Source organism: Oncorhynchus mykiss, chromosome 4 (genome assembly GCF_057628025.1).
Source record: "Oncorhynchus mykiss isolate SJ-2025 chromosome 4, ASM5762802v1, whole genome shotgun sequence".
Lineage (NCBI taxonomy): Eukaryota > Metazoa > Chordata > Actinopteri > Salmoniformes > Salmonidae > Oncorhynchus > Oncorhynchus mykiss.
This window is the reverse complement of record NC_143025.1, coordinates 84,086,758-84,158,846: the sequence shown is the minus strand read 5'-3', so window position 1 is coordinate 84,158,846 and position 72,089 is coordinate 84,086,758. Positions and strand designations below refer to the sequence as shown.

The following is a 72,089-nucleotide window of genomic DNA, read 5'->3' as shown; positions in this document are numbered from 1 at the left end:
TCAATTTAGGGTCTCAAAGCAAAGGGTCTGAATACGTACAGTTGAAGCCGGAAGTTTACAGACACTTAGATTGGAGTCATTAGAGCTCGTTTTTCAACCACTCCACAAATTTCTTGTTAACAAACTATAGTTTTGGCAAGTCGGTTAGGACATCTACTTTGTGCATGACATGTAATCTTTCCAACAATTGTTTACAGACAGATTATTTCACTGTATCACAATTCCAGTGGGTCAGAAGTTAACGTTGACTGACTGTGCCTTTAAACAGCTTGGAAAATTCCAGAAAATTATGTCATGGCTTTAGAAGCTTCTGATAGGCTAATTGACATCAGTTGAGTCAATTTGAGGTGTACCTGTGGATGTATTTCAAGGCCTACCTTCAAATCAGTGCCTTTTTGCTTGAAATTAATAGTTTTTGTTTTATCAGCCAAAACCTCAGAAAAAAATAGTAGACCTCCACAAGTGGGGTTCATCCTTGGGAGCAATTTCCAAACACTTGAAGGTACCACGTTCATCTGTACAAACAATAGTACGCAAGTATAAACACCATGGGACCACGCAGCTGTCATACCGCTCAGGAAGGAGACGCGTTCTTTCTCCTAGAGATGAACGTACTTTGGTGCAAAAAGTTGAAATCAATCCCAGAACAACAGCAAAGGACCTTGTGAAGATGCTGGAGGAAACAGGTACAAGTATCTATATCCACAGTAAAAACGAGTCCTATATCGACAGAACCTGAAAGGCCGCTCAGCAAGGAAGAAGCCACTGCTCCAAAACCACCATAAAAAGCCAGACTACAGTTTAGAGGTCGACCGATTAATCGGAATGGCCCATTTCATAACAATCGGAAATTGGTATTTTTGGACACCGATTTGGCCCCAAATGTTATTTACACCTTTATTTAATCTTTATTTAACTAGGCAAGTCAATTAAGAACACATTCTTATTTTCAATGACGGCCTACTGGGGAACAGTGCCTCATTCAGGGGCAGAATGACAGATTTTTACCTTGTCAGCTCGGGGGATTCAATCTTGCAACCTTACATTTAACTAGTCCAACGCTCTAACCACCTCTCAACCTCTCAACTGCTCTCATTGCACTCCACGAAGAGCCTGCCTGTTACGCGAATGCAGTAAGAAGCCAAGTTGCTAGCTAAACTTCTTATAAAAAAATCTAATCAATCACTAGTGGCTAGCGCGCACTGCCCGCCACAGGAGTCGCTGGTGCGCGATGAGACAAGGCAATCCCTCCCTAACCCGGACGACGCTAGGCCAATTGTGCGTCGCCCCACGGACCTCCCGGTCGCGGCCGGTTACGACACAGCTGGCGCTGCAGTAACCACTGCCCCACCCGGGAGGCCAGCAGACAATATTAACCAGGTGAAATTGTGCCACTTCTCTTGCGTTCATTGCACGCAGAATCAGTGTATATGCAACAGTTTGGGCAGCCTAATTTGCCAGAATTTTACGTAATTATGACATAACATTGAAGGTTGTGCAATGTAACAGGAATATTTAGACTTATGGATGCCACCCGTTAGATAAAATACAAATTACACTGAAAGAATAAATGTCTTGTTTTTGAGATGATAGTTTCCGGATTCGACCATATTAATGACCTAAGGCTCGTATTTCTGTGTGTTATCATGTTATAACTAAGTCTATGATTTGATAGAGCAGTCATACTGAGCGATGGTAGGCACCAAGCATTCAAACAGCACTTGTGCGTTTTCCAGCAGCTGTTTATGACTTCAAGTTTATTACTTCAAGCCTATCAACTCCCGAGATTAGGCTGGTGCAACCGATATGAAATGGCTAGCTAGTTAGCGGGGTGCGCGCTGATAGCGTTTTAAACGTCACTCGCGCCGAGACTTGGAGTGGTTGTTCCCCTTGCTCTGCAAGGGCCGCGGCTTTTGTGGAGCGATGGGTAACGCTGCTTCGAGGGTGGCTGTTGTCATTGTGTTCCTGGTGTTCCTGGTCCATGTAACAGTATAACTTTAGACCGTCCCCTCGCCCATACCCGGGCGCGAACCAGGGACCCTCTGCACACATCAACAGTCACCCTCGAAGCATCGTTACCCATCGCTCCACAAAAGCCATGGCTCTGCAAGGGGAACTACTACTTCAAGGTCTCAGAGCAAGTGACGTCACCAATTGAAACGCTATTTAGCGCGAACACCACTAACTAGCTAGCCATTTCACATCCGTTACACCCAGGAGGGAGCGAGGAGAGGGACGGAAGCTATACTGTTACTGGCAATACTAAAGTGCCTATAAGAACATCCAATAGTCAAAGGTTAATGAAATACAAATGTTAGAGAGAGAAATAGTCCTATAATAACTTCAACCTAAAACTTCTTATCTTGGAATATTGAAGACTCATGTTAAAAGGAACCACCAGCTTTCATATATTCTCATGTTCTGAGCAAGGAACTTAAATGTTAGCTTTTATTCATGGCACATATTGCACTTTTACTTTCTTCAACACTTTGTTTTTGCATTATTTATTTGAGGCTAATTGATTTTATTGATGTATTATATTAAGTTACAATAAGTGTTCATTCAGTATTGTTGTAATTGTCATTATTTCAAATAAATAAATAAAATAAATAAAAAAATATATATATATAAAAAAAAATATTTAGTTATTAAATCGGCATTGGCTTTTTTTGGTCCTCCAATAATCGGTATAGGCGTTAAAATCATAGTCGGTCGACCTCTACTACAGTTTGCAACTGCACATGGGGACAAAGATCGTACTTTTTGGAGAATTGTCCTCTGGTCTGATGAAACAAAAATAAAACTGTTTGGCCATAATGACCATCGTTATGTTTGAAGGAAAAGGGGGAGGCTTGCTAGCCGAAGAATACAATCCCAACTGTGAAGCACGGGGGTGGCAGCATCATGTTGTGGGGGTGCTTTGCTGCAGGAGAGACTGGGGCACTTCACAAAATAGATGGCATCATGAGGAAGTAAAATTGTGGATATATTGAAGCAACATCTCAAGACATCAGTCAGGAAGTTAAAGCTTGGTCGCAAATGGGTCTTCCAAATGGACAATGAACCCAAGCATACTTCCAAAGTTGTGGCAAAATGGCTTAAGGACAACAAAGTCAAGGTATTGGAGTGGCCATCACAAAGCCCTGACCTCAATCCTACAGAAAATGTGTGGGCAGAACTGAAAAAGCATGTGTGAGCAAAGAGGCCTTCAAACCTGACAGTTACACCAGCTCTGTCAGGAGGAATGGAAGGCTACTCAAAACATTTAACCCAAGTTAAACAATGTAAAAGGCACTGCTACCAAATACTAATTGGGAATGTGATGAAAGAAATTAAAAGGTGAACTAAATTACTCTACTATTATTCTGACATTTTACATTCTTAAAATAAAGTGATGATCCTAACTAATCACAGGGAATTTTTTACTACGATTAAATGTCAGGAATTGTGAAAAACTGAGTTTAAATGTATTTGGCAAAGGTGTATGTAAACTTCCGACTTCAACTGTACATAAATAAGGTATTTGTTTATTTTTAATACATTTGCAAAAATGTCAAAATAAATCTGTTTTCACTTTGTCATTATGGAGTATTGTGTGCAGATTGCTGATGATTTTGTTTTAATGGGTCTGAATACTTTCTGAAGGCTCTGTAATCCTATTCATTATCATCTAAAAGAGGCTAAACTGATCCTAGATCAGCACTCCTGCTCTTTCTGAACACAGGCCCAGAAATATGCTTTCCAAGACAAACATCAACAGTCATCTGGACATGGTTCCCCTTAGGGGAACTCAATCTTCCCATTTACTTCTCAGCCCATAAGTGATCTAAACGCAAATGCTGCACTAAACGAGACCTGCACACACACACACACCTGTCCGGCAAAGATTCCGCACACACCGATGATGCACAGGATATTAAAGACGGCTGAGCCAACGATTGTCCCAACCCCCACGTCACCGTGGGTGATGAAGACACCTGCACAGAGGGAGGGAGCCATCCACAATCAGCCCTGACAACAGCCATCTGGGAGAGTGTGTGTGTGTGTGTGTGTGTATTTTTTATATTTGGATATATTGGTGTGTGTGTGTGTGTGTGTGCGCGTTAAATCTGGTGAACAGACACACGTAGTGTCTGTCAGAAGACTGTGGGATGTGATGATTAAGTCACTTTTTTCCGGTACGCAGATTTTTTTTTAGACACTGATCATTTGGACAATTCACAGTTTCCCCAGGAGTTGACATCTTTCACATTTCAGAATGGGGAGGGGACATTTGGTTCATGCTTTGTCTGAAAGTTTACGTTTAGGGGAGGAGGGGGGGGGGGGGGTGGAGACTTCTCTAGTGTGGTTAGTATTTTATCCCATACATCTCTCCACAAAACATTATCCAGCATCTGACGCAAATACACAAGATTTTACTTCTGGGTATCAGAGATGATGTGTTGGTGTGTGTGTGTCATATCTTACCAATGACAGAGGCAAACAGCTCTGGAGCAGAACTCCCAGCTGCCATAAAAGTGGCTCCGGCAACATCCTCACTTAGGTCTAGTTTCTGACGGACAGAAAGAGACGAGAGAGGAGACCAGAGAGGAGACCAGAGAGGAGACCAGAGAGGAGACCAGAGAGGAGACCAGACAGCTTACTCAAGGTGAGCTTCCAAAAAGCTTTGCATTTAAAATGTGGCACTTCATGTATCTTCACACGCAAATCAATCATAGAATAGAGAAGTACTTCATTAGGAACATTTGATTCAGTTCTCAAAGAATATTGATTAGTGAAAGTTTTACTCGAGAAATAAAGTGCCAACCTAGCTACTATGTTAGCAGAAAACTTACCTGTGTTAAGAACATAAGGCCTAATATCTCTGACCACTTTCACCAGATTGTGTTCCTAACAAGGGTGGGGGGAAACTGTCCCTCACCTCACAGATCTTCTCCAGCGATGTCACAAAGTAGTCGTCACAGATTATAGCCAGGGCCAGGAACATATAGAGGGCCTGTGGAGAGACGGGAGAGAAGTCATGGTGTGTGTGCGAGCATACGCATCAAACATTAACTCAACAGAAATTGGCTTAACTGATAGGGAACTTGGCAGATCAAGGAAGGAAGGAAGGAAGGAAGGAAGGACCTAGAGAGCACTATCAACCAATCCCAAAATGGAGCCCTAACACATAGCTGCTAGGTATGACGTAGATCTGAGAGGATTAGAAACAACTAGGATTACATACCTAAGGTAATAAATGTGGGGAACATTCTACCTAACAAATAGCTGCTAGGTATGACGTAGATCTGAGAGGATTAGAAACATCTAGGATTACATACCTAAGGTAATAAATGTGGGGAACATTCTACCTAACAAATAGCTGCTAAGTATGACGTAGATCTGAGAGGATTAGAAACATCTAGGATTACATACCTAAGGTAATAAATGTGGGGAACATTCTACCTAACACATAGCTGCTAAGTATGACGTAGATCTGAGAGGATTAGAAACATCTAGGATTACATACCTAAGGTAATAAATGTGGGGAACATTCTACCTAACATATCTGAAGATGGAACTACTACTACCACCTAGTAGAATGATATCAATCTCAGATCAGATGGCTACAATCACGTTGAAAATTGTTTGTATATTGCTTAGACATTAACTGCAGTGCATACTGCACAATATCCACCTAGCCTGGTCCCAGATCTATTCGTGCTGTATAGCCAACTATTGTGATCATTTTCATGCCAAATAACCACAGCAGTTGGCAAGACAGCACAAAGATGTGAGCAGGCAATTGTTCCTTAGCATTGTGGGAGTGCGAGAAAAAAAAAAACCATTCTATTTCAGTACAGCTGACGTGATAGATATATAAATTATAGATCAAGACAGACACTGGGTCCAGAGGGTGCTGTGCTCCAGCCCAGCCACAGGGGGCACTGTAGGACCAGCGAATAATTAGCGGTTGATTTTGGACTGGACCAGTGATGAAAGCATCATAATTAGTACTAGATGCATTCAAAGAGCTGCCTTACCGCCACTATGTGCAGCAGGACGGCCCCACTCTTGCGCTCGTTGTTGGTGAAAAGGTCCTCAGGGAACTCCTTGATCGCTGAGGAGAGAAAACATCACCGCATGTCAGTAATGTGACTGATGTGCCAGATGTCCAAACTCCAAGGACGAGGTCACCTTGTGACGTGGTGGCAGCACTGACCAAGAGGTTTGTAAAGACTTTGAAAATGTTCCAGTCAACTCCGAAACACATTACTTAATTTCTGTGGTGACGTGATTGACAGAAGTTTGTAAAGATACAATGCGTGTACAAATACATGTCAACTCCGAAACACGACTTAATTTCTGTTTGCATTATGTCACCAATGGACCCATCCTCATCACCTAAAATAATGACAATGAGGTCGTTCTCATAGGGCATGAACTGGTTTGTGTGTTCAGTAGGGAGAAACAGTTTACAACCACATATACACTACCTGAACTTGTCCAATATGAAACCCTTGTTTTTCATTGCAAACATTTTAAAGAGCTTTCTTTACAGTGTGCCCTACTGAACACGGACCTGATAGAGTGCAAGGAAGCTAGGTGTCGACACAGACACAAGGCTCATTCACCACCTCTAAACCTGGCCAGAAGCCCTTTAAACCTGGCCAGAACACAGGTTGACCCCTGACTCTACTGATCCCTGTACTGCCCAAAAACGTGGTCACTCTGCTGAGAATCTGGCCACAGCAGTGAGCAACAGACTGGCCCTCCATGGGACCCAGCTAGTGTCTGGAGTAAGAATGATGTTGTATCCACCAGAAGTCAGATATACTCCCACCTGCATGTACCTTCTCTTCCCATTACTTCCATCGTGTAGAATAATGTCACAGGCAATCAGGATACCAGACCATGAAGTTATATGATTCTAGATTGTCCAAAAGCCCCCATAGGCTACGTGTAGATCAGCTCTCCTGCATTTGCACATGCCTTGATACAATAGTCATGCAAACAATCATGCATTACGGTTCAAAAACCAGCAGAAGTACTAAGCACAGTTTCATACTAAGTACCCACCAATAACCTACATTTGATCTTCTGCGGCATATAGACTCATGAAATGGCCATGATCACCCGAGATCCTATACCAGTGCACCTGTCACACACCTAGTGCAATACACCGTCTATATACATTAGATGGCGCTCATGACTGATTCACTAACCCAAGTTCTAAATCCTCCTTGGCCCAACTCTTCCAAGGGATATCATATGCTATTACAGTGGCCTATGACATCCCTTCCCCAGTAGACATGCAGGTAGGGACGAGGAAAGAGAGCGTTTAAATGTCAGATCGGGGATTCCCGTTGGTCGCTGTCCATGGTGCTTAATCTCCGCTAGCAGCATGAATTGTTTATATTAGCGCAGTGTCGGTACTTTGCCACGTGACAAAGTCCCCACAGAGAAATATCTGAGTCCTCCCAAGGTCGGATGCTGCATGTAACATAGTCAACAAAGGCAATATGTGAAATTCAGTGCGGAAAAAATAAACCATTGACTAGATTTTGCCTATTGTATTTATGAAGGCAGTCATTGTGGCGAAAGCTTCGTGTAGACTACTGTTCTGGAGATCACAGGTGCAATAAATTAAAACGACAGCTGCGCACGAGGAGGTTTTGTACTCGAGTGGCATTATGTAACACAACAATAACATTAATAGCCCAATTCGGGAAATACCATAGGCATCATTAACTTGACTCATTTGGCAATGACGACTACAAAGCTTAGAGGAATCAAATAGAGCTGCCATCCAAGTAAATAACATACGTTTCCCCTAGAGTGGCTTTAACCCGCTCTCTGTACAGTCCACGTTTGCCCGTTATGTCTTCCAATACCGACTGAGGTGTTCTGTGAGTCAATCAATAATTGAATGGCTCTACCAGCCATCACCATCTCTCCCTCTTTGCAGTTAATGGCACAATCCCTTGGTGCCACGATGCAATCAGATCTGGCTGTGCGCGTGGTATAAATAGGTACGATAGCAAAAGAGTACTTAGAGGACGCGACCGGGAGCTAGCGCACAGTTGAGCGGACGGAGGGGGTCGCCTCTCGCTCACCGCGTTGTAAACATTGAACCGGACACCGTTTGCGCAGGGTTTGCCCGTGTCCTTCCCTGCGGAGGTCAGTCCGGACACGAACATGCTTCAACAGCCCTTTGCCACACGGGGATAGGCGGGGAGCGCTAGGCTACTGCTACAGCAGACAGAAAGGGGAGCAGCCCTTAGGCGTGAGCGTGCTGCTTGATTAAATGACGCGTCTCAAACCTGGCCCAAGAATAGCATCATATAGACTAGCTAGATTAACACCCTCACATAACCTTGGCCTATCTATATGCTCGCTTTCTGCCAAATGTCTCGCTATTAATTGGAACAAAGTCATCATGCATCGATATATAGTTGCTCCGACAGTGTTGATGTTTAAACATTGGCAATCTGCGGTTTCTACATCCATTTTTAAAATTAATATATATGCTTTGATTGTTGAATAATAAAACTTGTTTTACTTTTGTTTACAAACGTAATTGTAAACAAACACTATAGCATTAAAGCATGGTTAAAACTTTGATGTTGATATCATGGATGGTCAGTCCTTGCCTCCATAGCTCTGTCTGTGAGTTTGAGAGGGGTTACATTAATCCAGTCCCATCCCTCAGCTGTTCACCAAATCAGTGGCGGGGTTGCCGATTTATTTTTCGAAATGCAGAGTCACCCTTCAAAAAAAAGGCGGCACACAAGTGGGATCCAGAGGTGACGGCAATTGCACTGACAACCCGCTGCTGTGTGCCGCAGGTTGTTGCAGCTGGTCAGTGTGAAACAGTGTGTGGGAACCCTTTTGGGGGATATGTCTTTGGAGTAGGCTATGTATCATTCCGTTTCAACCCGAGTCAACTTTGAAATAATGTTCTTGGTGGATATTTTTTTATATATCAAATCAACATTCCTGAACATGGTAAGCACAAATTGATACGCAGGCTCTCACCACCCTTCCTACCCATGCATAAGAGGTATATCTGTGTACCAGCTAAATGTGTAAAATGGACACGGCACCACTTTCATATGAATGAAGTGGCACACCATACATTAATGCACTGCCATAATGTAACTTCAAAATCACATGCAGTGATACACCTTGGCCCGACACAATGGTTGTGATCCAACGGAGAGTTTCCATAAAGTCGGCATTTATTATTGTTTAGAAAAACTCTCCTTTCTGTTATGAATCACATCTCTTGTGCCAAATGTGTTGCACATCAGTTGTACAACTTCAGTGTACAGGACCCTAATCCACAAAGTCATACTAAAAGCATGCCAATGTGAATCAATTTCAACTAGAATACCTTTAGCTATGACAAAACAACGTACAAAGTAGTAGGCTAAGATAAAGTCTGAGTGACATATTGCACACATGCAAGGTTAAAATAGTTTGGTGCCCTTAAATAATATGTTAACTTCTATCATATTAGATTCTGTGTCAACGATAGTAGCAGTGAATGCTGTCACCGCAGCTTTACGTCACTTGAGCTGAGCCATCTGACTCAGCCAAAATACAATGTTAAAAATTATTTTATTTCCACCGATGACCTTTTTAAATGCCCAAGTAGTATTTTAGTCGGTCTACAAAATGTACATTCTATCGATATTGTTTTCCACAACGGCAGTTAGTGTAAACCGGCACTAATGTGTGACATTAACAAGCTACATTTTGTACCACGTAAATACATAGTGTGCTCAATGGACCTTGTGAAAAGGACAACAGCAGAATAACCTCCTTTGTCACATTGTTGTTGAATTTGTTTGGGATTGTTTCATTGGGAAGTCTAAGTGGGAAGGCAGAGAGAAACGTCTATTAATACATCACTGGATTTTCTGTTTGGACACCTGACGAGTGGCGGCTGCTTATGCAAGAAAATGCTGGCAACACTTTTGTTTATCCGTCTCCTCCACACCCACACACACACCACCGCCCCAGGAGTAATCTAAGTCCAGAGCTCTGTTGGAGGGTTTACCAGCACAAGCCTTTGCCCTGCTAGTGCGAACCACTGGTTGGTCAATGAGATTCTTATCCAATCATCTCCTGCCACATACCAGATCCTATAGGCCACAACTGTCTGGACATTAGGCCTGTGATCATAAGTAGCTCTAGTGCTCTCCTCGCCACGTCTCTCTCTCACACACTAAATACATTTGTTAAGCTTGGACTTGACATGCACATCTCCATATGTATTGGTACATCAACATGACTGAATAGGCTGTGTGTGTGTGTGTGTAGTACATGGATATGGTCTGCCATCTCTGCCAAATGTAACGCATGCATTTTATGTTCTTATCCGGGTGCACCTAGGGCTGTGGCAGTCACAAAATTGCATCAGCTGGTGATTGTCATGCAAATGAATGTCGGTCTCACGGTAATTGAACGTTAATGAACAAACTAATTTAGCATCTTCTGGCTTCCACACAGCCACTGATTCAGACCTTTGGAACATCTACATTTAAAAAAAAAAGTCTAATAAATCCATGTAATAGTCTACACCGTCATAATAAATCCATTATTTTAGACAGGTCTAAAGCAACATGATATGAAGAAAATGTAGTCTATTTCAGAAGAACAGAATAACATGCTCTGAGTTGTCCTTATGTTAGGTCCTGATCTGGCTATGTCATATGGCTGTGGGATACACTAGTCTATTTCAGAAGAACAGAATAACATGCTCTGAGTTGTCCTTATGTTAGGTCCTGATCTGGCTATGCCAAATGGCTGTGGGATACACTAGTTCATTTAGCAGACAAGATTTGCTTAAAATTCCATGGCATTATTTTATAGTATTAAGAATACAATTGAACAAAACTGAATTGAATAGAAAGGATATTTTCTCTAAAGGATTTGCGGGAGCGCGCATATGCGGCTATTCTGTGTTGAGGACTTAACATAGAGATAGGTACTCCTAGATGCTTAAATGAGTTAATGTAACTTTAGTTGTTCTACAAACGTTGGGCTATATGTTTTGATTTTTAATACATTGTAAGTCAGCATGACGCGACTCTAATGATGATTTTTTAAATGTATTTAATTCACAATTTGACAAGCAATGGCTTGAATTTCCCGGCGGCATCCCCTTTGTGTGGCCATAATGTACCCTAAAAAAATCCATGACTTTTGTGACCAGTGGCCATTGTGTCCGTGACCCGGAGTGCTGCGTTGTGCACTTCTCCCCGAGAACTGCGCGCTGGGAAGCACCTCACATGGCTCTCCATCACGTGATTGGGTCTTTCTCACAGGCTACAAGCGAATCCTGATACATCGGGGATACAACTGCGTGCATTATTATCCAATTCCGAGGTGCATAATTGAAGGTCCCCCATAGTACAAAAGTTGACCTATTTTTTTTGTGAGAAATAAATATTCCAAACATAGTCTGGGACAGTTGTGGGATACGATATATCCCAAATTAATTAATAGGCTATTTAATCACATAAGCACAGCAATGATCACATGGCAGTACGCTATAAGCAAATATTCCATTACCGGGAAAACACCATTATCAAAAGTGACCTTAAATGCAAATATGCATGTAATGCTTTTACTACAAAAGGTGCATTTTCATGGCGAAAATGATCTTCCCCAAAATTGAAACGTGCTGCTTATGTTGGGCTCTACAATCTTTGTAAAGTACGTAGATGAATGTGCTTAATTTTAAGAAGTTATTTGGCCACTTTCGTTGTGATACAAACCTTATCAAAACATATAGGCGACTAAGATTTTAAAAAGTCAGTGAAAATATATAATTCACAAGTGATTGGCTAATATTGTCACCCATCAGACTTTTGATTTAACCCTCCTGTTGTGTTCGTTTCATGTTGATTAATTCTGTGTACCTGGTCCAAAATTAACGCCCCGTTTTAGCTGATTATAAAATCCATAATACATATATTATCACCTAATGTGGTGTTAGATCTTTTTATCAATTTAAGTTATTGTGAACATTACAAGTTTGAACTTATATTTGCTATTCATAGGCCTCAACTCGTTTTTGAGTTTAAAAAAGCATTACTGTATGGATTATTTTGACTATAACAAATACTCAGATGAAACATATTGTGCTACTTATCACAGACTACTTTGTGTCAAAGTTTAACAAGGACTCTCTCCTCACCAGTGTCATGATCAAAGATATGATCACGAGCCTCACATACAGTATATCATTTGGTCATTGTGCTGCCACAGAATGGATTGTGAACAAGGCCTCAAAATAGCATTATATACCAGAGAAGCGAGAGAAGTTCTATATATTATTGAAACAATGTTGCGATTGTTTGTGAGAATGCCAACAGGTGTGGTTCCCGTGGTGGAAAGATTCTATTGGGGAAAGGGGGTTGTCATGGAAGCCAAAAAGGGGAGTGAGGTGTGTGTGCTCAAACACACATGTATGTGGGGGCCTGGGAGAGGAAGAGTGTCCATCTGATGAATGGGCATATGCCTGAACTCAATTTTCTACACTAATTGTAGTCTCACCCATTCGTTTCTAATGACCGGTCAATGACTGGTAAGATCACAGGTGAACAAAAGGTATATAAAACACGCAAAATGTAATGAAAATCATCTAAATGTATTTTGTGTGTTCAGATGCCCTGTGTGGACAAAGTCATGGAACCTTATATGACAATCAGATTAAATGAGCTACATTTTTCAGAGAGAAAACCAAAATCAGTCAATTTTGACCAGAACACAGCAGGAGGGTTAATCTTGTCTTTACATAGAAATTCAGCATAAAAAGAAAAAGGTCCTCAGTCAACTGCATTTATTTTCAGCAAATTTAACATGTAAATATTTGTATGAACATAAGATTCAACAACAGACTAACTGAACAAGTTCTACAGACATGTGACTAACAGAAATTAAATAATGTGTCCCTGAACAAAGGGGGGAGGGGGTCAAAATCAAAAGTACCTCAGTATCTGGCCACATATCAGCTGCATTAAGTACTGCAGTGCATCTCCTCCTCAAGGACTGCACCAAATTTGCCAGTTCTTGCTGTGAAATGATACCCACACTTCCACCAAGGCACCTGCAAGTTCCTGGACATTTCAGGGGGGAATGGCCCTAGCCCTCACCCTCCAATCCAACAGGTCCCCGGCGTGCTCAATTGGATTGAGATCTGGGCTCGTCGCTGGTCATGGCAGAACAATTACATTCCTGTCTTGCAGGAAATCACACACAGAACGAGCAGTACGGCTGCTGGCATTGTCATGCTGGAGGGTCGTGTCAGGATGAGCCTGCAGGAAGGGTACCACATGAGGGAGGAGGATGTCTTCCCTGTAACGCACAACGTTGAGATTGCCTGCAATGACAACAAGCTCAGTCCGATGATGCTGTGACACACCGCCTCAAACCATGACGGAACCTCCACCTCAAATCAACCCCCCTCCAGAGTACAGGCCTCGGGGTTATGCTCGTTCCTTCAATGATAAACGCAAATCCGACCATCACCCCTGGTGAGACAAAACTGCAACTCGTCAGTGAAGAGCACTTTTTACCTGTCCCGCAAGTGTGATGTTCGGATCTACCGATCCTGTGCAGGTGTTGTTACACGTGGTCTGCCACTGCGAGGACAATCAGCTGTCAATCCTGTCTCCCTGTAGCGCTGTCTTAGGCGTCTCACAGTACGGACATTGTAATTTATTGCCCTGGCCACATCTGCAGTCCTCATGCCTCCTTGCAGCATGCCTAAGGCACGTTCACACAGATGAGCAGGGACCCTGGGCATCTTTCTTTTGGTGTTTTTCAGTCAGTAGATATGAAAACATAGGCCTCTTTAGTGTCCTAACTGTGACCTTAAGACACTAACAGCTTACAGAGGGTAGGTAATTAACGACCGTTCTACAGGTGCATGTTCATTATTTGTTCATGGTTCATTGAACAAGCATGGGAAACAGTGTTTAAACCCTTTACAGTGAAGATCTGTGAAGTTATTTAGATTTTTTACGAATTATCCTTGAAAAGACAGGGTCCTGAAAAAGGGGTGTTTCTTTTTTTGCTGAGTTTATTAAATAAGATGTGAAATTAGTTTGGTTTTATAATGGACCATTTTCATGCATTTATTTTCATGCCAGCCAGATAGCACATTGCTTCTCTTTACAACAGGAGTATAGCCTAGATATTAGAAAAGTTGATAAATAAATAGTAAGCCTATAGAAAGCTGATGGGATCCTCATTTTTTTAATAGAGGCCATCACTCTGTTCTCCTACAATTGCATAGCCTACAGAAATGTTGGGCAACATGAGCTCATGCATGGGCTTTCATTAAGTGTTTGATTAGATGTTCAAGTACATTTGCATTGATGTCAGAGTGATTAGAGGGACAATAGAGTGCTGAGTACCAGGCAGTTAGCAAGTTTGGTAGGCTACTAATGACCATCAGCAACATCAGAGCTTGAAGAAGCCTAATTACCGTAACTAAACGGTCACGTGGAATTTGACTGACTTCATGACCACCGGTGTGGCGTTAATACGGTCACAGCAAAAGCCCTAGGTGCACCTTTCAAAAAGTCCATTCACTTATCAGCCATAATCAAACAGAACACATTAACTATGCTGTAATTTAATGCATTTAGTCTGTAATCTGACTGACAGATGTCTGCTGAGGCCTTACATAACAGGGCTCAGTATAGGGGTTCGTCTATCTGTTGTCCTGGACCCATAATCAGGACAGACCAACCACTCATCACACTAGCCAGTTCTGATACCATTCTGCCAAGGACTAAACCAGATCAATAAGGTTCCCCCACAAGAAATGCCATTACTAAAAATCATACCATAGCATGACAGAATATTACATTCTGATTGGTCAAGAGGGTGTTGACTATTTTCTGAAATACGTACTGCAAAACATAATATTCAACTGGAAAATGTAAATGATGAAAGTTGCAAGTAACGAATCGTAATTCATTATTTGTAGATAATTACTAATTTGCATGACCAGATTGTCATTCGTTATGCCTGCCAATGATGTCTTAGGTACACAAGAATTATGTGACATCATCAATGGAGGCCCACATCATACCGTCTGCTCTGGGGAGCTGGTCAGGGTCAGGCTGAACATCTGAGCATGTTGCCGTGGCACCTAGAAACCATGTCAACACTGCAAATCCCACTGTTGGCATGTGGCGGTTGACGTACCAGTCCAAGCTGTGCCTCCCCGTCACATGGCTGGGTAAACCCACTCCACAACAGCACACACCCTTGATGTGCACATACAGAGACACACAGAAATGTCATTGACACACACACATACACATACACCTTCTGCTCCAGTAGATTGACGACACACAAGTCCCTTCAGACATCATATGTCAGTGTAGTAGACGGGGCCGCAGAGTGACGGGGCCGCAGAGTGACGGGGCCGCAGAGTGACGGGGCCGCAGAGTGACGGGGCCGCAGAGTGACGGGGCCGCAGAGTGACGGGGCCGCAGAGTGACGGGGCCGCAGAGTGACGGGGCCGCAGAGTGACGGGGCAGCAGAGTGACGGGGCAGCAGAGTGACGGGGCAGCAGAGTGACGGGGCAGGCTAGTTGTAGACGTGGGAGGGGAAGCAGACTTGTTGGACCAGTAGATTGCTGCTTCAATTACCTAAAGGGGGTAACCGCTGTGGAATGTATATATTCATCTGTGTAATGGGGTGATAGGTAAAACAAGTCCCCCTAAAGGATCACTCCATGGACATGCAACAAACGCTTATAGCAGTGGGTCCTATTCAGAATGTACTTAGTGGCCAAATCAATGCATGGCTGAATTATAAAATTGCTGCATTGCTCTAAACAGCTAATTGATGTAAATACCATACACTCATGAATAATATACAAAAGTGTTGAGTCAAACCTCTCAATGGTGAGCGAGAAGGAGACTTGAATACAAATACAGGAATCAATGGGAGTCTGATGTGGGCGTGTTGGACAAGATAGATATGAACATATAGACATGAACGAGAGAAGCTGCTGCATGCAGCACAGGACAGTCACTCACCCATTCTACTGGGTCCGGGGCAGCACAGGACAGTCACTCACCCATTCTACTGGGTCCCGAGCAGCACAGGACAGTCACTCACCCATTCTACTGGGTCCGGGGCAGCACAGGACAGTCACTCACCCATTATACTGGGTCCGGGGCAGCACAGGACAGTCACTCACCCAATCTACTGGGTCCTGAGCAGCACAGGACAGTCACTCACCCATTCTACTGGGTCCTGAGCAGCACAGGACAGTCACTCACCCATTCTACTGGGTTCTGTTCATTTAGTGCCTGCAACGTTTTAAAAACATATTGCAATGGAAAACAGAAATGCCCGTTTCTTGTTGGACCAATTTCAGTCCACTTTCATCCGTTTGGTGCCAAATGAACAGGGCCCTGTATAGCTCTTCCTGTTGGCATGCGAGCAAGAAAGCGGAAGGAAGGTCATGTTCCAATATGCGGAAGCTGCAGCAGCATAATCCCCTGCTTAATTCCCCTTTTAAAATGCTTCCTTCTGGTGTTTCCCCAGAGTTGATTAACCTGCTTGACTCGCCACTGAAAGATGGCAAGCAGGGCGGGCTGGAGAGCAGGGCGGGCTGCAACAACCGGCAGGCTACCGTTTCTAACGGGTCACCCACTCGCTCCACATCTGCCCAACCATCGCCCGTTTAATCAATTTTCCCAACACTACAGCCTTTAATGTACCGCACTTTCTCCAGCCCTCTCTCCCTCACAGACACACTGCAGTTTCAAGGCTGCCAGTGTCATGATGTTTCAGCTGTGGGCAGTGTGACTCACCTTCCCATATCACCCCTGCCAAATCATGCAACATGTACACACACACACCTCCACCTCTCTCCTGCAGATTAGTGTGATGGAGTATCTAAAACCAATGTAATCAAAATCCCCCCAGGGATTATTACATACTACAAACAAGGCTATACTAAAACCTTTGCTTTATGGTTCAGTTTCACTTAGCTTTTTAGCGTTCTGTTCGAATACACCATAAGCTTATTAATTATGCTACTGGAATAAGTCAATGTATTCCTCTTATGATTTAACCTTGCAAAGTGCCTGTAACAAAGTACAATTCAAAAGCAAGTTGTTCACGCGCCAATTTGGTTCACTTCCCCCTGTAGGGACTAATAAAACACTCAAGTTTTGCAATAAAACAGAAATGCTTTCACTCAGAATTATTATATGCTGTCAAATTAGGCAGAGATACAGTTCCAGCAGAACTACAGTTCCAGCAGAACTACAGTTCCAGCAGAACTATTTAGAGCAGAACTACAGGTCCCATTCATCATTGGGCCAGTCAAAGGGGAATTGAGATCTCTAAACACACATTTTAATTATATAAAAGGGGGTAATGATGACTCAAGAAAATAAAATAATACAGAAGCATTCCAGTTGATATGATACTGTGAATGAAGTCAAATATCAAACAGTCATTTAATTTGATGCCTGTGTTTCATTGTCTAGTGTACCAGCAACAATTCTTAGCTTTTTTAATAAAGTCTATTTCTAAGAACGTAATATTGCTAAACGCCCAATAAACCTCATTTATGATAATGGTCTTCATCAAGCGTCCTCCGCCTCTGATCAACATTAGCACCTCTGGTGAACCCAGAAAAGGACTTTCTCCTACTGAGCATAGAGATTATGATGATGAAGAAAGAGAAGACCAAAGCAAGTGGAAGACAATAACAGCATAAAAAAAGGCCTTGGATAATAATCATTCGCAACCATTCAGTTTACCCTGGTGCCATCCCCAACCCAACTCTCCCTGCTCTGTCCCAGGGGGCCGAGGGGGAGATGCCAGGATGCTACATGGTCGTCCCGGTCACACTTAGAGCACATTTCTGGAAACACAACCAGACTGTCAAATGAGCATATTTTCATATTAGAAAGACATATGGTCGGCCAGGAGAATGTAGAACAAAAGAGGAGAGAAGGAATGAATGGGGCAGTCTGTCTGGAGTGGGCAAGAAGGCCTTGGATGAGAATAAAGGTAATCCCCCTCGGGATTAGAAGTACTACGATTTCCAGCTCATAATCTTGTCAACTGGCACTCGTCTCAAAAGGACCCTACTGCGTTTAAATAAAGTTAACAAAAATTCTATGCACTTGACAATGTAAATCCAATATACTTTGAGAGTAATACAACAACAAATTAACTCTACAAAATACATTTGTAGAGTAAAAGTGTTAACTCATTAGGGTTTATGGAGGCTTTGCTTGAACAATTCAACACAAACCAAACTTCCTCTTATAATAACAGGATGCTTCAACCTTCAACACTTCCAGTGAGGCCCTCAAACGGTTGTGCTCTTTGTGGACAGTAATGAGAAACTGTCAATCTCCATTAGGTCAAACATGTCACAAAGGAGCTATATATACACACACACACTGCTCAAAAAAATAAAGGGAACACTTAAAACAACACAATGTAACTCCAAGTCAATCACACTCCCGTGAAATCAAACTGTCCACTTAGGATGCAACACTGATTGACAATACATTTCACATGCTGTTGTGCAAATGGAATAGACAACAGGTGGAAAATATAGGCAATTAGCAAGGCACCCCCAATAAAGGAGTGGTTCTGCAGGTGGTGACCACAGACCACTTCTCAGTTCCTATGCTTCCTGGCTGATGTTTTGGTCACTTTTGAATGCTGGCGGTGCTTTCATTCTAGTGGTAGCATGAGACGGAGTCTACAACCCACACAAGTGGCTCAGGTAGTGCAGCTCATCCATGATGGCACATCAATGCGAGCTGTGGCAAGAAGGTTTGCTGTGTCTGTCAGCGTAGTGTCCAGAGCATGGAGGCGCTACCAGGAGACAGGCCAGTACATCAGGAGACGTGGAGGAGGCCGTAGGAGGGCAACAACCCAGCAGCAGGACCGCTACTTTGTGCAAGGAGGAGCACTGCCAGAGCCCTGCAAAATGACCTCCAGCAGGCCACAAATGTGCATGTGTCTGCTAAAACGGTCAGAAACAGACTCCATGAGGGTGGTATGACAGCCCGACGTCCACAGGTGGGGGTTGTGCTTACAGCCCAACACGTTTGGCATTTGCCAGAGAACACCAAGATTGGCAAATTCGCCACTGGCGCCATGTGCTATTCACAGATTAAAGCAGGTTACCACTGAGCACGTGACAGAGTCTGGAGACGCCGTGGAGAACGTTCTGCTGCCTGCAACATCCTCCAGCATGACCGGTTTGGTGGTGGGTCAGTCATGGTGTGGGGTGGCATTTCTTTGGGGGGCCGCACAGCCCTCCATGTGCTCGCCAGAGGTAGCCTGACTGCCATTAGGTACCGAGATGAGATCCTCAGACCCCTTGTGTGACCATATGCTGGTGCAGTTGGCCCTGGGTTCCTTCTAATGCAAGACAATGCTAGACCTCATGTGGCTGGAGTGTGTCAGCAGTTCCTGCAAGAGGAAGGCATTGATGCTATGAACTGGCCCGCCCGTTCCCCAGACCTGAATTCAATTGAGCACATCTGGGACATCATGTCTCGCTCCATCCACCACAGACTGTCCGGGAGTTGGCGGATGCTTTAGTCCAGTACTGGGAGGAGATCCCTCAGGAGACCATCCGCCACCTCATCGGGAGCATGCCCAGGCGTTGTAGGGAGGCACGTGGAGGCCACACACACTACTGAGCCTCATTTTGACTTGTTTTAAGGACATTACATCAAAGTTGGATCAGCCTGTAGTGTGGTTTTCCACTTTAATTTTGAGTGTGACTCCAAATCCAGACCTCCATGGGTTGATAAATTAGATTTCCATTGATAATTTTTGTGTGATTTGTCAGCACATTCAACTATGTAAAGACAAAAGTATTTAATAAGAATATTTCATTCATTCAGATCTAGGATGTGTTATTTTAGTGTTCCCTTTATTTTTTTGAGCAGTGTATATAGCCAGTCATTACCTTCCAAAGTGTCTGTTACCTTGTGTCACCCTCCGAGTGTTTAAGGGACAACTCCCTATAACATCATATAACATGTTTAGAAGATTTAATGATCGGAATCACAACAATATCACAGTGGAACAGAAGCTGGAGTCTGCTCATACATAAACTATATACATTTAAAGGATATACCTAGTTGTCGTTACCAGTGTACTGTTAAATCAATGAGAATTCATGCACACCTGAGCATTCATCACAATTTATCAAGCCAAATGTGGAACACCCTTTCAGCAATGTCAGTGGTTTCTTCTGTGTACTGCACAAAAATATCTAATTCCTAAATGGACCAAGGCTGCTCTAACATATTCAACACCTAAACTTAGAATTGGTATTTTAGTGTGTATTGCAATGCAAATGATTTAAATGGCCTTGGAGCAAAACTAAACAACACAGAATGCAGGTCAATGGACCAGAAGAACATCTCTGCATTGACCAATAAACCCTGTAACACTGATCAGTTACTCTTTGGGGGTTTAGGCTGGGTATCTAAAGTACTGCGAATATAAAATACATTTCAATGATTAGTGTGAAAATTGTTTTTATCGTCTCAAAACTGAAGGACCTTGGCGTTACTCTGGACCCTCATCTCTCTTTTAACAAACATATCAAGAATATTCATCTCTTCAGTAGGCAGCAGGTCCTATGATTGTGTAGTCTGGCCCAGGGGTGTGAAGGTGAACGGAAAGGTAATGGAGCAACTAACTACCCTTGCTGGCCGGTTCCCCTCTCCACTGGGATTCTCTGCCTCTAACCCTATTACGGGGGCTGCCGTTCCATGCCATCCCTAGGAGGGGTGCGTCAGTTGAGTGGGTTGAGTCACTGACGTGGTCTTCCTGTCCAGGTTGGCCCCGCCCCCCCCCCCCCCCTGGGTTCGTGCCGTGGGGGAGATCTTCGTGGGCTATACTCGGCCTTGTCTCAGGGTAGTAGGTTGGTGGTTGAAGATATCCCTCTAGTGGTGTGGGGGCTGTTCTTTGGCAAAGTGGGTGGGGTTATATCCTGCCTGTATCGTCGGACAGGGCCACAGTGTCTCCCGACACTTTTTCTCTTTCTCGGAGGACCTGAGCCCTAGGACCATGCCTCAGACTACCTGGCCTGATGACTCCTTGCTGTCCCCAGACCACCTGGTCATGCTGCTGCTCCAGTTTCAACTGTTCTGCCTACGGCTATGGAGCCCTGACCTGTTCACTGGACGTGCTACCTTGACTTGTTGTTTTGGACTCGCTCTCTACCGCACCTGCTGTCTCTGACTGATCGGCTATGAAAAGCCAACTGATATTTACTCCTGAGGTGCTGTCCTGTTGCACCCTCTACAACCACTGTGATTATTATCATCTGACCCTGCTGGTCATCTATGAACATCTTGGCCATGTTCTGTTATAATCTCCACCCGGCACCCGGAGTTTTTCCTAGCCACCGTGCTTCTACATCTGCATTGCTTGCTGTTTGGGGTTTTAGGCTGGGTTTCTGTACAGCATTTTGTGACATTGGACGATGTAAAAAGGGCTTTCTAAATAAATTTGATTTTCAAATAATAAATACAAAACTAGGGCCAGTGTCATCCAATAGAAGACTAACTCAATAAGAACAATGACGACAGTTCTCTCCAGTGATGGAGCATACCTGGCTCTGTGCAGTTCTTCGACTCGGTCTCATTGTCGTTGTCGGGTTCATGTCCCATGAGCCTCCTTCCCCAATGTTCGTGCTTCTCGTGTCCATTCTCCAGGATCATTCCATGGCCTGGAAGAACAAAACATATTATAAAAGGGAGGGTATCCTTGCTCATCAAAAACCATGTTACAAAGAAGCTGAGTAAACACTGAACCGAACATAACCAATGTATCTGTGAAAAAGATGCTCAAAATTCACTGAAGCATTCACAAATCATGTCAACCATCTTAAATGTATATCTTTAAGATGCTTAACTGATAGATTTGAAACTAAATGTATATGCATTTCTACCACACTTGATAATTAATCACATTGTTGGATGGAGTGGATTTAGTTCATTTCCCCCTTCCATTCAGGTTTGAATGTGTCAAAGGGTTTTAAATGGGATGAATACAAAATGAGAACTGTTTAATTCCTGATTGCTGGATGCAAATCACCCATACACACGGCCAACTTCCAACGCTTGTGGCTTTTGTTCAGTCATTTCTCAAAGGTTTTCCAGAGCTTTTGAATGACATTTTAATGAGCAAATAACCCAGATTTGCAGGCATTCAGTGTTTGACCCCAGTTAGATTATAGGCTCACTGATTTCAACCACCAACACAAAATGATTACAGTCCTACCCAAATGACTAAGTAACCTTTCCCTTTGGGTAATGACTTTTGGTTAAGTCTTTGGAAGAAGAGAACAGACCAACCAGACTTAAGCTTTGAGGTAAGACAATTAAGATGCGTTACAACGTCTGAATTCCATCGGAGATAAAAGCCTCAGGATGAATCCATGGAAATTGCAAGACAAAACAAGATGGGTTTTTTTAAGCCCCTTTCTCTTTGACCTAACTAATTTGCTGTCTTGAGTCAGAATACAAAGACGTTAACCAAGCAGAGGAGCAGCTACCTTTGACTGCATTATGCTGTGAGAGAGAGGGAAAGAAATGGAGGGGTAAATCATCCTGCAACTTGGTCCAATCAGCTGGCAAGGGAGACGGACCAAGGATGCCGATCAATCTCTGCCATGAGCAGCTCCCCTCCGCCTCCCTGCCCTGATGTCCCAGCCACCTCTCCATTCCATCGCATCAACATCACACACACACACACACACCTGTCAGACCGGGGCCCTGGCTCTGTAACCGCAGTCAGCCGTACTCTACCTTGTCCATCATGGAGACATACACCTCCTCCAATCAGACTGGAGGTGAGAGATGGAGACTCCCTCCTTGACAGAACAGAAGCATAACCCTTAAGTAGTCCATCACTCAATTCCCATCTATCTGGTCCATTCAGCTTGGCACTACATTAGTCCCAGACATAACCAACCCTGGAGTACTCCCATCCGAGTTAGAGAGGGGACAGAGACATAGTATGTCATGATGAATGCCTGGTTATTATTCTGATGGTGGTTCAAGAATGAGAGCAGCATGGAGTGCATTCAGATGAGTTCGGGGGGGGGGGGGGGGGGAAGAGTACAGGGGAGGTGAGGGATGAGTACAGGGGGGGGGTGAGGGGTTATATTGTTCTCTGATCAAACACCTGCCTCACCTCACAAAAGGTGACCATCAAGCATGTACCATGTCCCAACATGGTTGGCGTTCACACAGCATGCCCCCTCATCAAATAACCTCTTAATGGCCGACAACCACGGCACACGTCAGCAACCTTGAATAAATGCTAAATAAAGCCAAACCATTACTTTGGTCCCCAGACAGCCTTTTGGAGATGAGCTCATCTGCGTGATATCATTCCAGAATAATCGTTTAAGCCTTTTGTTGTTTGTAATGTAATTAATAAAAATTCCGATATATCCGTGAGCGCTGACATAAGCCTACACCACATTGTGTGCCGATTTATTTGTTTCTGAGTTCAAGGGTCAGAGTGATTGACATCAGATGGACATGTTCTGCTACTGGGTAGGAGGTGGAGGGTTAAAAGAATTGAGAACAAATCAGATTGTGCTCATTCCTTACCTACATGCCTACTGCAGGCAGAGAGGATGGCCTTCTATGCTGTCTCCCCTGTGTACGTTAATATTACTCTGAATGCAAATATGTCAGGTGAATAGATTCATTTTGAAATTGGAGGATTATGTGGTGTGTGCGCGCTCCAAGCTTATGGTGTCCATCCTAAACATGGCTGCCTAATCACATTAGGCTGATTTTGACAGCCATTGATAATTGATCTCAGGTGAAATCTCCATTCGTGTCAGAACAAGATGAAGACAGTCTGAGTGACAGCACTTATCAGTCATACATATGATGTTCTGTTCAAAAGCCAACTTACAGGAATACTTGTCTGTGTGATAAAACACACACATTAATTCCATTCATGTTTTGTTGTCACATACAGTGCATAGGTGCAGTGACATGTGTTGTTTTACAGGGTCAGTAGTACTACAGTGCCCCTGGAGCAAATCAGGGTTGCCTTGCTCAAATGCACATCTACCGATGTTTCACCTTGACAGCTCAGGTATACCTACATCATCCTAATTTGTGGGGAAATCTGATTCTGTGAGCCTGTAAATGTTCACACACACCTGAGGTGAGTCCTGCATGGGGGTACATGTCCTTTGGTTGTTGGGCATGTCACACACACAAACAAATCATGCATGGTAAGCCATCTGAAACTTAAGTTTACACAGAGCAGACCTCTGAGCAGCTGCGAATAATGTATTAGCCATCGAGAGAGAGAGAGACACAGAGAACTCCTCATGTTTAACCAATGTCCAAAACGAGTGTAATCTTCTACGGCCTCCGCGTAATCGTATCTCTCCAACTCCTTGCGGAACCAAGGAGCAAGATGCTGGAGAGTGATTAAGGTGATCCAGTGAGCAATGGTGTGTGAAGCCCCGGGCGAGACGCGATGATGCCAGCATTACCACAAGCCTACGCTCACTCGCTCCCTTTCTCTCAACCGCTGGGTGACTGATGATGCGCCGGGCACAGGCACATTTTGCCATAGGTTGTCAACGCTCAACCCAAAATGTCGACCAACACATAAGCAACTTCCAAATATTTGTAGGGTTCCATGATTCATCCGAGGTGATGTAGGCTGCTACATGCTTGTCAATGTGTTAGCCACCGTGGCCGCTTCTCTTAGAAACGTGTCGTTGCCTCTGCGCACACTGCGGCATATGGACAGACCGACGCATACTCGAAAACGAGGAAGAAAAATATATCAGTGTGGTTCCCTCACAATTAACAGGTACATGTGAATTATTTAATGACAGCGTGCGGAATGCCGAGACAAACATAAGCTAGGCTACAGCCACTGCGTCGACAATGAAACTAGATGCCGTTTCTCTCGACACTGGTATAAAGCAAACGTTACGCATTTTGCACTGAATAATTAAGAGTAATAACCCTGCACTATCGGTGGTTCCATCTTATCTCTCCATCGGTTTGATGCAGATAAATATATATGGAAATGCGGGGGGGGCGCACCATAAATTATTTGGACTGAATGTTCCGCTTGCATGTCCTTGAAAATGTATTTTTATGACCGTGGCGAAATACAATTCTCGGTAGACTATATAGTTAATGGCTAGCTGGTTAAAGGGTGCACCATTACACTGCAGAATTCTCAGCTGTTCCGCTTCGTCCTCCCTGCCCCGCGTTTATCAGCAGTTTCCACCGCTCACACTCACCTGTCTTTGTCAGAAGTGCTGACATGCTCCACGCCATGAAGAGGACACTGCAGAGAAAACACACTTGCACGAAAAGCATCTCTCTCCTCTTGCGAACTTTGAAAATCTTTGCGATTATGGTCTTTTTCGAGACGCTCTTGTTCTCGTCCTGGTCCATGGCTGCAGCTCCGCCAAACCGTGACTTTTCGTCCTTGCCTCACTGCAGACGGGAGAGACCGAAGGAATTGCCCGTTTTCGCAGCTTCACATAGAATAGGCTCGGGACGCGGTCCTCATTTGAAGTGCCCGGAGCGCAGATGGGAAGTGGTGGAGCGGACGGTTTGCATGTGCTGCCGAGACAAGGCTGTTCAGCTGTTTGATTGCTAGAACAGCGCGTGAAAATTCCGTGCCTGCACAACAGGTAATGAATGACACAGGGCTGGCAATTCCGATGGTCTCCAATCAATTCAGCATTCCCTCGCAAATCCCAGATTCTGCCCTTTAAATTTTAGCAAATAAACTTCCATTTCATTTGAAACGAATATCACTGGTTGCCTTCAAATTAGCACAAAATCTACTACTGAATATCAATTTAAATCATCCTCTTCAATGAAACGATTAAACTGGATGTGGCTGCAGAACTAGGCTACACGCACCAACTGCGTTCTGCCGCCGCATATTAATTGCAACCAATCTGATTTCATCAAGGTTCGCCTAATTGTTACATTCGTGAAGCAAAGTCATGTCACCTCGGTATGGCACCTCCCCTTAACTTCCTAGTGCAGAAGAATAGACCCGCAGATGATGAAACAATCATTAACTCCGTCGTTCCAGGTGTAGTCTTCTTGTACAGTTTTTGGTTGTTATGATAACACTTCGCCAGATTCTGCCAACTGCAACTTTTCCGAGGGTGTCATGCGCAGACACGTGATAGTGTGCAACAATAGATCATTCTCTCGTAGAGAGCTCGGTTACAACTGAACTGAAAACAACTGGACCATCATGACAGCCGGGTATCGATCACTCTGAACGACAACGCCTCTTATTTGACCACACATTATTCGCAGGTTGCCGCTGAGGCAAAATAGGCTTGGATCAGTGCGGCTGAGGTGAGGCAAGCCATATCATGCTACGGAAGAGATACCCCAGACCCTTAGAGTGCTGCAGTATTGGAGAAACGCAATCTAATATCTGTCTGCATCCTTCCTGAGCATACTCCCTTTAAAAACTGACTGACCCTGCTTACTGGGATATTCACAGTTTGATATACCTGTATGAAATTGAGGTGAAAGATCCCATAGCTCCGAGGTACCAATATACCTGGTTGTGCCCTCACCTTGAGTTATATTCTCACAATCCCCAAATTTGGTCTAGACTTTGGGGCTTATACATGGCTCTATCCTGCTGAGCAAGAATGCATGCAAATCAGAATGCACAATTGAGTGCCTGGAGGAAAACGTTAACACTGACATTTCAATAGGCTTAATAATAGTGTCAAGTAGCCTATTTCATACAGTGTTGTGTATATAGTTCTATGCCAGTGAAGTATGACGAATAAAAAGTATGGTTAGCTGCTTTAGCTATTGTGACGATTGAGGTAAGGACAAGTCATTATCAGGTATCTATCGATGGATGTGTTATCACCTTATGCTCACCTTGTGCGAGAGGTGGCCCTAGTGCACCTACTTCCCATGTAAATATATGGAGGTGTCAATATGTGTGACATTTAATAATTTGAAGAAAGTCTATATAAAGGGTTGTGTGTGTCTGTGGCTCTACTTCCTTGCACCTATGTGTGTGTCAACGGGTACACAGTGGTGTCACTGTGACTGCTGCATGGGCCCTCAGCTCTGCTGCTTGTTTCGCTCTGTGGGGCCGCATCTCCAGATCTCCACTGCAGCAGTCGTGTGCAGAGGCCACCCCCATTAACCAGTCTATTAACCAGTTATATTTATAGACTTCTCCTGCAATAATTAACTCCATTCCCATTGTTGAACTTTGAATAGCTTGCCTTGTTCAATTAAATGTGGATGACTTTCCCACTAATGAAGTATGACATACTTGAGTGCCACCAATGTAGCCCACCGTTACAAATCAAACACACACCTGTTTCCTAACAATAGACCGCTGTAGACCGTAGCCCTGAGAAGGTGCTGTGGGCCAGAGATTGCTCCAAACCCCTCAGGTCACCTTAACTGACAAGATAACATGCAGGAGAGGAGATGCCAACGCACCAATCTGCAGGGTGCAGGTTGATAAGTCAGTAAGCAGCCTGTCAAAAAGCAGCCTGCACCAGAGACCCTTGGTTCGCGCCCAGGCTCTGTCGTAACCGGCCGCGACTGGGAGGTCCGTGGGGCGACGCACAATTGGCCTAGCGTCGTCCGGGTTAGGGAGGGTTTGGCTGGTAGGGATATCCTTGTCTCATCGCGCACCAGCGACTCCTGTGGCGGGCCGGGCGCAGTGCGCGCTAACCAAGGTTGCCAGGTGCACTGTGTTTCCTCCGACACATTGGATGTGCGCTGTGTTAAGAAGCAGTGCAGCTTGGTTGGGTTGTGTATCGGAGGACGCATGATCTTCAACCTTCGTCTCTCCCGAGCCCGTACGGGAGTTGTAGCGATGAGACAAGTAGCTACTAACAATTGGATACCACGAAATTGGGGAGAAAAAGGGGTAAAAAAATAAAAAAATAAAAGCAGCCTGCCAAAAAAAACTGCCTTTCGGAAAACCAGCCTGTTTGAAACTAGCCTGTCAGAAAACCAGCCTGTTAGAAAACAGCCTGTCAGAAAAACAGCCTGTTAGAAACCAGCCTGTCAGAAAATCAGCCTGTTAGAAACCAGCCTGTCAGAAAATCAGCCTGCCAGAAAACCAGCCTGTCAGGAATCAGCCTGTCAGAAAACCAGCCTGTCAGGAATCAGCCTGTCAGAAAACCAGCCTGTTAGAAACCAGCCTGTCAGAAAACCAGCCTGTCAGAAATCAGCCTGTCAGAAAACCAGCCTGTTAGAAATCAGCCTGTCAGAAAACCAGCCTGTCAGAAAATCAGCCAGTCATCTTCCGCCGGGCCCGCCCACTTAGCAAAAAACAGCAAAACACCAAGGAGGATATAGAGGTCAGGGCACTTGCCTCATAATCTCCAGTGGACCTGCATTATGTCAGGACAGGTCACCAGTTTGTTAAAAACGACCTCCATACCTCACTCACTGTGCAGTTAGGGATGTACTGCAGTACCATTGATACTTTCTGAGGGGCCTGTGTCTGTGTGTCAGCTGGTCGTGTGGATAGAAGGCGTCTTTGTCATTAGGGAGGGCTTTTTAATCTGGCCCCAGGTCTTGTCTTCATCCTGTAGGCTGCGGCTTGGGTCCCCAGCCACACACACACACAACATGTGTGACACGCCCCGCGCCCATGCCAAAGGATTAGTCCCCCAGGCCGCGGCCCACACGGAAGGCAGGCAATCGGGGAGCCTTGCCAGGGCCTGCTTACAGGGTTTTATCCACTGTTCTACACTCCCTGGTCATTTCAAAGCTATACACACATTGCCTGCCTGCCTGCTCCCTCCTGCTCCTTCTGTGGGAGCCATCGCAGTGCCACAGACCTGCAGCAGAGAAACACAGAGAGAGAGAGAGAGAGAGAGAGAGAGAGAGAGAGCAGTGTGCGTATGTGCGTGCGTGTACGTGGACTGCTGTGGCCAAACAACTTACGATGCAAAAGCAAAAAAAGCACTAATCTCATTGGAGGAAAGGTTTTTAATAGACGAGCAGGCTGTCAGAGTAAACAATCAGTCTAGTGTGGTTGCCTGTTGCTGGGAATAAATGGCAAGCCATGTGTCATGTTCTTCTCCAACGAAGACAAGTGTCGAGGGCTTTAACAATGGACCGTGTGACACATAACAATTGGTGTGTTCAACCTAGCGACAGTTTCTCCCGCTGTGTCCATCAGCATTGGGGTGATTCATGCCCCGCTATTCACAATTCAAATGAGCAATGTCTGCATCTCTGCATTGTCATGCTACATAACTTGCTTGTATTCTAAAATTGTTAGCAGGCATTATGTAAGTGGGGTGGGGGGTGGGGGGGGGGGGACAATTGAATGGGTTCAGATGTGCAGTTGCTAGGCTGAGCTGGGATATTCAATCAGTTGCTAGGCTGAGCTGGGATATCCAATCAGTTGCTAGGCTGAGCTGGGATATCCAATCAGTTGCTAGGCTGAGCTGGGATATCCAATCAGTTGCTAGGCTGAGCTGGGATATCCAATCAGTTGCTAGGCTGAGCTGGGATATCCAATCAGTTGCTAGGCTGAGCTGGGATATCCAATCAGTTGCTAGGCTGAGCTGGGATTTCCAATCAGTTGCTAGGCTGAGCTGGTATATCCAATCAATTGCTAGGCTGATCTGAGATATCCAATCAGTTGCTGGGCTGAGCTGGGATATCCAATCAGTTGCTAGGCTGATCTGAGATATCCAATCAGTTGCTAGGCTGAGCTGGGATATCCAATCAGTTGCTAGGCTGAGCTGGGATATCCAATACTATACATGAGAGTGGCAGATTCACCAGTAACACGCAGAAAGCTGAGCGAGCATACATGTCCATCTCTAGAGGACAGGAGAGGTGGGAAGAGGAGAGGATGAGGGAGGAGAGGAGGCCTGGGTGACAGTGGGAGCTGCAGGAGGAAGTCTGACACCTTGCATTAATGCCCTGCTGGCATTGTAACCAATGTTTAGCTAATTGTTCAGGAGCTGGTGGAGGAGAGAGGGAGGGGAGTCCGAGGGACGCTAATCCGCTAGTCTCCGGTTCTGTATTAATAGCACAATGCAACGCAGAAGCTAGGACTGACCTTTTTTACTGATGGTTTCCCATGTGCTAACGTTCCCCCAACTTTCCCCACCTGAACGGATGCCACAAATAGCACAGTACAGCATTGTGTACAAGGAGAGTCCCTGGGGAAGCTCAAAATTTACTCCTCGCAAAAACCTTAGTTAGCTGCAGGAAAAATAAAATATTCATCCTCGAGGTGGAGTGTTGGTTCTGTGGCAGCACTGCAGGTGTGTTTGTATGCCTGGTCGGGTGGGAAGAGTAAACATCAGGGAGAGAGAAGCTGCAGAGAGCCTAATAACATATGCATTCTGGAGCCAACAGTCATCTCCACTATGACTGACTGACGTCATCTCCACTATAACTGACTGACTGATGTCATCTCCACTATAACTGATGTCATCTCCACTATAACTGACTGACTGATGTCATCTCCACTATAACTGATGTCATCTCCACTATAACTGATGTCATCTCCACTATAACTGATGTCATCTCCACTATAAATGACTGACTGATGTCGTCTCCACTATAACTGATGTCATCTCCACTATGACTGACTGACTGATGTCATCTCCACTATAACTTACTGACTGACTGATGTCATCTCCACTATAACTTACTGACTGACTGATGTCATCTCCACTATGACTGACTGACTGACTGATGTCATCTCCACTATGACTGGCTGACTGACTGACTGATGTCATCTTCACTATAACTTACTGACTGACTGATGTCATCTCCACGATGACTGACTGACTTGACTGACTGATGTCATCTCCACTATGACTTAATGACTGACTGACTGATGTCATCTCCACTATGACTTAATGACTGACTGACTGATGTCATCTCCAATATGACTGACTGACGGATGTCATCTCCACTATGACTGACTGACTGACTGACTGATGTCATCTCCACTATGACTTAATGACTGACTGACTGATGTCATCTCCAATATGACTGAATGACTGATGTCATCTCCACTATGACTGACTGACTGATGTCATCTCCAATATGACTGATTGACTGATGTCATCTCCAATATGACTGACTGACTAATGTCATCTCCAATATGACTTACTGACTGACGGATGTCATCTCCACTATGACTGACTGACGGATGTCATCTCCACTATGACTGACTGACTGATGTCATCTCCATGATGACCGACTGACTTGACTGACTGATGTCATCTCCACTATGACTGACTGACTGATGTCATCTCCACTATGACTTACTGACTGATGTCATCTCCAATATGACTTACTGACTGACTGATGTCATCTCCAATATGACTGACTTGACTGACTGATGTCATCTCCACTATGACTGACTGACTGATGTCATCTCCACTATGACTGACTGACTGATGTCATCTCCACTATGACTTACTGACTGACTGACTGATGTCATCTCCACTATAACTTACTGACTGACTGATGTTATCTTCACCTTGACTGACTGATGTCATCTCTACTATGACTGACTGTCTGATGTAATCTCCACTATGACTGACTGACTGATGTCATCTCCACTATGACTGACTGACTGATGTCATCTCCACTATGACTGACTGACTGACTGATGTCATCTCCACTATGACTGACTGACTAATGTCATCTCCACTAAGACTGACTGACTGATGTCATCTCCACTATGACTGACTGACTGATGTCATCTCCAATATGACTGACTGACTGACTAATGTCATCTCCAATATGACTTACTGACTGACGGATGTCATCTCCACTATGACTGACTGACGGATGTCATCTACACTATGACTGACTGACTGATGTCATCTCCATGATGACCGACTGACTTGACTGACTGATGTCATCTCCACTATGACTGACTGACTGATGTCATCTCCACTATGACTTACTGACTGACTGACTGATGTCATCTCCAATATGACTTACTGACTGACTGATGTCATCTCCAATATGACTGACTTGACTGACTGATGTCATCTCCACTATGACTGACTGACTGATGTCATCTCCACTATGACTGACTGACTGATGTCATCTCCACTATGACTTACTGACTAATGTCATCTCCACTAAGACTGACTGACTGATGTCATCTCCACTATGACTGACTGACTGATGTCATCTCCACTATTACTTACTGACTGATGTCATCTCCACTATAACTTACTGACTGACTAATTTCATCTCCACTATGATTGACTGACTGATGTCACCTCCACTAAGACTGACTGACTGATGTCATCTCCACTATGACTGACTGACTGATGTCATCTCCACTATGACTTACTGACTGACTGTCATCTCCACTATGACTGACTGACTGACTGATGTCATCTCCACTATAATTTACTGACAGACTAATTTCATCTCCACTATGACTGACTGACTGATGTCATCTCCACTATGACTGACTGACTGACTGACTGCCTGATGTCATCTCCACTATGACTGACTGACTGACTGATGTCATCTCCACTATGACTGACTGACTGACTGATGTCATCTCCACTATAACTTACTGACTGACTGACTGACTGATGTCATCTCCACTATGACTGACTGACTTACTGATGTCATCTCCACTATGACTGACTGACTGTCATCTCCACGATGACTGACTGACTGACTGATGTCATCTCCACTAAGACTGACTGATGTCATCTCCACTATGACTGACAGACTGATGTCATCTCCACTATGATTGACTGACTGATGTCATCTCCACTATGAGTGACTTACTGATGTCATCTCCACTATGGGTGACTGACTGATGTCATCTCCACTATGACTGACTGACTGACTGACTGATGTCATCTTCACTATGACTGACTGACTGATGTCATCTCCACTATAACTTACTGACTGATGTCATCTCCACTATAACTTACTGACTGATGTCATCTCCACTATGACTGACTGACTGACTGATGTCATCACCACTATGACTGACTGACTGACTGATGTCATCTCCACTATGACTGACTGACTGATGTCATCTCCACAATGACTGACTGACTGACTGACGTCATCTCCATTTTGACTGACTGTCATCTCCACTATGACTGACTGACTGACTGACTGTCATCTCCATAATGACTGACTGACTGATGTCATCTCCACTATGACTGACTGACTGACTGATGTCATCTCCACTATAACTTACTGACTGACTGACTGCCTGATGTCATCTCCACTATGACTGACTGACTGACTGATGTCATCTCCACTATGACTGACTGACTGATGTCATCTCCACTATAACTTACTGACTGACTGACTGACTGATGTCATCTCCACTATGACTGACTGACTTACTGATGTCATCTCCACTATGACTGACTTACTGTCATCTCCACGATGACTGACTGACTGACTGATGTCATCTCCACTAAGACTGACTGATGTCATCTCCACTATGACTGACAGACTGATGTCATCTCCACTATGAGTGACTGACTGATGTCATCTCCACTATGAGTGACTTACTGATGTCATCTCCACTATGAGTGACTGACTGATGTCATCTCCACTATGACTGACTGACTGACTGATGTCATCTTCACTATGACTGACTGACTGATGTCATCTCCACTATAACTTACTGACTGATGTCATCTCCACTATAACTTACTGACTGATGTCATCTCCACTATGACTGACTGACTGACTGATGTCATCACCACTATGACTGACTGACTGACTGATGTCATCTCCACTATGACTGACTGACGTCATCTCCACAATGACTGACTGACTGACTGACTGATGTCATCTCCATTATGACTGACTGACTGTCATCTCCACTATGACTGACTGACTGACTGACTGTCATCTCCATAATGACTGACTGACTGATGTCATCTCCACTATGACTGACTGACTGATGTCATCACCACTATGACTGACTGACTGATGTCATCTCCTCTATGACTGACTGACGGACTGATGTCATCTCCACTATAACTCACTGACTGACTGTCTGATGTCATCTCCACAATGACTGACTGACTGAATGATGTCATCTCCACTATAACTCACTGACTGACTGTCTGATGTCATCTCCACGATGACTGACTGACTGACTGATGTCATCTCCACTAAGACTGACTGACTAATGTCATCTCGACTAAGACTGACTGACTGATGTCATCTCCACTATAACTTACCGACTGATGTCATCTCCACTATAACTTACTGACTGATGTCATCTCCACTATGACTGACTGACTGACTGATGTCATCTCCACAATGACTGACTGACTGACTGATGTCATCTCCATTATGACTGACTGACTGATGTCATCTCCACTATGACTGACTGACTGACTGATGTCATCTCCACGATGACTGACTGACTGATTGATGTCATCTCCACTATGACTGACTGACTGATGTCATCTCCACTATGACTGACTGACTGACTGATGTCATCTTCACTATGACTGACTGACTGATGTCATCTCCACTATAACTTACTGACTGATGTCATCTCCACTATAACTTACTGACTGATGTCATCTCCACTATGACTGACTGACTGACTGATGTCATCACCACTATGACTGACTGACTGACTGATGTCATCTCCACTATGACTGACTGACTGATGTCATCTCCACAATGACTGACTGACTGACTGACGTCATCTCCATTATGACTGACTGACTGTCATCTCCACTATGACTGACTGACTGACTGACTGTCATCTCCATAATGACTGACTGACTGATGTCATCTCCACTATGACTGACTGACTGACTGATGTCATCTCCACTATAACTTACTGACTGACTGACTGCCTGATGTCATCTCCACTATGACTGACTGACTGACTGATGTCATCTCCACTATGACTGACTGACTGACTGATGTCATCTCCACTATAACTTACTGACTGACTGACTGACTGATGTCATCTCCACTATGACTGACTGACTTACTGATGTCATCTCCACTATGACTGACTTACTGTCATCTCCACGATGACTGACTGACTGACTGATGTCATCTCCACTAAGACTGACTGATGTCATCTCCACTATGACTGACAGACTGATGTCATCTCCACTATGAGTGACTGACTGATGTCATCTCCACTATGAGTGACTTACTGATGTCATCTCCACTATGAGTGACTGACTGATGTCATCTCCACTATGACTGACTGACTGACTGATGTCATCTTCACTATGACTGACTGACTGATGTCATCTCCACTATAACTTACTGACTGATGTCATCTCCACTATAACTTACTGACTGATGTCATCTCCACTATGACTGACTGACTGACTGATGTCATCACCACTATGACTGACTGACTGACTGATGTCATCTCCACTATGACTGACTGACGTCATCTCCACAATGACTGACTGACTGACTGACTGATGTCATCTCCATTATGACTGACTGACTGTCATCTCCACTATGACTGACTGACTGACTGTCATCTCCATAATGACTGACTGACTGATGTCATCTCCACTATGACTGACTGACTGATGTCATCACCACTATGACTGACTGACTGATGTCATCTCCTCTATGACTGACTGACGGACTGATGTCATCTCCACTATAACTCACTGACTGACTGTCTGATGTCATCTCCACAATGACTGACTGACTGAATGATGTCATCTCCACTATAACTCACTGACTGACTGTCTGATGTCATCTCCACGATGACTGACTGACTGACTGATGTCATCTCCACTAAGACTGACTGACTAATGTCATCTCGACTAAGACTGACTGACTGATGTCATCTCCACTATAACTTACCGACTGATGTCATCTCCACTATAACTTACTGACTGATGTCATCTCCACTATGACTGACTGACTGACTGATGTCATCTCCACAATGACTGACTGACTGACTGATGTCATCTCCATTATGACTGACTGACTGATGTCATCTCCACTATGACTGACTGACTGACTGATGTCATCTCCACGATGACTGACTGACTGATTGATGTCATCTCCACTATGACTGACTGACTGATGTCATCTCCACTATGACTGACTGACTGACTGATGTCATCTCCACTATGACTGACTGACTGATGTCATCTCCATTATGACTGTTTGACTGATGTCATCTCCACTATGACTGACTGACTGATGTCATCTCCACTATGAGTGACTTACTGATGTCATCTCCACTATGAGTGACTGACTGATGTCATCTCCACTATGACTGACTGACTGACTGATGTCATCTTCACTATGACTGACTGACTGATGTCATCTCCACTATAACTTACTGACTGATGTCATCTCCACTATAACTTACTGACTGATGTCATCTCCACTATGACTGACTGACTGACTGATGTCATCACCACTATGACTGACTGACTGACTGATGTCATCTCCACTATGACTGACTGACGTCATCTCCACAATGACTGACTGACTGACTGACTGATGTCATCTCCATTATGACTGACTGACTGTCATCTCCACTATGACTGACTGACTGACTGTCATCTCCATAATGACTGAATGACTGATGTCATCTCCACGATGACTGACTGACTGATTGATGTCATCTCCACTATGACTGACTGACTTACTGTCATCTCCACGATGACTGACTGACTGACTGATGTCATCTCCACTAAGACTGACTGATGTCATCTCCACTATGACTGACAGACTGATGTCATCTCCACTATGAGTGACTGACTGATGTCATCTCCACTATGAGTGACTTACTGATGTCATCTCCACTATGAGTGACTGACTGATGTCATCTCCACTATGACTGACTGACTGACTGATGTCATCTTCACTATGACTGACTGACTGACTGATGTCATCTCCACTATAACTTACTGACTGATGTCATCTCCACTATAACTTACTGACTGATGTCATCTCCACTATGACTGACTGACTGACTGATGTCATCACCACTATGACTGACTGACTGACTGATGTCATCTCCACTATGACTGACTGACGTCATCTCCACAATGACTGACTGACTGACTGACTGATGTCATCTCCATTATGACTGACTGACTGTCATCTCCACTATGACTGACTGACTGACTGTCATCTCCATAATGACTGACTGACTGATGTCATCTCCACTATGACTGACTGACTGATGTCATCACCACTATGACTGACTGACTGATGTCATCTCCTCTATGACTGACTGACGGACTGATGTCATCTCCACTATAACTCACTGACTGACTGTCTGATGTCATCTCCACAATGACTGACTGACTGAATGATGTCATCTCCACTATAACTCACTGACTGACTGTCTGATGTCATCTCCACGATGACTGACTGACTGACTGATGTCATCTCCACTAAGACTGACTGACTAATGTCATCTCGACTAAGACTGACTGACTGATGTCATCTCCACTATAACTTACCGACTGATGTCATCTCCACTATAACTTACTGACTGATGTCATCTCCACTATGACTGACTGACTGACTGATGTCATCTCCACAATGACTGACTGACTGACTGATGTCATCTCCATTATGACTGACTGACTGATGTCATCTCCACTATGACTGACTGACTGACTGATGTCATCTCCATGATGACTGACTGACTGATTGATGTCATCTCCACTATGACTGACTGACTGATGTCATCTCCACTATGACTGACTGACTGACTGATGTCATCTCCACTATGACTGACTGACTGATGTCATCTCCATTATGACTGTTTGACTGATGTCATCTCCACTATGACTGACTGACTGACTGATGTCATCTCCACTATGACTGACTGACTGACTGATGTCATCTCCACTATGACTGACTGACTGATGTCATCTCCACTATGACTGACTGACTGACTGATGTCATCTCCACTATGACTGACTGACTGATGTCATCTCCATTATGACTGTTTGACTGATGTCATCTCCACTATGACTGACTGACTGATGTCATCTCCACTATGACTGACTTACTGACTGATGTCATCTCCACTATGACTGACTGACTGACTGATGTCATCTCCATTATGACTGACTGACTGATGTCATCTCCACTATGACTGACTGACTGACTGACGTCATCTCCATAACAAGTGGACACAATCATCCGCCGAGTGTTACCTCTGATACAGACAGGCACGGCAAACACAATTTTCCCAGAAGAGATTTATCTCTTTCCAAATACAAGTAGATATTTTCTGCTGGCTGCTGCCATGACATATTGGCAAACATCACCTGTTCCACTACGAAGAATATCCTTGAAATGGACGGAAAAGACAAGCAGTGTATAATTCCCTGATTTCCGGTGCTTATCTATGGCTGGAACTTAACAACCGATGGCGTAGAATGTGGATTCATCTTGACTTTAGACACATTTTGAGTTCTGAAAATATCTGACCAGCTTTTATTTCGGAGTGAAGTGTCCCTTTAAACTCTGGTCTACTTCCTGACCTGCCCACATTCTGTCTAGTGAAAGCACTCATTCTTCATACCACTGCAGCACTTTACAGTCCTTACAAAATGTCACCTTGGTGCTCCAGGCCCAATGACACTCCAGTCATTTTGCTGTTTCAAATGATCTTATTCATTTGGACAAAAGCCCTAGCAGTACTTGACCAGATTGAATTACGTAATTTTTTTACTGTAAAATGGGGCAATATTTCCAAGGTTTCTCATTCATGTTCCGTCCGTAGTTCAGACGATGGGGCTATCTCGGCAAGGGCACGGGCCATTTGTAATGAGCCTCACATAAATAACTTCATTATTCTTCTGACTGCCGAGCAGCAAGGAAGGCAGGCAAAGGAAAGAGCAACCTTTTCCCCTTGCAAAGCACTGCACATAATCCCATTGAGACAGACCACAAAGGTCATTCCTGCAGTCCACCAAGCCCATTTATTCTGGGAAGATAACATCAGAGTTGCAGAGGCAGGATCCAAAATATGATGTAGCTTGACTGGGAAACTGATTCGACAAAGGAGGGAGTGGAGAGGTTCCCTGAGGTAGGACCACTCTATAAGGGCTGGGGTGATGCAATAAAGCCAACGAGCCGCAAGGCTTTTTTTAATACGACTTCATCAGTCGCTGCCAACTAGGCTTGATACCTGCCTGGTGTGGTAATCGAGCAGTTGGAGCGTTGGGCTAGTAACCAAAAGGTTGCTGGTTCAAATACCTGGGCCGACAAGGTCAAAGCTCCAGGGATGCTGTACTAATATGGCTGACCCTGTAAAACAACACATTTCACTGTACCTATCTGGTGTATGTGACAATATAACAAAAATGATGGTAAAGGCTGGCATTGTGTTTTACTATACGTTTGTGTCTCGAGTTTGTAAAGAATAGTTGCACTAAAGTCCTCATTAGTTTGAAGCATCCCACTGGGTACAGATGTCAGTTCAACGTCTAGTTTTCATTTTCATTTAGTTGAGTTGTCAAGTCATGTGAATTCAATGTGAAATCAAGAAAACATTTTCCCACATTGATTAAATGTCATCGCGTAGATTCTTGGAGGGTTGAAATTACGTGGAAACCAGTTTTTGCCCAGTGGGAAAGCCCATTCACGACTTATTGCACATAAACTCAGCAAAAAAAGAAATGTCAACAGTGTTTATTTTCAGCAAACTTAACATATGTAAATATTTGTATGAACATAAGATTCAACAACTGAGACATAAACTGAACAAGTTCCACAGACATGTGACTAACAGAAATGGAATAAAAAAAAAAAAAGTAACAGTCAGTATCTGGTGTGGCCACCAGCTGCATTAAGTACTGCAGTGCATCTCCTCCTCATGGACTGCACCAGATTTGCCAGTTCTTGCTGTGCGATGTTACCCCACTCTTCTACCAAGGCAGACGTGCTCAATAGGATTGAGATCCAGGCTCTTCGCTGGCCATGGCAGAACAATTCCTATCTTGCAGGAAATCGTTGAGATTGCCTGCAATGACAACAAGCTCAGTCCGATGATGCTGTGAAACACTGCCCCAGACCATGACGGACCCTCCATCTCCAAATCGATCCCGCTCCAGAGTACAGGCCTCGGTGTAAAGCTCATTCCTTTGACGATAAACGCGAATCCGACCACCCCTGGTGAAACAAAACTGCAACTCGTCAGTGAACAGCACTGCCATCCTGTACCTGTCCCGCAGGTGTGATGTGATGTTCGGATGTGATGTTCGGATCTACCGATCCTGTGCAGGTGTTGTTACACGTGGTCTGCCACTGCGGGGATGATCAGCTGTCCATCCTGTCTCCCTGTCTCCCTGTAGCACTTAGGCGTCTCACAGTACGGACATTGTAATTTATTGCCCTGGCCACATCTGCAGTCCTCATGCCTCCTTGCAGCATGCCTAAGGCACATTCATGCAGATGAGCAGGGACCCTGGGCATCTTTCTTTTGGTGTTTTTCAGTCAGTAGAAAGGCCTCTTTAGTGTCCTAAGTTTTCATAACTGTGACCTTAATTACCTACCCTCTGTAAGCTGTTAGTGTCTTAACGACCGCTCCACAGGTGCATGTTCATTAATTGTTTATGGTTCATTGAACAAGCATGGGAAACAGTGTTTAAACCCTTTACAATGAAGATCTGTGAAGTTATTTAGATTTTTATGAATGATCTTTTTAAGACAGGGTCCTGAAAAAGGGATGTTTAATTTTTTTGCTGAGTTTATATATTTGTCTAAAATATACAACTGTGAAATCTATCCAAATGCTATTGATTTTCCATTCTGCCTTCGTCATGTACAGATTGTTCAAAACATTCAGAATGAAAAAACGTTTTTTTCAGTTCAGCCACATCCACCTACTTTACAATCTTGCTTAGGGTTGTTTTATTTGTTTGTTTTTTTCCTGTTCGTCTGCTTTACAACAGTCCAAAGATGAGTGGTAAATTATTTAAAATGATGCCACTGTGGCAGACCATGTATATGATGGCCTTACGTGACAAAGCACAAAATCATCTGACAGCACAACACATTTTTATCACACCATTCTCTACCTGCAAAAATTCTCTCCATAATTTCAAACATCGGCCATGCGGGCTGATTCATACCCGTAAAGTTCCACATTTACCAAGGGGGTTAAACATGGGAAATCATTTTGAATGTTTTTTTTAAAGGTGAATTCAAAGATTTTTCATTGGTATGTTCCCAGAGTGACTTTTTACATTTCCACCCCTGGCTGTAGCCTACTACTGTGTACAGGTTTGCTGTATATCTGGACAGCTTTCAAATTAACACTGGTATTGTCCCAAGTGACACCATATTCCCTACATAGTGCACTACTTTTAAACACTGTCAGAATACCAAATGACACACCATACCTACATAGTATATTACTTTTGATCAGAGCCCAGAGGGCCCTGGTTAAAAGTAGTGTACTATATAGGGAATAGGGTGCCGTTTGAGATGTACACTGAACCCTTTCAGCCCTACTCCTCTCATCACCAGCAGCTATTTTCACAGCATTGTCAGGCATGTCAAATCAGATAGTGCTCTTTCCCACTGACGCAAGCTGATTAGGATGAGCCGGAGAGCCAGGTCTCATTCTGCTGACTCTAGCTGTAACTACATGACAGTGGGAGCTAGCGCTAGCTGTTTGCTACGGGCTGAAACTGCCCTCATCCAGCTAGCATCACTTCAGGTAACGCACACCAACTGTTCCAGTTGGTTTTGAATTGGAAAATATTCTGCCCTGTCTTTTTGCCAAGAAAAACTATCTTTCATGATTTAGGCTAGGGTAATATCCAGGCAGTCACACATGCACAAACGATCAGCTGTATCTCATCCATAGCTCCATCATCTCTATTACCCTTTGTCCTCCATCCACAAATGCACACTAACAACAAAAAGCACCATTGTCTTATCACAAAGGCAACGTGGCAGCTGCCTGTATGATTGGCCCCTGGGATAATCTGGCAGTGAGCCGCCTGCCTTTGTGGATGGATTTGTGCTCACAGAGATCGCCTACCTTGCATTGTAGGCCGGTGTGAGGAGCAGATTGCGTAAGAGGATCACCACAGTAACTGTGTAATTCAGAGGATGCTCAGCCCATTGCATCCTCTGCTACCCTAGCCATGCAGCCCCAAGCCAGCCCCTCCATGTTTGTTTTACTAGTGAGTGTGCATGACTGGCTCCCCTGCTGAAGACCATTACCACAGGAAGACGCTGGCACGGGAGGATTACCCAGCCCCATGGAGTCGAGGGGGAATTAGAGATCTAGAGACAGAGGGAGAGAGAATGGGGGGGTGGGGGGGGGGAGAAGCAGATCCCTCCTCCTCATACCCGTATGCAGGAAACCAGGGATGTTTCACACCCACATTAAACTGTTCATACCTTTCTGGAGCCCAGTCAATGAAAGCTGGAATGGACATTGTGGGATTTTGCTTTGTGTGTCTGTGACATATGTTATGTTTAGAACATTCTGTTTCCTAGAAAACCACTCCTCTTTCACATTATTCCATTGATGTCACTGGCAGCATTACGTGGTCAGCCTTGTGGGGGGAGGGAGGGTGAGAGAGAGGATTTTCACTCTGGTCCTCCCACCCCATGGTGCTCGGGAATCAGGAACACAACAACGACTTGACTAATTTAACCTGATCTCAGGATAGATTATAAGGGAACTTGTTGAGTGCGGGAGAAAGGGCCTTCGTCCCAAATGGCAGCCTATTTCTGACTTTTACAAGGGCCCATAGTGCTCTGGTCAAACGTAGTGCACTATATAGGAAATAGGGCACCATTTGGGAAACACTCAGGGGGCAAAACCCACAGGTCTCCTCCCTGGCTCCAGGGGACAGAGTGGGGCCTTAGTGGACCGAGGTGGCAGAGCGACTCATGATGTCCCATGGCCACGCTAGGCAGGCTTAGCTACTCGTTACATTAAAACAGGGGCTTCTGTGACAGAGTCAGCATTATGAAAGCTAAGAGGATTACGCTGATGGACATTTCTGGCGTTCTCGCCGTCAATTATCAAAATGAAAAGCAGTGACTGGGCAGGCCTGGCATGCCCTGCGGCACAGAGGAGCCTCTATCTCTCGGTCTGTCTGTCTGTCTTGTTTTCTATGTTTATCTCTATCCCATTCTCTCAGTCACAGAAGGGGTTACTGACGTTCACAAGTTTTTGTGTGTGTGTGCCTGTGCCATGGATTATAAAAAAGGGCATTTAAATTTTAATGTTTCTAAAGTGCAAAACTGTATGTTACGTAACTGTACTGTATAAAACTGTCCTAGTCGCACGTCAGTGGGCCAGCCATCTATGCTGCTCATGCCTATAACTCCCTCCATCCATGATCCCTCTCTCGGCCCACCCTGACTAGTGTTTGTGGCCCACCGTCCTCTGACTGGCCGCGGGGTCATGCGTGGGGCGTTCTACTAGCAGACATGGACGTTGATGTGACGTCATTGGAGTGTGTATAGTGTGTGAGGTAGGGTGGTGCTTTGTTGTGGTGGGTAGAGCCACGCCAGTGACCACGTGGTAGGAAGGCTTGGGCCCACCCTGGGGATTAGCACAACGCTGCCTGTGAACGTAATCAGCCGATACGATGTGCCCCCACTGCTGCAGCAGCAGACATCAGCCAATGACGAGCCACGACCGAGCAGGAAACATGTTAGTCACAACACGACACCCTCACACGGTTGTGTCTGAAATGGCACCCTCCTCCCTTTATAGTGCACTAATTTTCAGCATAGGGCTAAAAGAAGTGCACTTTAAAGGAATTAGGGTGCCCTTTAGGCCTACTGTGCACACACACACTCACAACCGATACAATGGGTAATTCAAACTACACAGGGATAACAACATTGACCCTATATATGTGGATTACAAAAATTAACACAAACCAGCGAGCCATTTTAAAATCCATTTTTACTTTTCTCGGTCTCATAATAAACCTGATTTCAGTTACCTGAAATACAGGCATGAGAGAATGGACTATTCTAGCGTGTTATGTACATGACAGTGCATTATGCTAATTTACCAAGATATTACTGCAGGGACAATGTCATCTCTAACCCTGGAATTGCTGCTGTGTGAACACACTTGATAAAGGGAATCTGAGGCAGACAGAATGGATGAAACATAGCTCCATCTGGTGGTGTCATACTGTAACTGCAGCAGTACCATTTAGTAAAGCCCCTGTATTGGTACTTGCTTACATACAGGCAATTTCATTTCAATTCCATTTAATCAACTCAGGAAGTAAAAATGAAAATAAACAAAAAAAACAATTAAAAAAATGGACCTCATTGAAACATGGTTCACTTCCTAAATTGACCCCAACCCTGCCGACAGCGTATACACGTCTTATTCCCCTCTCTCGACCCACGGAAAAATATATAGGAAACAAACACATTTATTTGTTCAGAAAAGGGAATTTAAAGCTCCAATATGCGATAATTGAGTCGCAATTTCCTGGTTGCTAAAATTCTAATGGTTCTCCTAATCTCTGTTTGTGTGACAAAACAAACAATGTATACTGTAGAGAATCATTGTACCATCTAAACCATGGTGAAATATATTTTCAATAACCCAAAATATAGCAGTTTTGGCTGTTAGAAGCTGGTGTATGAATCCGAAAGTAAAAGATGCAAAAACAAAACGTAATGGGAAGCATAGAAATACAAGAGATCTACAACTTCTTAAACTTGCTTTCAATGAGAAAGACAGATCAAAAACTCCCATTTCTATTGTGAATTTGGTTGGGTCACCCAAAACAATACATATTGCAGCTTTAATGAGAAACAAAAAAAACAGATAAACCATTCCAGCCTACGTCGAACGATGTTGGGACTCTCCAGCGTGTGGTAAGCTTTCACCTCGCCAGCCCAGTCCAGAGCCGAGGGGGCTTGAGGAGAGGTAAAAATGACCCTAAGGGTTACATCATGTGTTCACATCAAGAAGAGGTCACTCCTGAAAAGCCCATCTGTCTCTCACTGCGGTGGGGAAAGACGCACAATAAACAGTAAACAGATTTTTAAATGGGGGGGAAAGGACAAATCAACACAGCAGTTGGAATTCAAACAGCTGGAAAGGCTCCCGAGGGGAGCTCAGGTAGCCTGTGTGTGGAGAATACCTAAAACCCTGTGGTCCTCTGGGTAATAGTCCTCGCTCCCCTCCATCCCGTCTGTGTGATACTGTCATGACTGACACCATCTCTGCTGCATGTTGCTCCTCTCTCCTACACCACAGCATACTGCTGATACAGCAGCTCACGGATCTTATAATAGTCATCACACAGGCATCCTTCCAGGCCGATGCGCCCCGCCTCCGTCTGTACAGGGGAGGAGATAAGGGTTAGAGGGGTCACACGTGCGTTATCACTGAAAACTCCCAACATCATAAACAATTGTATATAAACATTTTAAAAAATCACAAGCAGATGCAAAATGGAGATTGAGTGTTGTACAGAAGCAGAAATGGTTGATTGTCACAGGTTTCTGGTCATGGCTGTTACGTCTGCTCATGTCCAACGTTAAATAAAATGTATGATGTTTCTGCGTCATCCTTCCTTCCCCCAGAGCATTCTTGTAAATAAATAACAATCGCTATTCAATTCAATTGAATTGAAGTTCAATACATATATAGCTGTTGATGTTGTTGACAACACAGGCCACCCCATGCACCCTCTGGGTTTATTTACCATTTCCCATGCAGCAGCTCAGTGAAAGGGATGGTTTAGGCTGTCACAGAGCGCTGAATGTAAGGAGCCTTGGCTAGTGTGACCTATCTCCTGTTTCTGTAGCGTGAGGCATCTTGATGTACAAGTACACCCCCTGGACAGGACGCTCGTCAATCGCAGGGCCTCACCCCCAATCTTTCTCCTTAATGCTGAGTGCCAAGCAGAGACTTTGGTATGACTCGGCCGGGGATCGAACTCCCAACCTCAGGGCAGACACTAACTACAAGGACACCGAGATTGTGCAGAATGAACACAGGGCTGAATTAATGACCGTACTGTGTGTTGGGGAGGAGACAGACACACAGTAAACTCACCCTGCGGACGGCCACCATGTTGTTACACACCAGCACTCCTCCCACAAACTCACCCTGCGGACGGCCACCATGTTGTTGCACACCAGCACTCCTCCCACAAACTCAGCCTGGATGCCTTCCCTCAGCAGCACCTGCTTGAAGTCGGACAGGCGCGGCTCGTTGATAAACACTGACTGGTGGCCTGGGATCTGTGAGTTAGACAGGGTGTGCATGGGTTAGAACCACAACTGTTTTCTATACACATGATCCCAGACCAGTTGGACTCTATTGACTCTGCGGAACTAAAAACTAAAGTCTCTATACACATGATCCCAGACCAGTTGGACTCAAACTAAAACCATGCAGTCGCTATGCACTGGAGGTGAGTTTAACAAGGCTTCGGTTTGCAGCAAACATGTTACTTAGAAACTATTTTAATGTATATTCCAAAATGTTATGGGAAACATTGAACAGCACATTTTCAAAACGATTACTGTGGCATTTCACAGGCAATAATCAGACTGCAAATCACTTGGCTATTACTAATACACGGCCACATGATTATCTGTGACGGCAGTTTAGACCCCAAACAGACACTTACGTTTGTCGCACACTACCAACTTTTTACGGACGTTAGCGGCTAACAAAATATTCTGAACAAAAATATAAACGCAACATCCAACAATTTTAAAGATTTGACTGAGTTACAGTTCATATAAGGAAATCAGTCAATTTAAATAAATTCATTAGGCCCTAATCTATGGTTTTCACCTGACTGGGGAATACAGATCTGTTGGTCACAGCTACCATATAAAAAAAAGATGGGCCTCAGGATCTGATTACGGTATTCCTGTGCACTCAAATTGCCATCGATAAAATGCAATTGTATTCATTGTCCGTAGCTTATGTCTGCCCATACCATAACCCCACCACGGGGCACTGTGTTTACAATGTTGACATCTGCAAACCCCTCACCCACACAATGCCATACACGTGGTGTGTGGTTGTGAAGCCGGTTGGACGTGCTGCCAAATACTCTAAAACGGAGGTGGCTTATGGTAGAGAAATTAACATTAAATTATCTGGCAACAGCTCTGGTGAACATTCCTGTAGTCAGAATGCCAATTGCACACTCCCTCAAAAAAGAGACATCATCTGTGGCATTGTGTTGTGACAAAACTGCACATTTTAGAGTGGCCTTTTATTATCCCCAGCACAAGGTGCACCTGTGTAACGATCATGCTTTTTAATCAGTTTATTGATATGCTACAACTGTCAGGTGGATGGATTATCTTGACAAAGGAGAAATGCTCACGAACAAGGATGTGAACAAATGTGCACAACATTTTAGAGAAATAAGCTCATTGTGCTCATGGAACATTTCTGGGATCTTTTATTTCAGCTCACGAAACATGGGACCAACACTTTACATGTTGCATTAAATTTTTGCTCAGTGTAAATGGAATATGTTAGCTAACATTAGCTAACGTTTGCAAACTACTTCCCTTGTTGAAAGCACCTCTGATCTTAGATCAGTTGGACTTTGTAGAACAACAAACATAAAGTTAATATATTGGTAACTCTGATCTCACATCAGTTTGACTGAGTGCAACCACAACTATACAGCTTCTGATCATTAGTTTTGACCATTTTATAATGAATTCATTTTGAAATACGTAAATCTAAATTTGGTTGATCACAATGTTTACATGTTTACACCATAGAACTATAACATTTTAACCTTAGTGTTGGTAAAGATTCCTGGGTTCAACTCAGTAGTCTCCCTCCCTCCCGGGGCCAGAGTTCGCTCGCTCGCCCTCCCTCCCTCCCGGGGCCAGAGTTCGCTCGCTCTCCCTCCCTCCCTCCCTCTCCCCCGGGGCCAGAGTTCGCTCGCTCGCTCTCCCTCCCTCCCTCCCTCTCCCCCGGGGCCAGAGTTCGCTCGCTCGCTCTCCCTCCCTCCCTCCCTCTCCCCCGGGGCCAGAGTTCGCTCGCTCGCTCTCCCTCCCTCCCTCCCTCTCCCCCGGGGCCAGAGTTCGCTCGCTCGCTCTCCCTCCCTCCCTCCCTCCCTCTCCCCCGGGGCCAGAGTTTGCTCGCTCGCTCTCCCTCCCTCCCTCCCTCTCCCCCGGGGCCAGAGTTCGCTCACTCGCTCTCCCTCCCTCCCTCTCCCCCGGGGCCAGAGTTCGCTCGCTCGCTCTCCCTCCCTCCCTCCCTCGGGGCCAGAGTTCGCTCGCTCTCCCTCCCTCCCTCCCTCTCCCCCGGGGCCAGAGTTCGCTCGCTCTCCCTCCCTCCCTCTCCCCCGGGGCCAGAGTTCGCTCGCTCTCCCTCCCTCCCTCTCCCCCGGGGCCAGAGTTCGCTCGCTCTCCCTCCCTCCCTCCCCCCCGGGCCAGAGTTCGCTCGCTCTCCCTCCCTCCCTCTCCCCCGGGGCCAGAGTTCGCTCGCTCTCCCTCCCTCTCCCCCGGGGCCAGAGTTCGCTCGCTCTCCCTCCCTCCCTCTCCCCCAAGGCCAGAGTTCGCTCGCTCTCCCTCCCTCCCTCTCCCCCGAGGCCAGAGTTCGCTCGCTCTCCCTCCCTCCCTCTCCCCCGAGGCCAGAGTTCGCTCGCTCTCCCTCCCTCCCTCTCCCCCGAGGCCAGAGTTCGCTCGCTCTCCCTCCCTCCCTCTCCCCCGAGGCCAGAGTTCGCTCGCTCTCCCTCCCTCCTTCTCCCCCGAGGCCAGAGTTCGCTCGCTCTCCCTCCCTCCCTCTCCCCCGGGGCCAGAGCTCGCTCGCTCTCCCTCCGGGCCAGCGCTCACTCTCACCTCGTGGGCAGGCAGAGGCTCCAGGGTAGGGATGACATCACTCTCCTCCGACAGCTCGCGCACATCCTCGCCAAACAACGTCTTCATGGCGCGCTGCTGCGCCACCACGCTATGGTCCGTGGTGGCATCGTCAGCAGGGGTCACGTCCATGGCCAGCTCACTGTCTTCCACAACCTCCTCGCCAGTTCCCTTCTCGCCTTTCACCATGCCCTCCTCAGGCAGCACGCCTGTGTCCACCTTGACCACGCGCATGTCCAGTACGCCATCGATCCACGCCAGCTCTGTGTCCTTGGCGCGGCAGAACTGCAGCGAGCTCACCAGTGAGTCTTTCAACCGCACCTAGGGAAGAACACCACAACCTCGTATGTACATTAAACAGAAAGTGGTTAAGCTCAACGTTTGTGTTTCTATACATTTCTGCACATAAATAAAACTGCTTCTGTAGCTCAGTTGGTAGAGCATGGCGTTTGCAACACCAGGATAGTGGGTTTGATTCCCGGGACCACCCATATGTAATATTTATGCACGCTTGACTGGAAGTCGCTTTGGATAAAAGTGTCTGCTAAATGGCATATATTATAAACCTTACACAATTGACCCATTGTCTGGTCCAGAATTCTAAGATGGCTTGACCTGGGTTTGATTAGTTACAGCAGGGGTGGGCAATTCCAGTCCTTGAGGGCCTGATGGTGTCACAGTCTTGCCCCAGCTAACACACCTGACTCCAATAATCACCAAAACATGATCTTCAGTTTAGAATGCCATTTGATTAAATCAGCTGTGTTTGCTGGGATGGAGAAACAGTGTGACACCAATCAGGCCCTGGAGGACTGGAGTTTCCCACCCCTGGGTTACAGTAACCGTGACTAAAGCACATCAACTTTCTGGCTGGTGAATCGTGATAACACAAAATGATATGTCAAATGGGTCAATTATTCACAGGGCATTAGTCAAAAACCTGTCCCAAAATATCCTACATGAGCATGTATTTTTTAAATGACATTCTACCTGGTAAATGTGTGTCTCACTGGTGGCGTCCACAGTCTCCTGCAGCTTGGGCGTGTAGACCTTGATGTCCTTGGTGAAGGCCTTGCAGGACTCGGCCAGGTCCAGGCTGGCCTCGGGGGGGCCGTGCACGATCACCAGCTGCCGCGGTTTCATTTGGTTAATGATCTTCTTGATGGAGTCGCCGTCCGAGCGGCCCTCGTAGTCGATGTAAGTCACCCTGGCTCTGCACAGGAAGATCAGACCAGAATTGATAATTTCTCAATATTTTAAATATGCATTATTAAGAAAAAAATACTTTTAGGATCATATTAGAAAGAAATGGGCACAATTCATATTTTGTGCAAATAAAAAAAATAACTTAATAGTCTTGGCAGTAAAATCACAAACTTACATTTTTCAGAAATATGCCTTGTATGTCATTAGAATATATATCAGAATGATTTTAGCACTGAGAGGCTCTGAATACATCTGCTCTCATTTAGGTGTTTGGGCCCAATTACTTGATCTCTAGGTTCTCCGTAGTGGAGGTACACTTGGTGGGTACTTTGGATGAGGAGTCCTGGTCCATGGGTTCGTCCCCGTTGGCCATGCCCGACTCCAGCTTGTTCTTCTCCTCCTCAGTGGCCTGGAGCTCTGGTACCAGGAAGTCCTCCGGTCTGGAGACAGACAGTCATTCATTAGTACAATATTGTGCGACGCCATCTGGAGCTGCTACAACAAAGATTCCAATGCATAGCTAGAGCTCATTATCCAAAGGGATTTCCTGTTTCTACATTACCTGATCTCTCCATAATACTACTAGTTCACTGACTACAGTGCCTGACGATCTCTCCATAATACTACTAGTTCACTGACTACAGTATCTGACGATCTCTCCATAATACTACTAGTTCACTGACTACAGTGCCTGACGATCTCTCCATAATACTACTAGTTCACTGACTACAGTATCTGACGATCTCTCCATAATACTACTAGTTCACTGACTACAGTACCTGACGATCTCTCCATAATACTACTAGTTCACTGACTACAGTATCTGACGATCTCTCCATAATACTACTAGTTCACTGACTACAGTATCTGACGATCTCTCCATAACACTACTAGTTCACTGACGATCTCTCCATAATACTACTAGTTCACTGACGATCTCTCCATAATACTACTAGTTCACTGACTACAGTACCTGACGATATCTCCATAATACTACTAGTTCACTGACTACAGTACCTGATGATCTCTCCATAATACTACCAGTTCACTGACGATCTCTCCATAATACTACCAGTTCACTGACGATCTCTCCATAATACTACTAGTTCACTGACTACATTACCTGATGATCTCTCCGTACTCATCCCATTTGACCCTCTCCTCGTGGGTGGGGAACATGGGGTAAGACTTCTTGGCCTGTTTGAAGAAGCTGCCCTTGCGGACGCCGTCTCCCTTCATCATGAGATCGTGGTGTTTGGTTTTCACCACCGCCGGCAGCTCCAGGTCATCCTCCATGTCGCTCTCATCACTCGAGTCCACGTCCACCCTGAGACAGACACAAATATATTAGACACACACAATCTTGCTGTGTTTCGCCACCTCAAAGACGAACACATCTTCATTCCTGGAGAACAACCGTGCTGTTATGTGGTTGTCTCGCCTTGTTCCATTAAGATGGATGCACTGTAAGTCGCACTGGATAAGAGCGTCTACTAAATGACTCAAAATGTCATCTGTGCACACATACAAACACACAGAAAACAGCTAAATAATACCCCTAACCCACCTGGAAGAATATTATTCACAGTGCAGTAGTATTGTAAATACGAATAGGCCAGAAATAAAGTGTCAGTGACTCACTCTTTTTCTTGTTCAAGTTTTTTGGCAGCTTCCTTCTTCATTCTCTCTTTTTCTAGGTATTCTTCCAGCTCTCTGCCTTCCAGCTTCACCCGTTTCCTAATCTGTCAACATGACAACAAAAATGTATGAAAAGGGGGGGGGTGAGAAAGCCATTGTGACATATCAAGCTGTTCCCATGCTTGAGTTGAGATGGAAACTGGGAGACAGGAAGAGCCATATGGACACGCTGCACAAACAGATAAATCCAAAAATCTGAGCCAAAATGGCAGCTCGTCTTCCCTAAAGTCTTCTCTTATAGTTTCACCTCCAGGTCCAGCATCTTCTCCCCGGGGTTGTCGATGAGGTAGCGGCCCAGGGTGCCGGGCGTGGTACGGTAGGTAAGGATCACAGAGTTCTTGGCGTCCTGACACCATTGGATGAAGAGCTCGCGGGAGAAGCCAGACTCCAGGTCGGGCTGACTGCAGAGCACCACCTTGGGGCTGGGCACGCGAGCCAGGTCGGCCAGGCTGTGGCACAGGGACAGGTGACGGAACTGGAAGGGGTTGTTGCGCTTGTCTTCGAAGCAGCGCATCAGCTTGTCACTCATCCACTCCACCTGTAGGGCAGAATATAACAGAGTCACCACTATTGTTACCATGCCTATTACAATGACAGAGTGATGCAAGACGAACTGTTTGAGGTACCGTGTTTGTGACATGCTATATTTTGCGGAATATATTAATTCCGTGCCACAAAATGCTAACATTTTATACCTTTCAGAAGATGCAGCATGTTACATATGAAAGCCCATTAAATGAGTAGTGAGCAATATTGAAACGTGAATAAAAGCACATAAGTACTTATATGTAGATGGTACTGGACCTGGGGAATTTTTATTTTATTTTTAGATCTTTCAAATACTTTTTAGCTGTGCTCACATGTTGCAACTACACCAACAGAATAGTCCCAAAGGTGCAAACCCCACCCATCTGGCACTCCAGGCAGGCTGAAGCAAAGACTCAGATTGGACTGGTACTGTGTGGTCAGGTAATGAAAGGGTATGTGTGTGACTCTGACCTGAGACTTGGAGAACTCCACCACGTTGTAGCTGACGTTGTTGAGCAGGGCCAGAGAGTAGACCCCCAGCCCTGCGTCCTTTGTCCTCCAGATCTGGTCCAGCAGCTGAGCCAGCTCCAGTACACGGCCTGCCGTATCCACCGCGATCAGCACGTTGCCGTCGCCGCGTAGGGTCTCCATTACATTGGCTGAAGGAGGGGGGGGGCGGCCGGAAGATTGGTAAATCACTTTTCCCTTCATATTCAACCAATAGGTATTACTGTGTTGTCTGGCCAACTCCTATGGTCATGACTTTCCAGTGACCACAGGTAGTTGGTAAGAAAGCACAAACATATATGTGACCAGGCTAGGATTGCAGATGATTGAGTGTTGATTAACTTACTAAGGAGCTGCTCGTCCCTTTGCTTGCGACGCGGCTGTACGTATGTAGCGTTGAACGAGTCTGTGATGAGAAGAGAGGGACGGCTCACCGACTCCAACGTACACCCATTCAGGTGGCTGAAGAAAATAAACAAACACTATAACCATCGTTCCCCGCCACCGACAGCTCTCTCATTGCCTTCCCACATTTATCGCTTGCTCTTCTCTCCATCCCTCTACTCACAGTGTTTGTTTAATAGCTTACTGATTGATGAACAATTTCACAAATTCAGCTGTTCTTAAATCTTTGCTGTGCTTTAATAAAGGCTTGACACTTGTTCGTTAGACCAGCCTCTCTGGTATTATGTATAATGTATTTAGTGTTGTTTACACTGTTCCAAATTGTCAGAAAAAATGGATTTATAATAACCCCCTTTTATCTCCTTATTATTATTATTATTATTACTATAATGATCATCATTATAATAATTAATGTCATGATCATAAGTAGGTTTAGTATAGCAGCCTTGTATAACCACCACCAAGCTGTAGGCATAAGAGCACATCCTGTTTAGACTTAATACTGTAACTTAGGCCTGCTTCAATAGTTATATAGGCTACTGTATCTATCATTCATTCCTTCACATCACACATCTGGAGTGATTCATGTTTTTAAATGCAATCAAGCATTTTAGTTTTAAAATAACAAAGTGACCCTTGAATAATTAGTAAATAAACTATTCCATGTTGGCAACTGTTTTTAGTCTTTGCTGTCATAACCAAAAAATAAAACTCTACGGTTCACCTATAATTTATTTTGTGTTGTTCTGAACGGTCATAAAACGTATATTATAATCTAACAGCACCTGTTTGACATACATCATATGTACGCAGCGCTGACGACTCACCTTTTTATTGATCTCCAGTATTTCACACAACTATTTATTCCACACATCTGACTTCCTCGTTACCTCCCGAGCAACCAAACATTCCCCCGTTTCCAGTTTGTCACGCCATCTGCATACATTCCCCCGTTTCCAGTTTGTCATGCCATCTGCATACATTCCCCGGTTTCCAGTTTGTTACACCATCTGCATACATTCCCCGGTTTCCAGTTTGTTACACCATCTGCATACATTCCCTCGTTTCCAGTTTGTCATGCCATCTGCATACATTCCCTCGTTTCCAGTTTGTCATGCCCTCTGCATACATTACCCTGTTTCCAGTTTGTCATGCCCTCTGCATACATTACCCTGTTTCCAGTTTGTCATGCCCTCTGCATACATTACCCTGTTTCCAGTTTGTTACACCATCTGCATACATTCCCTCGTTTCCAGTTTGTCATGCCCTCTGCATACATTACCCTGTTTCCAGTTTGTTACACCATCTGCATACATTCCCCTGTTTCCAGTTTGTCATGCCCTCTGCATACATTCCCCCGTTTCCAGTTTGTCATGCCCTCTGCATACATTCCCTCGTTTCCAGTTTGTCATGCCATCTGCATACATTCCCTCGTTTCCAGTTTGTCATGCCATCTGCATACATTCCCTCGTTTCCAGTTTGTTACACCATCTGCATACATTCCCTCGTTTCCAGTTTGTCATGCCATCTGCATACATTCCCTCGTTTCCAGTTTGTCATGCCATCTGCATACATTCCCTCGTTTCCAGTTTGTCATGCCATCTGCATACATTCCCTCGTTTCCAGTTTGTTACACCATCTGCATACATTCCCCCGTTTCCAGTTTGTCATGCCATCTGCATACATTCCCTCGTTTCCAGTTTGTCATGCCCTCTGCATACATTACCCTGTTTCCAGTTTGTTACACCATCTGCATACATTCCCCTGTTTCCAGTTTGTCATGCCCTCTGCATACATTCCCCCGTTTCCAGTTTGTCATGCCCTCTGCATACATTCCCCCGTTTCCAGTTTGTTACACCATCTGCATACATTCCCTCGTTTCCAGTTTGTCACGCCATCTGCATACATTCCCTCGTTTCCAGTTTGTCATGCCCTCTGCATACATTCCCTCGTTTCCAGTTTGTCATGCCCTCTGCATACATTCCCTCGTTTCCAGTTTGTCATGCCCTCTGCATACATTCCCCCGTTTCCAGTTTGTTACACCATCTGCATACATTCCCTCGTTTCCAGTTTGTCACGCCATCTGCATACATTCCCTCGTTTCCAGTTTGTCATGCCATCTGCATACATTCCCTCGTTTCCAGTTTGTCATGCCCTCTGCATACATTTCGCCGTCACATGTTCCGGTGTTCAGAGTTTGTTATAACCAATTTAGTAATGTGATTATGATATGCTACAGGTCAGGCCCTATTGGTCATGTGCATAAAATACATACATGTGTCACGTAAAGACTAAGGGTTGAGGGAATAGGGAATGCTTATTTTTTGCGTGACAGAACTTTTCAGTCAGAATTGTAATTATTTTGCAGCTTCAGCAACACGGACAGCGTGATAAACATGTTGATGTTCTGTGGTATCGCTGCAGCAGGGAGGAGAGACAATGGGTGCAAGTCACACAGTCACTCAATTTTTTTTTTTTTTTAACACAGAGCATCAAGTCTGATCCCGGCCCAATCAAACCAATTGCGTTCAAGACCTCTAGTCATCTGTGCGTCTTAATTATATCATCAAACAATGCACTTAAAGCATCAGACAGGCTCAGTGCATAGAGTTGATTTGATTAAAACACATAGGATGCGTCTACATATGGAAAAATACACATGATCAAATTTCGAACAATAGATTTTTAGTCTGGGATGGCCCTCTACTCACATCTCTCTTTTGTGGTTGAAGTCCACCGCGTAAACAATCTCCTCCTCCCCATCCTTCACAATCTTCCAGATGGTCCCTCCGATCATGTGACCAGCAGGAAGTGGAGTGATGGACAGACCATGTCCTTTCCCTGTAAACAAAATGTAGAAAGGTCGATTGAACCAGTGTTTTATGCTAGAGTAAAGAGATCACTACAACAGGAGTCAATCGAAATTGGACAGACCGTGTCTTTTCCAGTCAAATAGGAAAGATGGATTACTGCAGACCAGTGTTATGGTTTGAACAGATACAGTACATTACTCAGGAGTCAATAGAAATTATATATTATAATTGAGTCATTATGTAACACTGATACATCGATTACTGACCTTTCAGATTGACAATCTGGGAGTACTTCAGCTGCTGGATTTTGTCGAAAGCGCAGTCCACATCATCCAGGGTGAACAGGTTGAAGTCCTCAGTGTTGTTGCGCGACTACCAAACAACAGATCACAAGTGAGAATACTTTACAGTGCACTGTTACTCCCTCTGCCCCCACGTTTCGTTTCCCCACATTTTGGTTTTTACCCTAGCACTACACAGCTGATTTAAATAATCACCAGGCTTTGATTATTTTAATCAACTGTTTAGTGCTAGGACCCCAAAAAATGTGCACCCCTTGGGGTCCCCAGGACCAAGTTTGGGAAACGCTGGCGCAGTACATCGCATACATCCCCTAGCCTGGTCCCAGATCAGTTTGTGCTGTCTTGCAGAGTTGGCAAGACAACAAAAACTGATCTGGGACCAGGTTAGCACACCTCTGCCTCACCTGATACAGGTCATACATGAACATCTGACCCATCTTGTAGACGGGGATGGTGGCATATATGGGGCAATTTAGGCCCAGCTTGCCCACAGCATAGGGCAGGGCCCCCAGGTGCAGGGGGTCAGGATGGGAGAGGAGCACCGCATCAACCTGGTGGACATACCTGGAGAGGAGGAGGAATGGTCCATAAGAAACCTGATTGACTGGGACAAGTTCTAGTTGTTGACATTAGGAATTAATTAAATTGAGACTGTGGTGGGGATGTCTAGATAGCTGACATCAAGACTCAATTAGTAACTCCAATCACATTTTGCCCTGCCCGATGTACCCCCTTCATGTGTAACCAATCATTAGGCCTATGTTCTGAGTCTTCCCAAGTACCCCATTGAGACCTACTGGCTTAGATTATGGTGTGGGCTTCTACCTTTTCATGGAATCAATGATGTCCATGGAGAAGCTCTCATCCCAGCCACAGTCCAGGAGGAAGCGGAACTCATCCACCTGCAGCAGGTAGCAGAGGGCAGACTCCTCCTGCACCCCTGACACAGCAGTCAGTTTGATAATAGACGTCATTTTCCTCAGCTGTCATACTACAGGGACAAGACATAGAACCATTAGTTAATTAACTAGCTATTAACAAGATTATATTTTGAACCACTTCACATGCAGCAATATGACTGCGATATGCATGTATTGTAAACTGAAAAATGTACACAGCCATGGTCCATAAATGATATGGACATGATACAACTTCACAGCAGTTTCAATATTTACTAGACAATATAACACTATTTATCATACATCACTAACTAGTTATGAGATCATAAGCTAAAGTAATTGTTAGCAGTCCTAGCTAGCTAACGTTAGCTAGCATGCTACGTTTGCTAGCAGGCAAATGTTGCTATTACAATGGGCCATAGACTAACGAGTAACATACCATCAAGTGCCATACAGGTTTTAACTCCAATTGAGCAAAAAATTCAATAACACGAAGAGTCTAACATTACAATATTATGACATTTTTAGCAACGATTGTCCACACTTCTTCCATCGACTCAGACATTGTTTGCCGCTTAAATGTCAAAGGTCACTGGGAGATACCATTAAATCATATCTATGGCGGCGTAAAATAAATAATTGTATTGCCAAAGAAGAAATGCACTCGTTTTACTATTCAAATGAAAATGATCCTCCAGACTAATTAGCTCATATTCTGAAGTTGAAGACATGTTCAATTTAAAAGCATTTTTCATCACATACAGTTGCAAGTTAACACCACCATTTTAGAGCACTTGGTAGGGTCCAATGTCACTGAAGCCCTATGAGCGAGAGAAGCCTTTTCTATATGTATTTCTATAGCCGTGCGTGCAATACTTCAACGTATATCCAACGTATATCTTGCAATCACAACATATTGTAGAATTATTGTGGGACGAACAGAGGCTTATTGCTAGCTAGATAACCAGCTGGAGTCCATCATAAATTAGCCCATGATCGTGGCTCTCAGTTCCACATGAGTCAAGAGACGCGATGTTCGGTCTGAACATGAACACGCATCGCTTGCGGTACGGGTTTAGAAGCATAAGGACCTTATCTTTCATAATGACAATAAATAATGTCCCACAAACAAAAGGTTACATTGATACACACGTTTTTTTTTATGGTTAGGGTTCCCACATGGACATATTTCCATGTTGCAGTGCTTGTTTACAAACTTGTTTTGCAACTGTGTAAAACCCATTTAAAGCAGTGTATATGAACATTGTGTGCCTTTTGCATTTGAAAATTATTTTGTGATATAAAACTAGTGATTTTATGTTTCTAGAACCGTACCGTAATTGAGAATCGATTCGCATTTAGATGGGAGTATTTGGCTGTAAGAGCCAATTCGCCATTTAAACACATGTATGGTCTGTCCACCTTGGACTAAAGCGTGAAGTTAGGCTCCTTTAGTTCAATATTGGGCTAAAGCTGGCTTGCTGTGATAGTAACATCAACGATAGCTAGGTAGCTCAACAACAACAAAAATGAACGTGTATTTGTTGATAACAGTTGTGTGGACACTTGGATAAACAGTTCGCTAACAACTAATGTTCATCTAACTTAGCCAACTGGTTGTGATCCACTAACAGTTAGCTTGCTATTATTCCCCCGTGTTCCAGTCTATGTATTCTTGCCAACTCCTTATAACTTGACAGCAGAAAGGCTTGCATACACGCTGGTTTATTATGCTGTCACACAGCTATAGGTGCACCAAGTATTTGTTTTAATACAATATGGCTGCATACAGTATACTGTAAATGCATGTGTTTTGCACCAACCAGGAAACATGGTGAACTTCGCTGCCCTGATGCGTGACCATTGCGTGAACATATGTGTCCCCCTTGGCTTTGTGATCGGGATCTACATGGACAGCGCACAGGACCAGAAGCTGACTGCTTTCAGGAACAAAAGTGCATTGTACAGCAGGTGAGTTAAATCTGCACCCACTGATACACAATTTTTAAGTAAACCATGCTGTGCTGGCGCAGATATTCTCTTTTCACAAACTATGGCAGATTCAAGACCAGGCCAGCCCTGTACATCTCGGTCTTGTGGTTTGAATCAGGCATCAGTGTCTAGCCTTCATATGAAATTATACATTCCTAGCAATAGTCCAAGTGTGTACTAATGGTCCTCTGAATATTCTCCCTTATGTATAGGGAGTTGAAGTAGACCCACCCATCACCTGGAATATTTGTGTCCCAAGTCACATCCCTATTGTCTGGATGGTTTTCAAATCAAGTATGCCAATAAGAAGTGTCCCTCACTGTATCTTTATGGGTTGTATCGACTAATAAACATGTCCCTTTGTCAGCTAGTGAATCATTTGTGTGATAAAGTATACGCAATCGTAGCGATAATGCAAAGTTGGACATTTCTATAACAATGTACTTCCATTAGCAACACACAGAAACTAGGATTGATTTACACACCAATATGCAAGACTGTTTTAATGCAATACTTACTGAACAAGTAAAGATTAATATTGTAAGTGGGCTATTACAGACCTACTACTTTTGATTGATCATTGTGTTCCAGCATTGCACCATAGTTTTTGGAAGAGCCTAGGGGAGTTAGTTGTAGAGGGCAATGCTGATGCACTGCTCAGAGTTTATTCGACTGCTGTCCTAAAACCAGAAATTCTTCCTACACATAGTGAGAGGTGAATGATGCTGGTGCAGCATATATTTCTTGTGAAACTTGTTTTAGAGTCCCTCCATGATTCAGGATCGCTGCAGAGGTTCTGCAGTGTGAATAAGCCCTTTCTCAAACAGCAGCTCAGCCAAGGACACCTGGAAGAGAGCACAGAATTACATCTGTAAGAAAACTGCAGTGCAGAGTCTGACCCAAGCACTGACCAGCATAACGCGACCATCCAAATATCTACACTACTGACATGCAGAAGACGGCATACATGTTGACAAACATACCTTGTCCTCAGCCGACTCGCATGGCAAACTGCCCACTGTCACAAACTTTGGATACGCATGGATCAGAAACTCCATGCCGTCTGTTTGCTGAAAGAGTTACATCACGTTGAACACAAAGGCCATTACTGCAGTGCAGCATCTCAGGCAGGCACACGTCACTGCTATAGTAACAAGGCAATTCATTCATACCTCTGCTTTTATTTCAACGCTCTTGGGCTCCTCCTTGTGGTAGACTCTGGAGTTGTCTGCAGTGTAGTAAAGCCAAACTGCTTCTCCATCACTGCATAACCTGCAGGATCAAAAAGAAAAGTCAAGGTCATTTCTGGGAAAATGTTTGTAAGAGCCATGCTTTTGTAAGTCATAGGATATTTCATGTCCGAGATTTACCTGGCGATTCCAGAACGGATGAGTCTGACTCTGGTCTGGCCCCTGATGGTCACACCCACGTCCACAGCCTCTCCATCCTCCCACCTGGAAGGAGCTCCCTGGACACTGCTGGCCCGCTCCTCTGTGGATTATCACTAGAATCAGTAATACTGGCCACGTGGCAGTCTAGTTTGGGAAGCCCTAGAGCAGAGGTTCCAGACTTTTGACTCAGGCCCCCCTTCCAGCATCAGGGAACATCCCGCACCTCATCCCTTTCTATGGGCACTAGCACTGTTCATCACAAACTGTTCACACCCCTCTAGTTGGTGGAGAGAATATTTTGCAGGTTTAAAGCTTACTTCCTCCAATTATCCACATTTTGTCATGGGGTGCATAGAACATTTTGCCATTTTAAAGCACATTTTTGTGCAATTCTATACATTTTGCATGTCTAATGTGATATTAAATGAGTCTCTTGTCAACAAAACCTATGGGCCCAAAAAAATAAACAGCTGAAATGGGCTAGTTTATCCGGACATTTCTGACAAGTTATAAATAGGTTAGCAATGACTGACATGACAAGAGGAACTGATGATGCACTACCCAACTTTGAAATTGCACCATGTACATTCTACTATTACAACTTTCAAGAGTAACTTAAACCGGATGGAGTTCCTTTGTTTGTTTTTTTTTGGAGGGGGGGGCACAGTTTGGGAACTACTGGCTTAGAGGAGTCACAAAAGTCCATGTTTGAATTTCAGCAGTAGATATGTGGTACCTGCGGTGAGCATCGGGGGGAGACAGTCATGGAGATAATCCCTCGCTTTCTGATCCACCGCAGCATCCACAGGAGCAAAGGTTGATAGCTTCTTCATCAGCCCTTCTATTCTGGATAGGAACTGCGCCCTGCGTGGATCCTCCTACACACACACACACACGGCTTTCAAGAGGGTGCAACATTACAGAGAATGTTCAGATATACACTACCGTTCAAAAGTTTGGAGTCACTTAAAAATGTCCTTGTTTTTTGAAAGAAACGCAATTTTTTTGTCCATTAAAATATCAAATTGATCAGAAATAGTGTATACATTGTTAATGTTGTAAATTATTATTGTAGTTGGAAACAGATTATTTTTAATGGAATATCTACATAACCGTAAAGATGCCCATTATCAGCAACCATCACTCCTCTGTTCCAACACCAGTCTCAACGTCAACAGTGAAGAGGCAACTCTGGGATGCTGGCCTTCTAGGCAGAGTTGCAAAGAAAAAGCCATATCTCAGACTGGCCAATGAAAAGAAAAGACTAAAATGGGTAAAAGAACAGACACTGGACAGAGGCACTCTGCCTAGAAGGCCAGCATCCCCGGAGTCACCTCTTCACTGTTGATGTTGAGACTGGTGTTTTGCGGGTACTATTTAATGAAGCTGCCTGTTGAGGACTTGTGAGGAGTCTGTTTCTCAAACTAGACACTCTAATGTACTTGTCCTTTTGCTCAGTTGTGCACCGGGGCCTCACACTCCTCTTTCTATTCTGGTTAGAGCCAGTTTGCACTGTTCTGTGAAGGGAGTAGTACACAGCGGTGTACGATATCTTCAGTTTCTTGGCAATTTCTCGCATGGAATAGCCTTCATTTCTCAGAACAAGAATAGACTGATGAGTTTCAGAAGAAAGGTCTTCGTTTCTGGCCATTTTGAGCCTGTAATCAAACCCACAAATGCTGATGCTCCAGATACTCAACTAGTCTAAAGAAGGCAGGTTTTATTTAGTCTTTAATCAGAACAAAAGTTTTCAACGGTGCTAACATAATTGCAAAAAGGGTTTTCTAATGATCAATTAGCCGTTTTAAAATTATAAACTTGGACTAGCTGACACAACGTGCCATTGTAACAGAGGAGTGATGGTTGCTGATAATGGGCCTCAGTACACCTATGTAGATATTCCATAAGAATTATTATTATTATTTTTTAATTCAGCCGTTTCCCACGACAATAGTCATTTACAACATTGACAATGTCTACACTGTATTTCTGATCAATTTGATGTTATTTTAATGGACATTGTTTTTGTTGCTTTTCTTTCAAAAACAAGGAAATTCTAAGTGAGCCTAAACCTTTGAACGGTAGAGTATAACAGACATTATAACAGACATTCTTACTTGCCATGGGACATAGGCAATGATGTCAGCTCTAGCCGTTCAACATTCTGAATTTTTCACCCTTCTGAACACACCCCTGTTGAGAGTAGGTGCTCAGAGGTCAATTGGACTCCAGAGACAAGTAAACAACGTGTCTGAAGTACCTTGTCTGAGTTCTGCACCCCCATGTAAGTCAGGTAATCCACAGGCAGGCCTCGTCTGAAGTCCACATCCTCCTCCATGGCCATCTCTAGGGCTGCTGGGACCACCTGTCAGAGATCATGTTCTGCATCAAACACAACACAAGCCTATACTTCCAAGTACATCCATGTTGTATAGACATTACATTGTATATCATTCAATATTTTAGTTTTTTTGGACTCAAGTGTAAATTGAGCCATGCCCAATCTACATCAATGTTGATACAAAATGAGACAGAACTGGACAGTGTCACATACAAGGAAAGCAGAGGATTGATAACACACCTTTGCCAGTAGGTTTCCCCAGCTGTTCCTCTGATAAGATGAGACAGTGATGTGGAGGGAGTGAGCATCCGGCAGGCAGTTCCCCTGGTGGATAAACCCTCGGGGGAAGTAGAGGAGATCCCCAGCCTCCAGAACCACCTCCAGGATGGGCTTCCCGATCTCCGACTGGCTGAAGTTAACTGGAGGAGGAGGAATACCAAACCATCTGTAAGGAATGAGACTGAGGCAGAGGGGACTGGGAAGTGATCGGTCGTGCTTATAGTCTATTTATAGGCACAAGGGTAGACAAAAAAATACTTACGACTGGAAACAACGGGCAAGACCTCATCTTCTGACCTAAAAAGTGTAGCAATCAAACATCCCACAAAATATACAGAATTAGTTTCTCAGAGTTTAATTATATTAATCTGGTTCAAAATGGATTGATGCATGCTCTAGGTGCTGATCACCTTTTTGGGAATTTTATAAACTGGATTTAGACTGTTCATAACTCAGTCACCTGGGGTTGTAAACTCTCCAGTGCTTCTTCCCTTCCAGCTGAACCACAAAGGCCTCGATGTCGTCATAATGTGGAGCAAAGCCTTGTGTTCCTGGAGGTGTCAGATACCTGGGGACACAAAACTACTTTGCTGTAATGTCACGTGAGGTGAATCAGTATTCAGCATGAGGTAAGGATATAACATAATAGTTTGTCTTAAAAGAAGGAAATGTTCACAGTCCCATACATGTTCAATGACTTTCAGGGCTCTATTTTAAACAAACCTAACACAATGGTAAATCTTAGCGCTGGTGAAAGGGGTTTAGGACCAGGGATGTGTCAGAAATATTATTTATATTTTCACTGGAGTAATTGTGAGCGCAATAGCTGGGGCGAAAGAGCTGGGTTTTGACTAATAAATAAAATTATAGGTGTGGAGAGGGATTGGCTACTCACTGGCCAATCAGTGCATGTCAAGGCTTAATACTGTATGCTGTTGTCTTAAGTTCTGGTTGTTATTGACAGTCTACATTGTCATCCTAGTGGATTGATACCGTTTATTAAATAGCACAGGCTACAGTAACGAGTTATAGCAACAGTAAAAACATCCAGTGTTTGCTCAGTATGTTGAGGGTTGACAATCAACAGTAAAAACATCCAGTGTTTGCTCAGTATGTTGAGGGTTGACAATCAACATTGTTGTAATAGGCTTCAACAAGTATAGGCCTTCACTAGGCTCTCCTAAATTGTATTTTATGTGTGAGGCACGTTCTCAATAAGCAAGATCTAGCCTAGGCCTACCGTTGACATGGAGTTATATGGCTGGAAAATGTGAATACTTTTAGAGCAGCACATCTTTGGTAAGTGGACAAGAGGCGTTCTGTGGAAACGGGGAAACAAACCTAACGGAGTAGCCTATTCACTGCAGGCCTACGGGAATAATGCAAACACTTGACGGAAAAAGCCTCATGAGTAAACCATGTAGAAATGTTTTATGGATAGGCTATTTGGCAAATGCATGGCCATGACAAGAAAGACAGCAGACACATTGCTGTTATAGTAGGGTAAGGGTAGCCTATAAGGGATTTAAAAAAAAATTGAATTAAACGAAAACAGGAAAATAACTGACATTTTTCTAAAAACGAAGGTCACTGGATCATCTCATCTCTTATTCCAAAACAGGAGCTGGCTAAAATCATGTACTATAGCCTACATAGATAACAGGAGCTGGCTAAAATCATGTACTATAGCCTACATAGATAACAGGAGCTGGCTAAAATCATGTACTATAGCCTACATAGATAACAGGAGCTGGCTAAAATCATGTACTATAGCCTACATAGATAAAAAGTGGCTGCTCCTAAATGTGATCTTTTAATAAAGCTTTGGTGATTAAGATTTATTTCAAAGAGTTCTCACAAGCCAAGCCCTTTATGGTAGTCTTGACAACTTGGCGAATGCATTACCAAAAAAAACAGCCTTCATTGAGAGAGGAGACTATGCTTGGTTATGTTTTTAAATACGAGGTTACAGCACAAAAATAACATTGCTCTCGTTCCATGTGCATATGGGCACTGTGGGTCAAGGCTGGATAGGCTGCGCTTCCGCAGTCAACTGGGTTACCGCTAAGACCAGCTTCTGGTTGGTCTTAAATAGCCCCACCAGCACTGCCTGAAATTGGCACACGTTTTTAAGGACACAGCTCAGATATTGCCACCCCGCCAACTAGCAAGCTCATATAAGACAGGTAAATCACAGATCCTGGCGTTAGGTGTACAAATGACAAACGAGTATGCATTTGACAATTGCACTGGCTTAACGCAACCCGGAAATAGAGCCCTCAATGTTGTTCGAGAGCATCTCACTGGTCAGAGGTTGTCAGACAGGGTCACTCACACATTAGCTCCTGCCATGCTGCCAAACTGCTCCTGGAGGATGGACAGAACACTCCACACAGTGGAGGAGAAGGCCTGGGGGTTCAGCATACGGAGGGAGCAACCACTCTGTGGATTATAATAATAATAAGCCATTTAGCACACGCTTTTACCAAAGCGACTTAGTCATGTGTAACAGTATAACTTCAGACCGTCCCCTCGCCCCTACCCGGGCGCGAACCAGGGACCCTCTGCACACATCAACAACAGTCACCCACGAAGCATCGTTACCCATCGCTCCACAAAAGCCACGGCCCTTGCAGAGCAAGGGGAACCACTACTTCAAGGTCTCAGAGCAAGTGACGTCACCGATTGAAACGCTATTTAGCGCGCACCACCGCTAACTAGCTAGCCGTTTCACATCCGTTACACATGCATGCACACATTTTAGTCCCGGGAATCCAACCCACTACTGGGGCCATGTTCAACCAACTGAGCTAGAGGACACATGGTTGGGTTTCAATATTATGAGGTACTAAGAACTTACATGTTACACAGATATTGGTACGATCTAAATTCTAACCAACACTTGCTGCTCACACAAAGTAAATACAAATTGGCAATCAGGAGACTTTAATTTGGTTTTTACCTCATAGAACTCCCATACAGTGAAAGGAAGAGCCCTCCCTGGAGGATTGTGTGTCTCTCTTTTGTCGTTTGTGTAGCTGGTGACATCCAGGTTCACTCCATACTGAACATCATCCTGGAAATGTCAACAGCAACATTAGCCTGATCTGATCAAACAAAAAATGACCTTAGATGTCTAGCTAGTCATGACACCTTACCTGTCTTAAAATGCGATCAAACTCTGTTGTGGAGAACAGTCCCTTGTAGTAGTCTGGATTCTGACGTTTGATCAAAACTGGCTTCTTTTCCCATGTATCCCTGTGATGAAGGAAGTCAGTAAAGTTTAAAACAAAGTATATATCCCTGTGCAATCTAGTTCATGACTGTACTGAGAAAACCAAAAGCTACACAGGCATCAGTACCTGAAGAAGCTCTTGGAAGGAATGGGTTGGATGAGCCACTGGAACAGTTTACTGGCCCTCTCCCGGCTGTTGCTAACTTCAGCCAGGTCACTCAGCAGAGCCTCTAGTGCTTGTCCGCTTTTCTCTCCACACTGCACCTCCTGCATACAGCAAGACAATGACAGGTATGGCTAGAGAACCACAGTCAAACAGTTAAAGTACGTGAACAAGTGGCTTCAATATAGAGGGAGTGAGTTTGATTGTACAAACTAACTTCTTCAAGTCTCTCCAACCTCTCCTCTCTCGGAGACGATTTGATGACCTGCTTGACCATCGGTTTCATTTTGGCCTTTTTGATGGGTTTAGGGGTCTGGATGCCATTTTCCTTCCGCTTCTTCTTCTTTGGTATAACCTAGAAAATCATCCAGTAGGCAGAGGCAATCAGTTTGAAATCGTTTCAGGTAATCATATGCACATTGCAAAAGTATATTCAACAGATGGACATTATTCAACAAGCCCACTTCACATTGCATCAGTTAGCTAGCTTTCTTCCGTAGATTTGTCAACCCAGTTGATTTGCGTGCATGCCTAACACAAGACACTGTAAAGTCACTTTTATCAAAACTATCTGAAATTGCAAGGGGGCAAACACCAGTAATAACGTAACCCCAAGTACCTGCACAGATGATGGTTTAACTTCAGGAGTCGATTCTAATAGCGCATTTTGGTACAATTCAAAAGCTGACACATGTTTCTTCTCCATGTTGTCGAATATTTTTCATTCCTGACGTCATCAGCATGCGACAAAGGGGACTCCTTTTGTGCTGTATGTAAATGAGACAACTCCAGCTTAATAAAACACTTTATCGCCCTCTACTGTGCAGGCAGTGAGATGCCGCATATCTCTACCAAAGATACTGGGGCCTCGCGCAAAAGTTGGAATTTATACAAATGTAACTTGATGTGAAAATGTGCTCACCTCCAAGCAAACTTTAGACCATGAGTATGCACATCTGCTATCGTGCGGTTCGAGCAGATCCCTTTGTCAAGACGTTGACACATTAAACAACGAACCAGATATTTAACCGGATGTATAAATGTGAAGCATTCGGTTTAGCGTTTCCACTCACTACCAAATATGGTGATGAGAGTAAGCCCGGTGGCAAGCAGTGGGAGAAGATTGAGCTAGATGGGTTTTGGCTGACATTCTGCAAATGTTCTCATTGATGAAACATTTGATCCGCATGAAGTTATATGTTTTGTAGACTTTACCCTTTATCAAAGTTTGAAAACAATTTTTTAGAAGGAGTGCAAGGGTGGATTGAGTTACTACACACCAGCACTTCACAGAGCAGGCGTTCCCAAATGGAAACATGCAAAATAAACCGTCAATAGGATCTCACTGCCCACCTCCTTGCTTAAAACTAGCTCTTATGAGAACCACCAAAGGAAAAGAAGACCCAGAGTTACCTATGCTGCAGAGGATAAATTCATTACAGTTAAATGCACCTCCGATTGCTTGCCAAGTAAATGCTTCACAGAGTTCAAGTAACAGACACATCTCAACATCAACTCTTCAGAGACCAAAGGAAACGTGAAACAGACACTTCATGGTCGAATTGCTGCAAAGAAACCACTACTAAAGGACACCAATAAAAAGAAGAGACTTGCTTGGGCCAAGAAACACAAGAAATAGACATTAGACAGGTGGAAATGTGTCCTTTGGTCTGATGAGTCCAAATTTGAGATGTTTGGTTCCAACCGCTGTGTCTTTGTGAGACTCAGAGTAGGTGAACAGATTATCTCTGCATTTGTGGTTCCCACCATGAAGCATGGAGGAGGTGTGGGGGTGCTTTGCTGGTGGCACTGTCTGTGATTTATTTAGAATTCAAGGCACACTTAACCAACATGGCTACCACAGCATTTTGCAGCAATACGAGATCCCATCTGGTTTGCGGTTAGTGGGACTATCATTTGTTTTTCAACAGCACAATGACCCAAAACACCTCCAGGCTGTGTAAGAGCTATTTGACCAAAAAAGAGAGTGATTGAGTGCTGCATCAGATGACCTGGCCTCCACAATTGTCACGCCCTGACCTTAGAGATCCTTTATTCTCTATTTTGGTTAGGTTGGGGTGTGTCTAGGGTGGGCATTCTAGTTTCTTTATTTTTAGGTTGGCTTGGTATGGTTCCCAATCTGAGGCAGCTGTCTATCGTTGTCTCTGATTGGGGATCATATTTAGGCAGCCTTTTCCCACCTGTTTGTTGTGGGATCTTGTTTTTGTGTAGTGCCTGTGAACACTGTATTGACTTCATGGTTCATTTGTTCTGCATTGTTTTGGTGACTTTAATTTATTAAACATGTGGAACTCTACGCACGCTGCGCATGGTCCGTTTATTCTACAGACGATCGTGACAACAATCCCTCAACACAATTTAGATAGTTTGGGATGAGTTGGAACACAGGGTGAAAGAAAAGCAGCCAACAAGTGCTCAGCATGTGGGAACTCAATCAAGACTGTTGGAAAAGCATTCCAGGTTACTACCTCATGAAGCCAGTTGAGAGAATGCCAAGAGTGTGCAATGCTGTCATCAAGGCAAAGGGTGGCTACTTTGAAGAATCTCAAATATAAATATATTTAGATTTGTTTAACACTTATTTGTTTACTACATGATTCCATATGTGTTATTTCATATCAATCAATCAATCAATCAAATTTATTTTATATAGCCCTTCGTACATCAGCTGATATCTCAAAGTGCTGTACAGAAACCCAGCCTAAAACCCCAAACAGCAAGCAATGCAGGTTAAGAAGCACGGTGGCTAGGAAAAACTCCCTAGAAAGGCCAAAACCTAGGAAGAAACCTAGAGAGGAACCAGGCTATGTGGGGTGGCCAGTCCTCTTCTGGCTGTGCCGGGTGGAGATTATAACAAAACATGGTCAAGATGTTCAAATGTTCATAAATGACCAGCATGGTCGAATAATAATAAGGCAGAATAGTTGAAACTGGAGCAGCAGCACAGTCAGGTGGACTGGGGACAGCAAGGAGTCATCATGTCAGGTATTCCTGGGGCATGGTCCTAGGGCTCAGGTCCTCCGAGAGAGAGAAAGAAAGAGAGAATTAGAGAGAGCATATGTGGGATGGCCAGTCCTCTTCTGGCTGTGCCGGGTGGAGATTATAACAGAACATGGCCAAGATGTTCAAATGTTCATAAATGATCAGCATGGTCGAATAATAATAAGGCAGAACAGTTGAAACTGGAGCAGCAGCACAGCCAGGTGGACTGGGGACAGCAAGGAGTCATCATGTCAGGTAGTCCTGGGGCATGGTCCTAGGGCTCAGGTCCTCCGAGAGAGAGAAAGAGAGAAGGAGAGAATTAGAGAACGCACACTTAGATTCACACAGGACACCGAATAGGACAGGAGAAGTACTCCAGATATAACAAACTGACCCTAGCCCCCCGACACATAAACTACTGCAGCATAAATACTGGAGGCTGAGACAGGAGGGGTCAGGAGACACTGTGGCCCACTCCGAGGACACCCCCGGACAGGGCCAAACAGGAAGGATATAACCCCACCCACTTTGCCAAAGCACAGCCCCCACACCACTAGAGGGATATCTTCAACCACCAACTTACCATCCTGAGACAAGGCTGAGTATAGCCCACAAGACCTCCGCCACGGCACAACTTAAGGGGGGGGGGGGGGGGGGCGCCAACCCAGACAGGATGACCACATCAGTGACTCAACCCACTCAGGTGACGCACCTCCTCCAGGGACGGCATGAGAGAGCCCCAGTAAAGCCAGTGACTCAGCCCCTGTAATAGGGTTAGAGGCAGAGAATCCCAGTGGAAAGAGGGGAACCGGCCAGGCAGAGACAGCAAGGGTGGTTCGTTGCTCCAGAGCCTTTCCGTTCACCCTCCCACTCCTGGGCCAGACTACACTCAATCATATGACCCACTGAAGAGATGAGTCTTCAGTAGAGACTTAAAGGTTGAGACCGAGTTTGCGTCTCTGACATGGGTAGGCAGACCGTTCCATAAAAATGGAGCTCTATAGGAGAAAGCCCTGCCTCCAGCTGTTTGCTTAAAAATTCTAGGGACAATTAGGAGGCCTGCGTCTTGTGACCGTAGCGTACGTGTAGGTATGTACGGCAGGACCAAATCAGAGAGATAGATAGGAGCAAGCCCATGTAATGCTTTGTAGGTTAGCAGTAAAACCTTGAAATCAGCCCTTGCTTTGACAGGAAGCCAGTGTAGAGAGGCTAGCACTGGAGTAATATGATCAAATTTTTTGGTTCTAGTCAGGATTCTAGCAGCCGTATTTAGCACTAACTGAAGTTTATTTAGTGCTTTATCCGGGTAGCCGGAAAGTAGAGCATTGCAGTAGTCTAACCTGGAAGTGACAAAAGCATGGATTAATTTTTCTGCATCATTTTTGGACAGAAAGTTCCTGATTTTTGCAATGTTACGTAGATGGAAAAAAGCTGTCCTTGAAATGGTCTTGATATGTTCTTCAAAAGAGAGATCAGGGTCCAGAGTAACGCCGAGGTCCTTCACAGTTTTATTTGAGACGACTGTACAACCATTAAGATTAATTGTCAGATTCAACAGAAGATCTCTTTGTTTCTTGGGACCTAGAACAAGCATCTCTGTTTTGTCCGAGTTTAAAAGTAGAAAGTTTGCAGCCATCCACTTCCTTATGTCTGAAACACATTCTTCTAGCAAGGGCAATTTTGGGGCTTCACCATGTTTAATTGAAATGTACAGCTGTGTGTCATCCGCATAGCAGTGAAAGTTAACATTATGTTTTCGAATAACATCCCCAAGAGGTAAAATATATAGTGAAAACAATAGTGGTCCTAAAACGGAACCTTGAGGAACACCGAAATGTACAGTTGATTTGTCAGAGGACAGACCATTCACAGAGACAAACTGATATCTTTCCGACAGATAAGATCTAAACCAGGCCAGAACTTGTCCGTGTAGACCAATTTGGGTTTCCAATCTCTCCAAAAGAATGTGGTGATCGATGGTATCAAAAGCAGCACTAAGGTCTAGGAGCACGAGGACAGATGCAGAGCCTCGGTCCGATGCCATTAAAATGTCATTTACCACCTTCACAAGTGCCGTCTCAGTGCTATGATGGGGTCTAAAACCAGACTGAAGCATTTCGTATACATTGTTTGTCTTCAGGAAGGCAGTGAGTTGTTGCGCAACAGCCTTTTCTAAAATTTTTGAGAGGAATGGAAGATTCGATATAGGCCGATAGTTTTTTATATTTTCTGGGTCAAGGTTTGGTTTTTTCAAGAGAGGCTTTATTACTGCCACTTTTAGTGAGTTTGGTACACATCCGGTGGATAGAGAGCCGTTTATTATGTTAAACATAGGAGGGCCAAGCACAGGAAGCAGCTCTTTCAGTAGTTTAGTTGGAATAGGGTCCAGTATGCAGCTTGAAGGTTTAGAGGCCATGATTATTTTCATCATTGTGTCAAGAGA

At 44.4% G+C, this 72,089-nt stretch overlaps 3 protein-coding genes across 9 annotated transcripts in view; all 3 read right to left on the bottom strand.

The window, feature by feature from the left end:
- Positions 1 to 26,237, bottom strand: part of LOC110522553 (sodium/potassium/calcium exchanger 4) — a 45,837-nt gene extending 19,600 nt beyond the window's left edge. Inside the window, exons 1-6 of one of the 3 annotated variants that reach the window (XM_036976162.2) lie at positions 25,328 to 26,237; positions 21,641 to 21,757; positions 6,024 to 6,100; positions 4,922 to 4,996; positions 4,468 to 4,552; positions 3,874 to 3,977 (exon numbers count right to left, since the gene is read on the bottom strand). In XM_036976162.2, the coding sequence (XP_036832057.1) occupies positions 3,874 to 3,977; positions 4,468 to 4,552; positions 4,922 to 4,996; positions 6,024 to 6,100; positions 21,641 to 21,757; positions 25,328 to 25,484 (615 nt within the window). In that variant the 5' untranslated portion in view covers positions 25,485 to 26,237. The remainder of the gene's footprint in view (positions 1 to 3,873; positions 3,978 to 4,467; positions 4,553 to 4,921; positions 4,997 to 6,023; positions 6,101 to 21,640; positions 21,758 to 25,327) is intronic. The other 2 variants (XM_090233188.1, XM_036976163.2) reach the window with 2 other exon arrangements.
- A 17,713-nt stretch (positions 26,238 to 43,950) lies between these two features.
- LOC110521087 (cleavage and polyadenylation specificity factor subunit 2) lies at positions 43,951 to 57,847 on the bottom strand. 5 transcript variants are annotated; one of them, XM_036976158.2, is made up of 16 exons: positions 57,682 to 57,847; positions 57,169 to 57,334; positions 56,748 to 56,907; positions 56,308 to 56,413; positions 55,940 to 56,069; positions 53,170 to 53,285; positions 52,788 to 52,975; positions 52,036 to 52,326; positions 51,732 to 51,832; positions 51,214 to 51,417; positions 50,375 to 50,530; positions 49,875 to 50,097; positions 48,867 to 49,205; positions 46,096 to 46,283; positions 45,176 to 45,373; positions 43,951 to 45,035 (listed from the first exon to the last, which is right to left on the bottom strand). In XM_036976158.2, exons 2-16 carry the CDS (start codon positions 57,315 to 57,317, stop codon positions 44,996 to 44,998), a joined length of 2,589 nt encoding a protein of 862 aa, XP_036832053.1. In that variant the 5' UTR covers positions 57,318 to 57,334; positions 57,682 to 57,847; the 3' UTR covers positions 43,951 to 44,995. The 5 variants fall into 5 exon arrangements, with proteins under 5 accessions (XP_036832053.1, XP_090089312.1, XP_090089313.1 ...); XM_090233186.1 differs by having other exon boundaries at positions 46,149 to 46,283; XM_036976157.2 differs by having other exon boundaries at positions 44,956 to 45,373.
- A 1,875-nt stretch (positions 57,848 to 59,722) lies between these two features.
- On the bottom strand, positions 59,723 to 67,653 carry LOC110522552 (ribosomal oxygenase 1). Its single transcript, XM_021601004.3, has 16 exons — positions 67,566 to 67,653; positions 67,263 to 67,410; positions 66,861 to 66,998; positions 66,608 to 66,747; positions 66,404 to 66,503; positions 66,208 to 66,321; positions 65,581 to 65,687; positions 63,706 to 63,813; positions 63,508 to 63,542; positions 63,207 to 63,385; positions 62,886 to 62,990; positions 61,362 to 61,503; positions 60,605 to 60,725; positions 60,407 to 60,506; positions 60,218 to 60,304; positions 59,723 to 60,079 (listed from the first exon to the last, which is right to left on the bottom strand). Exons 2-16 carry the CDS (start codon positions 67,347 to 67,349, stop codon positions 60,011 to 60,013), a joined length of 1,632 nt encoding a protein of 543 aa, XP_021456679.2. The 5' UTR covers positions 67,350 to 67,410; positions 67,566 to 67,653; the 3' UTR covers positions 59,723 to 60,010.
- Between the last annotated feature and the right edge of the window lie 4,436 nt (positions 67,654 to 72,089).

Bases quoted from the DNA above. Each gene is read 5' to 3' on its own strand.
- LOC110522552 (XM_021601004.3), bottom strand. From the start codon at position 67,349: ATGGAGAAGAAACATGTGTCAGCTTTTGAATTGTACCAAAATGCGCTA. The intron at 62,991-63,206 runs GTGTGTTATCAA...GATCTCTGACAG, and splicing joins GGGGAAACCTACTGGCAAAG to GTGGTCCCAGCAGCCCTAGA. The intron at 60,507-60,604 runs GTAAATCTCGGA...TTGATCCTGCAG, and splicing joins ATCCGTTCTGGAATCGCCAG to GTTATGCAGTGATGGAGAAG.
- LOC110521087 (XM_036976157.2), bottom strand. From the start codon at position 57,317: ATGACGTCTATTATCAAACTGACTGCTGTGTCAGGGGTGCAGGAGGAG. The intron at 56,908-57,168 runs GTAGAAGCCCAC...CCTCCTCTCCAG, and splicing joins ATCATTGATTCCATGAAAAG to GTATGTCCACCAGGTTGATG. The intron at 51,418-51,731 runs GTGAGTCACTGA...TGTCTGTCTCAG, and splicing joins AAACTTGAACAAGAAAAAGA to GGTGGACGTGGACTCGAGTG.